At 35.1% G+C, this 72,089-nt stretch overlaps 1 protein-coding gene and 1 pseudogene across 1 annotated transcript; one reads left to right on the forward strand and one right to left on the reverse strand.

The window, feature by feature from the left end:
• Positions 1-29,047: 29,047 nt before the first annotated feature.
• LOC102139709 (large ribosomal subunit protein uL24-like) lies at positions 29,048-29,545 on the reverse strand. Its single transcript, XM_005565739.5, has one exon. It carries the CDS (start codon positions 29,500-29,502, stop codon positions 29,065-29,067), a length of 438 nt encoding a protein of 145 aa, XP_005565796.1. The 5' UTR covers positions 29,503-29,545; the 3' UTR covers positions 29,048-29,064.
• A 19,852-nt stretch (positions 29,546-49,397) lies between these two features.
• LOC102140070 (myosin light polypeptide 6-like) lies at positions 49,398-49,851 on the forward strand (annotated as a pseudogene).
• Positions 49,852-72,089: the final 22,238 nt, after the last annotated feature.

Here is a 72,089-nt window from a genome sequence, read left to right on the forward strand (position 1 = left end):
TCCCTACTTCCTGTCCTCAATCATTTTGGCCAATTTCAAGACGGTACAGCACTTGGTAGGTACAATGGAATGGGGGCAAAAAGGACTCTTGCAAGGAAGCCATACATCGGTCCTTTGCAGCTGATTCCACCAGATACTTCAAACCTTTGTATCAAACACCTTCCTGGCCCATAGCAGTGTGAAAACGTGATTTGCTGAAAATGTCACAGCCTCAAAATATGATTGGACCACTGAAATGGAAAACGTCTGAAAATGTGATCGGCTAACTAAAAATACCAGGACCGAGTTAGAGATCACTACTAAAGCTTTTCTATTACATTTTCAGATGCCCCTTGATTGCTTGTCTTCTTTAGTTCTACCACACTTCTGACATAAGGTTTCAATTTTCAACGCGGCCATAAAAGCAGGGGAGCCATGTTCACGCCTGCCCCCTCTGCCTAGGCAAAACACAGGCCCTGGGCAGGACTCGCAAATCTAGGGTTCCCAGGGAATCCGGGCGGGGTCCTCCCACGCCTTGCGCAGCCTGCACTGCAGCAGCCTCTGCTGGGCACAGGGACAAAATCATGCAGTAACCGCCACCAGCCTCCAGGGATTAGGACCCTACTTCAACTCACCACGAGACTGGAAACTGGCCTACTGTATTTAATTATCCAGACTCGAGTTAGAGCCCATACTTAAAATAACAAGGGTAGAGGATTTGCAGAATTACAATAGTAATGGTGTTTGCAACACTATTTCTCTCATCATCATTATGTGAGGCATATTTGGTAGAGTGAAACTAGGAATGGGAGGATCATTTACACTCTAAGTTACAGAGTTTTTTACAATTTTTGTAATCAACATGTATTTGTTAATTAAGGAGATCATACATTGGGAGGTTGGATTAACTTTTTACAAATATCATACAATCCTGACTATTCTATTCTCAAGACTGGAGACCACCATCAGGGGCGTGACTGTACCTGGAATCACGCAGAATCACTGTTCTAGGGGTTAAGATGTTAAGTAGAAGGCTTGCACCATAAGCACAGTCAACTCAATTCACGAGTGGGTCTTTCTTTTGCCAAAGGCTTTCTTCAATCATCCGATATCTGAGAGGGAGATTGAGGACTGCATTTATATTTCATTCTCTTTTGATTTCCATCTTATTTACCTATATAAAGTACAAGTAGTACAATGGAAAATAATTGGACCACATCATGTCACCTCCCCACAGAAATATCTTTAATATTTTAATATTATTTTTATTAATAGTTTAATAATATTTTAATATATACATTACCAGCTAAGAGCCAATAAAGACAGTGCTCATTGAAAGAACTCATCTGCATTTTTTTCCAAACATTATGACTGAATGTATTGTCTACTATTTATGCAAACCTGACATGACACCTCCTGAAATTTTACTGTATTACAGTCTTATTAATAAATGCATACGAAGCAAAAGGAGACAGGTAGGAAGTGAAAATGAAATTATGTCTTAAAATCTCAGTTCTACTGATAAATACATAAATTGTTCAGTGAGATATTACTCTATTTAAAAATAAAACTGTATTTATATAATTTTCCAATCTCTGCATATACTAATATGGGAACACCATTATAAAAATACAGTGTAAGGTACATAACCTATAAATAATTCTAATGAAAAAATTATTTTACTGTGAAGAGGGCATCTATAATAAATACTAGCTGTAGGAACAAATGTTCCTCTTAGCCTCAGGTTATCAAAATTTAAAATAACCATGCAATACACTGTAAAGCAATGTCTCAACCAGATGTAACTGTGAGTAACATAGTTACAAACACCTGAGTAATTATTTTAAGCCGCAGAGAGTAAAATACGAGGTAATCATGCAGGCTGTGTTTCCTCGTAGAAAACAGGTTCAGTGGCCCTTCTATGTAAATGCCCTCCTCACCAAGCTCTCTATGACATCAAGATGGAGGCCCTCCTTATCCTGTGATAAGGATACCCAACCCATGCTACTCACCCACTCTAGGGACACCATCCTCCTCCTGCTAAAACTCCAACATGTCACTCTTGACCACCAAAACTACTATTTTCACTGATACTTATTTTTCTGGACCTCACCTAAAGACTTCTTGACTAAATTCATCTGGAAGCAAAGAGAAGCAAAGAGGAAGGAGAAGAGAATAAGAGTTATAATAATTTTTAATTTTTATTTTTTTGAATTATGATAATTTTTAACATTCTATAAAGCAAAGTAAGAGGGAGTTTTGTTAAGTTAGGAAGTCTATTTCAACAAAGCCTTCTACAAATTCAGAAAATTAAAATGTATGTAAAAAATTACATAGAATTAGTACAGTCAACTCCCTATACAAGTTAATATAGGAAAGAAAAAAATAAGGAATAGAATATGTCTGCACACAAATAAAGCATGAAAGAAAGGTATGTTCAAAACCAGAAAACCTCAGAAGCAAGGTTTCAGAACTCAGGAGAAAATCGGCAATAAAAGGGGATCACAAGCTTGAAAGTATATTAAGATAAATCACATTATGTGTTTTGTGTTCAAACTCTTTATAAAATAATAAGCACTAGTAGAAAAGGGTAGAATCACGGGTGCAACAAGAAATAAGTTAGACAAAACAATGGCAAAATAATATTGACTCAATAGCATAAAGACACTAATAAAATAGTTATAAGAGAAAAGGATCTCAACATCCTTTCATAAACAGGAAAATGCAGTTAATTATGAGTCTAGTAGAACAAATAGCATTCTATTTAAGAAGGTATATACAATTACACAGAAGTTGGAAAGAGACTAAAATGCATGTAATACTTTAGAAATCTATTCAGTTCAAAGATTATGAGAATGTTCAATTGATGAGAATTATTAAAATGAAGATAAACTCTACAATGAAAGTAAATTAATGAAACTAATGAAATAATTAAAACAGGCAACATGGTTGGTGTAATACCCAATTCTACTATAAATAAATTCTCAATAAGAAGCCCTATTGTTAATCACTATTAAGAAAATAAGAATTTAAAGATGAATTTGGTATTGAATTTTAGTTTTGGGGAAGAAAATGAATTAGATTGGTAAAAGTTGAAGACAATAAATAAGTGTAATATAGAATTTTTTTTGTTTTTATTTTTTTAAACAACAATCCCAGACCACAATAGGATGTTCTTTAAACATTTACTTAGTTCTTAATGTATTTTCTTATTTGGGAAATAAGTAATCAAGATGACTTTATCTGAAATGACAAAAAGTCAATTAAATGCACACTTTGCCAATTTTCTGAAATGACATAATTTTTTAAAATGTATTTTCTCAGATTAGTCTAATCTCAAGGGCAAGAGTGAAAGTTCCTCTCTCCAGGGTCCCCTTTGTTCTTACTTGGTTACAGGGGACCCAGTGAATACGTTGATGGAGAAACTAGGCAAGGGGAGGGAAGACTGGCTCAGGCATGGGCTGTTAGGCATCCATCCCCTCTGGACCTGTCTGGTAAGGTATCTCCTGGGACACAAAAGGAGAAGACAGTTTTCCATGCAGAGTAGATAGACCAGCACAGGCATTAGATAAAGGTTTTGTGAAACTGCATTGGGTTATGTGATGTGAGTGTTTCGCTGCTCAGGGCTTCTGGCTTCTGGGCTATCCACTTTGCTGCCAGCTTCCTTGGGTTTTTGCTCTACCTTTTTTGTGCTTCCTCATGACATTCCTATCATTTCTAACCACCCAAACCATCTTCTTGGGCCATTTAAGATGTACTACATATAACTTAGTAAGATGTGAACCCAAACCCACCAGGGTTGAAAACAGATAATCATCCCCCTAGGGAAAGCTTATGAAGCATGGTGGTACTTGAACTCCATGCTGGGGAAAGTCTTTTATCCATAAAATGAGCAAAGAAAACCCGAAGAAGTTAAATTGTCCAAATCAAAACAGGTAAGCATTTACGTTCTGCCATAGACATATTAAAGCAATTAAGAGAAGGTTTAAAAAATAATAGTAAAACGTAAGTAGCAACATGTAATTATAGAGAAGTTCTTTGACATTTATACCCATTTATTTAAGATAATTATATTTCATTTGCATAGGACTTTATGATTCATAAAAATTTGACATATTTTATCCTTGTGAATATTTGGGAGTTAGAGGAGACAAGTGCTATTTACATATCCATGAGTAGCACTGGAGTGCTAATTGTTCCCAGTTGAACAGATTTACCCCCCTATTCTGTCACCATATAGCTATGTGATCTTAGGTAATAATACTGGCTAATATTTCTACTATGTTTAATAAATATCTGGTACTTTTCTTGTCTGTCACATGTCTTTACTCATTTGATTCCAAACCAGTGAAGTAGGTATTTTTTTCTTTCTTTCTTTCTTTTCTTTTTTTTGGAGAGAATAAGTCTTGCTCTGCTGCCCAGGCTGGAGTGCAGTGGCACAATCTTGGATCGCTTTAACCTCCTCCTCCCGGGTTCAAGTGATTCTCTTGCCTCAGCTTCCCAAGTAGCTGGGACTACAGGCATGCACCACCATGTCCGACTAATTTTTGTATTTTTTAGTAGAGACAGGGTTTCACTATATGTTGGCCAGGCTGACCTCAGGTGATCCGCTGACCTCAGGTGATCCACCCACCTCGGCCTCCTAAAGTGCTGGGATTATAGGCGTGAGCCACTTCACCTGGCTAGTATTATTATTTTCATATCCCTTTACTGATAAAGCAACTGAGGCACAGAGAGATGAAGAACTTTTCGAAATTCACATAGTCTTTATTTGCTGAGCTGATTTTGAACCTAGGCATCCTGATTGTAAAACTCCCATTTATGAGTGCATATTCTGCTTACCTTCCTGATTGGTTACCTCCTTTCTGATCTATTTTTCTCTTCTATACAAAAAAAAAAAAAAATAGGCTTGTGAGGAAAAATGATAAGAGACATCATGTAAGGCAATTTACACTATGTCTGGTATATGATACACTATTATTAAATCATTGATCTAGCATTCTTTGGGAATCTAAAGAAATTACAACTCAGAAATTTGTTTTAAAGTAAATTTAAGGAAGTTACATAGGTGAAAGTGGAGTAGCTTAATCTAAAATTTTAGTTATATAGATTAAAACCTAGTTCTCCAAAACACATTGAATTTTAATGCTGATTGCAGTTTTGTTGTAAGAGCAGTAACATGTTAGCGGATAGATGTGTTTTAAAGGATAACCCCAGGCTGAGAACCTCAGTGCTGGAAAATAGTGGATGAATGCCAGAAGTATGATGTTTCTTGTGAAACCTCACAAGTGAAGACCTACACGTATATACAGGTAAAACCTTAAGCGTTAGTGGTCAAACAGAATGAAATGCCTTGAGGCATCATTTCTTTAGGTCTCTGCCGCTTTAGTTCACTGCTGGGGCACTTACTCCCTTTGATGTAAAATGTCTTTGAGTTCTGCCTGGAAACTTGGCCAGGGATGCTTTAGCATGGAAATCAGTTAGTTTTTCTGAGGAAGCAAGACACACCAGAAATGAGTACTTGGTTGCTTAGTCTTTTATGTTATTCTATTATTTCTTATCAGGGGACAAACGTAATTTTTTAGATGTAAAGCAAAAAACAAAAAGCAAAACAAACAAAAAGAAGAAAGAAAGAAAAATATAAAAGAACCAGGTTTCTATAAGATTGTATGTATATTTCCTTTCTGAGAAAATTGAGTTGGTGGCTTCTCAGTAAAGAGAGTCAGGAGTCAGAACCAGAAAAGTAATATAATTAACTGATCATTAACTTCCTTGACAGCAGTGAAAAGATGTAAAGCTCCTAGTGATGATAACAGAAAAAAGAACAGGCCTTCTTCCAAATGTTACATCAACTAGTTTCTTGAAGAAAATTAATGAACAACCCGTGGGTCAACATAAATCCACATTGTAAATGCACCATATAGAGAACTTTGGATTTTCATTTACATGATGACCTTCAATGTAATACAAGTTTATTCTGGAGTTTTTGGCAAAACCTTAAAATTAGATACTAACAGGCACCCTTTAATTTTCATATGTATGTAGATTCATTTGGGATCCAGTACTTAAACTTGCTATGATTAATAAAGGAAAAACCTAGACAGGCTCAATAACTAAATAATATGTTGGAGGTCAAAAGAAATTATTGATTAATATATGATACTGTACACCTGATCCTAATACAAATAGAAATAATGTTAATAAGATTATGGGATTAAAGGGAATGAGATGCTCTATCAGGCCATGACCTCTTTGTTCGTTTCGTTTTGTGGAGAGAATTTGGTGGTTTAAGAAATTATAAAATAAAGCTGTTACTATAGGTTCATTTTATAGTTGTATGTAAAAATCCATTCAGAATTTTACTTCTATGTTCTAAATCCAATGTGTTGCAAATTTTATTTATAATACATTTGTGTGGGTTATGTTATTATCAGACAAGAATATTTTAAAAGTTGCTGTCTCAAATGGAGAATCCTAGTAAGATTAATTTGTTAAAATTTGATTAAACTAATCTACTTATTAAGTATATTTCTTATATGAGGCTAATTTTGTTTAGAGACACTTAAATTTACAATGTAGAAAAGGCAAAATAAATAACTGGAATTATTACTTGCTTCCAAAAGCAGAAAATTAGCAGTGACAGCAAGAAATAGGTGTGTCATAAGCAATTTATGAGAACAAGAGATGAATAAATCTCAGTGATTGAGTCGCCTCAAAAATATACTGAAATATCTAATATTGGTTTGAGTATGAAAACTACCCCAGGATTGTTTTCTCACTTAAAGTTGCTAAGCAAACAAAAATATCTAACGGCAAATTAACTGATCGGGGAAAAAAAGAATGAGAGAGACAGAGACTGAAACAACTCAAATCTGCCTAGAGCAACAGACAGATGTTTTATTTAAGGTGCTGCACTTTGCTGCCTGTCTCTGATGACTGATGTGATAAAGATTGCTACTGAATTCTAAACTCCAAGTTTTAATAATGACAGTTGTCTTTGTCAGCAAAAAAAGGATTCTTTCCCTGATATTCTTCACTTTTAGTTTCTGCGAGGTGAGGGCTGAGGGTGCTTACAGTTAGTACTAGTTATCATGATTAATTTTATGTCCAGATATTTAATCTGGAGTGCCCAGATATTACATTAAATATTGTTCTGGGTGTGTCTACCAGGGTGTTTCTGGACAAGTTCAACACTTAAAATGGTAGGCTAAGTAAAGCAGATTACCCTTCTCACTGTGGGCTGGCCTCAACCAGTTGAGTGAAGGCTTGAATAGAACAAAGGCTAAGCAAGAGAGAATGAGCTCTCTCTGCCCAGTGTTCTTCAAGCTGGGATATCAATCTTCCCTTTGTATTTGAACAAGAACTTATGCTACCATTTTCTTCTCAGGCCTTTGAACTCAAGATCTTGGGACTTCTCATGAGTCCTAATCACGAGTCAATTTCTTATAATACATCTCTTCATGTATGTTTTTTCCTCACAATATAACAATATTAAATCTTCCTTTTAATTTCTTAAAATTAGTCTATATATAGAGGGAGAAAGGAAGGGATCACTATCTATCTATCTATCTATCTATCTATCTATCTATCTATCTCCATCTACCTTTTTTTTTTTTTTTTTTGAGATGGAGTCTTGCTCTGTCACCCAGGCTGGAGTGCAGTGACGCGATCTAAGCTCACTGCAACCTCCGCCTCCTGGCTTCAAGTAATTCTCCTGCCTCAGCCTCCTGAGTAACTAGGATTACAGGCACACACCACCATGCCCGGCTAATTTTTTTTTTTTTTTTTTTGCATTTTTAATAGAAACAGGGTTTCGTCATGTTGGTCAGGTTGGTCTCGATCTCCTGACCTCATGACCTGCCAGCCTCAGTCTCCCAAAGTGCTGGGATTACAGTTTTGAGCCACCACGCACGGCCTTATCTATCTATTTCTATCTATCTATTATCTATCTCTCTCTTAATGGTTTTTTATCTGGAGAACCTTGACTAATATACTAGTGTTACTTAATCTATTTGAACTCCTGTACTTTTCTACGATGAAAATCTGGGAGATACAAGATAGCTTATTCACTGTAACTTTATACATACACACATGCACTCATTTGTATGTAACATATGATTTAGATATGTGTTTATAAATGTGCATATATGAATATATGTGTATATAAATACCCTAATTTGGCCAGGAAAAGGAACTCCTCACTAGATAATTCAATTGAGATAATTTTATATGGGGACTTATTTACAAACGTATTTAGAAGAGTGGAGAGAACGAAAAAAGAATATGAGGCAAAATCAATTTTGTTAGGCCACTACCCTCCTTAGTTATAGATGGGCAAATGGAAGAGGATACTGGAACCTAGGAGCCTGGGTTACCAGGTAGGAGGAAAAAACTCAGTGGGGCCACCTGATGGGACACGGAAACAACCGCAGAGATGAGACCACTGCTGATGACGCTACTCAAAGCAGATAAATAAAATTAAAAATACCTTGGCTTCTCCCATTGGTTAAACCTAGCATGGAAGCCTGAGAAACAAAATTAGCCGAGTTCAGCTTCTGTGACTCAGAGCAAACAAGGGAATGGGTAAAAAATGATTCTGAAAACAAGCACATGGTTAGCATATATAAGTGTATATGCATTAGTATGTTTACATATCATATATATGCATAATATATATAATATGTGCAGGTATATAAAATATGCATGCGTATATTTGTATATACACACATACTCCAAAATTTTATAATGGGGAGAGTTTTTAAGAAACACTCAGATACTATTTTCAGAGTTCCTTTTGCTCAGAAGCTTTGCTTTCTCCAGAAATGAGAAATATCTGGGCATCACGGGTCAGGACAGAAAAAAATGATGGATCAAATTCCTAAGGCTATTAGGACCTGGACATTGAGACTACTCAATGGGACTGCCAGTTACTCTAGCCAAAGTAGTTAGGAAGAACAAGTATGCATAAAACTGAAGTTGAGTTTCTTTAGGGAATGATTTATTCGTTACCACCAATTAATAAACTGTTATTATTCTCTTTTTTTTTGTTGTTAAAAACTGAGGCTTAGAGAATCTAAGGTACTAAAATAAAGTACTTAATGTTACAGCATCAACTTGAGTTCACTACAAACCTTTCACTGTAACAGTCTAAATCTGTGAGAAATTACTCTGGAGCGTAAGGGCAGGTCTGGCTTTGTGGGTGTTCAACCTGTGCATTGCACAGAGGCACATGCTCAAAATAGCCCCATCCCGATTCAATGTTTTGCTATTGCCCCCTTGTAATACTGTTATCTATAAACTGTCTATAGGCTATAAAACTATTTTACAGTTTACAAACTTTTGTAAGTGAATTCTGATGAAACAATGGAGTGTGCATAAACAGAGGTGATATAAACAGTAGGTGCATCTACTACCATTTCTTGCATATAGTCTTCATGCTACCCCCTGAGCACAGAATTCTGTTGAACTCATGATAGCGAGACTCAAAGTGGGCAGTATTACATCTGCGACTGAAACGGGGCACTGACAGTCCCAAAATGCCACACTCTTTATTCAAACAAAAACATGTTTAGGACACAAAAAGAAGGTAGTGCATGGCTTTCTGAAATGCAAGAATGGACCAGGCGCAGTGGCTCGTGCCTGTAATCTCAGCAATTTGGGAGGCCGAGGTGGGTAGATCTTCTGAGGTCAGGAGTTTGAGACCAGCCTGGCCAATATAGTGAAACTCCATCTCTACTAAAAATACAAAAATTAGCTGGGTTTGGTGGTGCGTGCTAGTAATCCCAGCCAGTAAGGAGGCTGAGGCAGGAGAATCACTTGAACCTGGGAGGCAGAGGTTGCAGTGAGTCGAGATGGGGCCACTGCACTCTAGCCTGGGCGACAGAGTGATACTCCATCTCAAAAATAAATAAATAATACCAGGCGTGGTGGCTTACGCCTGTAATCCCACCGCTTTGGGAGGCCGAGGCAGGCATTCGAGATCGGCCTGGCCAATATGGTGAAATTTCATCTCTACTAAAAATACAAAAATTAGCCGGGTTTGGTAGTGCACAGCTGTAATCCCAGCTACTCAGGAGGCTGAGGCAGGAGAATCGCTTAAACCCGGGAGGCAGAGGTTGCAGTGAGCCAAGATCACGCCACTGCACTCCAGTCTAGGCGACAGAGCAAGATTCTGTCTCAAAAAATAATAATAAAACATACCTATACATGGGGTAGCTTCTGCCTGCTACTTCAATTCAAGCAGAATCTGAAGAAAAGTTCAAGAGTTCGCTAGTAAAAAATGCGGTTATTTGCTTGTAAAAATAGCATGTTTCATTGTTAAATTGAATTATTAATTTGCCTAGCCATAAAGAAAATAAATTGGCATGTCCATGTTTTATTATTTTTAATTCCTAATTAAATAATTCAGGTGTTGAAAGTTTCTTCAAGCTTCTCTTGACGAAAATTTTTAAGCAGATTCGAGAGCTGTTTAGACTCACAGTTGACAGAAAAGACGGTGTGTTCGTTGCTGCGTATATATCTCCTGCCTGTCTCTAGAGCTTCTTGATATGGATTTTGTTTCTCTTCCCTGTTATTTGTGGAGGACGAAAAGTTAACAAGATGCAGCTATGTAGAAATTTAAGAGACGTTTATACATTAAAAAGAAAGAGTAACCCATTTACAAAAATCCAGGGAATTCTTGGAGTTTATTTTTAAAACAGTTAAAAAATTTTTAATCCTTTTAATGACATTAATTTCCTAAAATGAACATTCAACCCCATAAATATCATAAGGGTGACTATCTCCCTTATTAATAATATGCTTATTCTTTATTTCAGAGAAGAGCCATTAAAAATGAATCTTTTAAAAAGTTTAATTATACACAATGTCTCTTACTATACAAAAGTTAATAATAGATATGAAAAATAGATGTCCTATAGGCAAACAAGTGTGGGGAACATTTAAACAGGGTTCTATTTGGTTTTGATTTATTTATTTTTCCCTGTAGGCTTTTTCATAGCCTATAATGTGCAAATATGCATTCAGCATCTCCAAGACACTTTTGGAGCGAGTACCAGGAGTATCCTTTCTTCTCTCTGGTGATTACTTCCCACTGAAGAAGTGGCCAGTTCAGTTGGATCACATATCTACTGAATGCTCCAAATGTAAAACAGATATTATTATGTCTCTTCTCTAGCCTCTTGAATATGCCTGCAGCCAGGCCTATGGTCTCATCTCAGTTTGTGATTCAGAGGGTAAGTCAGGTAGGTACCAACACATATTTTCGGTTCCAGGGATATGATGGAAGAAGAATCCCTCTTTGGGCTTCAGATTTAAAGCCAGATTTAGATCTAGGTCCCCACCAAATCTCATGTCAGATTGTAATCCCCAGTGTTGGAGACGGGGCCTGGTGGGAGGTGGTTGAATCATGGGGGCGGATTTCTCATGAATGGTTTAGCACCATTCCCCCTTGGTACTGTCCTTGCAACAATGAGTGAGTTCTCAGGAGACCTAGTTGTTTAAAAGTGCATGGCACCTCCCTCCTCACTCTCTCTTGCTCCTTCTCTGGCCATGCAACATTTCTGCTCCCCCTTTGCCTTCCACCATGATTGGGAATGCTCTGAGGCCTCTCCAGAAACCAAGTAGATGCTGCCATGTTTCCTGGACAGCCCGCAGAACTGTGAGCCAATTAAACCTCTTCTTTATAAATTATCCAGTCAGTTGTTTCTTTGTAGCCATGAGAGAATAAACTAATACAGAAAATCATTCTCTAATATATTTTGTCAAAATTATAAAACCAATATTTGACTCTTGCCTGCATAGTAAGTGTTCCTAGACTGTAGTTCCTTCTATTCAGCTCAGACAACTTATTGAATAAAGCCTAGGAAAAAATACCCATTGTATTTGAATGAGTATTTTTAAGGAACATCTTGGTTATTAGTTATAATGTGTACTGATACATGCATCATGAACTAAATTAAATTATTCTTTGAGAAAATAACTAATGTTCTTAAACATTTTAGATCTTTTGATATAAATTTTCAAGATTACATAGCAAAATAAACAAATTTATAGTTTTTGTTTTCCATCTTTTTAAAGCAATTTCAAATAGTGCATGCTCATTATCGAACATTTAAAAGTGCTGAAATCAGGAATGGACAATGAAAATTCTCCGTTATTACTATTCCCATAGATGACAAGTTGAGGCAAATACTTCCAGAGAGGTTACAATTATACACATTGCACATATGTATGTGTGTACATGTGCATATATATTAGTAAGGGTTCTCTAGAGGGTCAGGACTAATAGGATATATATATACATGTATATATATATGAAACTAATATATATATAACTAATATACATAAACTAATAAACTCCTTTTCATATATATATATGTACACAGAGATTGCATTGAATCTGTAGATTGTTTTGGGCAGTAGGATTATTTTAATTAATTAATGCTTCCAATCTATGAGAATGAGATATTTTTTCTATTTGTTTGTGTCATCTACAATTTGTTTTACAGTTTTCCTTGTAGAGATCTTTCACTTCCTTGGTTAAATATATCCCTGGATATATTAATTTTTTGTAGTTATTGTAAATGAGATTGCCTTCCATATTTGGTTCTCATCTTAATCATTATTGATATACAGAAATGCCTCATGTAAAATTTGTTTTTAAAAAATGCTTAAACATTTAAAACATAGAAAGATTGTTTTTATTAAATCTATAAACTTTGTTCATTTATGTTCTTTAGGATGACTTACTTATAAAACAAAATATTCAGTTGACATATTCAAAATAAACAGGAATATGTAATGTAATACATATACATTTGTATATATGTAAATATATACAAATATCTTTTGGTATCCTCAAAGGATTAGTTTCCAGACCCCTGTGGGTTCCATAATCCAAGGATGTTCAAGCACCTAATATAAAATGGCATAGTAGTTGCACATAACTTATGCATGTCCTCCCATATACTTAATATCATATCTACATTACTTATAATGTTTAATACAATGTGAATGCCATCCAAATGGTTGTTACACTTTTTTTTCATCTTATTTTTTACTGTTGTGTTGCTATTTTAAAAATACTTTTCATTTGCAGTTGGTTGAATTCATGGATGCAGAACCCATCGATAATAAATGGAGCTGGTTTATTACTCCAAAATAGGCTGAATAAAATCCTGTTTAGAAGAAAGTTAGTGCAATGAGTTATGCTTAAAAAAACAGTACTGGATATGTGGCTGGCAGAAAGAATCTTCTGATTATACAGCTGCAGCAACTCTACTGGACTGAACAAAAGGATTAGAGCTGATAGCATGGGGAATCTAAGCCAAAATTGGGATTCCTTATTAGCAAAAGTTGCCACATGGCAATTTAGGTAATTTAAACCACTAGTGCCAAGCAAAGTGTTAACAGAGCCATCTGGGGAAATGAAGAATCAAAGAATATCTGGCAATGAGATGTCTCTGAGACTGAGGCAAAGTACTGTACACTTTAACAAATGGTCAATTGCAACATTTCATTTAAACCAGAAGAAAAATACAGCTTACTCTTATATAGAGTACTATGTGGTAAGGTTGATATATAGGGCCTTAAGAGACTCATTTAATTGAATAGGTTTTCCCTTCCTGAAAGCAAATCCCAATAAAATTCATTTATTTATTTAAACATAACAGGCTACATTTACAATAAGTATAAGTTAGGGCATGTGAAAGACAATGCATGGATGCTTTTCATCTCAAAGAAATTTGGGGCCAAAAGTCAGGGTAAATGTAAACATATAGTCCTCCAGGATACTCCTGAGATTACTCTGGACAACGCTGCTCTATCTACCCAGATTGATGCTCTTCAAGATGATTCCTATTGATTAAGAAATACATTTTGAATTAAATGCTCACGCTGTCATACAGCAGAGCAGAAAGTCTACAGAGAATGAAGCAGCAGTGATAAATCAGCTTTCTGTCATAGACTGAGTATCTGTGTATTTTCTCTACTCTCTTTCTAAATAAAATTGATGTCCTTGAAAACAGACATGAATTTTGAATTATAACTCTTGAACCAACTACTAAAGAAGCTGACTTTTGTTTTTATGAAAGTATTTGCTCTCATTTTTATTGCAGGTATTCTAAAATACACAAACAATAGCTAAGCAATGAGAATGATGTCTACATTCTATAAGAAACATGAAGGACAATACATTTTTAATTATTTTTTCATTACTTTTTGAATACATTCTCATGACCCAGTGGTATTTTACACTTACTATATCATGCACATGTTGAAAACAATGCTAAAATGATGCAGAATGAATGTTAAGCATTTGTTGAGAAATGGAATTAAGAGTTTCTAGCATCTTGGCATAGTGCCTTCACATAATAGGAAAACAAAATAGAATTCAGCAGTTTAATTCAACAAATATTTATCTAAACTCCTACAGTATGCCAGATAATGTGTAAGGTTAAGGAAGCAAAAATGAATAAGGCATAGTTATGCTCCTCCAGGGGTTAGGACACGAAACCTAAAGGTGGGTGTAATGATAAGGAGTACTTAAAAATTTCTTATGAGAAGGAAAATTCACCTGAGCTCTGTCCTGATTGAGGAGGACATATTTCCTCTGTCTGATGAGTACATATTTTCACTCAAGTCTAACAATGAACTCCTTCCAAAACATACTAAGTTTACTCCATTTCATGTTTGTCATCCCTCTATTCTTTCAGACCTGTATTAATGAGCTCAGGTTGCCATGATAAAATACCATAGACTTGGTGGCGTACACAACATGCACAGTTTTGAAGACTGAAAATCTGAGGTCATGATGCCCCCAGAATGGTGGGATTCTGGAGAAGTCTCTTCCTGACTTGCAGATGGCCTTTTTGCAGTGTCTTACGTGGCGGACAGAGGGGGCTGCAGTGAGAGAGAGAAAAACTTTTCAGAGTTTCTTCTTACAGGGGCACTACTTCCATCATGAAGGCCAACCCCCATGACCTCATATTAATCCAATTATCTCCCAAAGACCGTCTCCAGATGCCATTACATTAAGAGTTAGGACTTCAACATATAAACTTTGGGGAAGAACAAAACTCATTTCATGACAATACCTCTCTCTTTATGGTGTCTCTGACATTCTGAGTGCCAACTAGAGTGTTGGCAGTATTTTCATTGTTCAAAATCCCTTGGGTTTTGCTTTTGTTTTTGCAAACAGTTGAGTAAACAAGAAATAAAACTTGAGGCCAGGCGCGGTGGTTCACGCCTGTAATCCCAGCAATTTGGAAGGCCGAGGTGGGCGGATCACAAGGGCAGGAGATCGAGACCATCCTGGCTAACATGGTGAAACCCCGTCTCTACTAAAAATACAAAACAATTAGCTGGGTGTGGTGGCAGGTACCTGTAGTCCCAGCTACTCCGGAGGCTGAGACAGGAGAATGGTGTGAACCCAGGAGGTGGAGCTTGCAATGACCACCCCTCATATTATGTATGCAGCATCAGAAGCCTAGGAATATTAAGCAACTTTTCTAAATTCACCCATTTTTAACTGCAAAGCAAGGACTGAGTCCTTTAAGTTCCAACTCAGACTGCTGGCCACTTGACTCATTTACTTCCAAGTGCAGGGAAAACGATTAATAACATAATTCCGAAGAACTGAATTGGGAAACTATTCAGTGTTACAGTTTTAAGCATTCAGAGCCTGAATTCAGCGTCTCACATACAATGATTGTTCCCATCAACAAATAAAAGACAGCATACTACCACTTCTCCCTTTTTCTTTGTTTCTGTTTTCTCTTGTGTGCTGTTAGTAGGGTTTTACTAGAAACAAACCGGAATAACTCCTGTTGGACTTCATTTCCAGCTTTTAAGTACTGGCTTACAGGGCAGGCAATACTTCAAAGGGAGTCAGTCTATAGAAATATCAATCAACCAGAGAAAAAGTCCACTCACTACATAGAGAGAGGAAATTGTTCCAATCAGCAAGCAGTGTTCAGCACAATAAAAAGAAGCGAGTCTAAGCAGAACACCCCGACTTACATTACCTTAATCTAACTATTGGAGAATCGAAATAGGAAAAATGAATGGTACATCTAAACTGTGATAAGACTGAATAAGCTGGACCAAAGTGTTTGAATATACTTCTACTTCTAAGTGATGTAGAAGTAGAGAGATGACTACCACCTAAGTGCTATGTGAAACAATATCAAATTATTTTTGTTAGGTACCTGTTACCCTGAGGCTTGAACAATCCTGAGAGATTTCATAATGAATTTGAAGTTCTGAGTAAATTTGGATATTTTAAAAGCATTTTTTCACTAACATCAAAGTGAATTTAGAGTTTCCCTCAAATATGAATGTTGGCAACAAACCATGACTATTAGCAGTTATCTGTTAATTTTCACCAGCCACAATTACAGGTATTTCTCAATCACATCATAGCTGCTGCAAGTATCTTGACATATCATTAGGTAATTACAGTAGCAATTAAGTCCACAATTAGATCTTATTAATTAGTTAATCAAAAAGCAACATATTTTAACATATTATATTTATTAAAATACAGTAAGAACTATATTTCAATGTATTGGTTTTCTTCTACGTTTGGTTTACTTCCAATCTATATAATTATTTTATGCATTTAAAAAAATTATTTTGAATTTTAGGAGGGTACTAGCAGGACACTTTTAGTTTTCAAAGACAATTAAACACATTCACACACATAGATTTGAGGACTGCCTTTCAAAACCAGACATAACCAATTTCACACTTGCATCTGACGTCCTGGGGCCTCAGTAATGCAGACAAGTCCGTTGGAAGGAGTAGGAAACCGAATGCAGAGCAGAAGTTGGTGTTGGCTTACCCCCCGAGGGCACCTCTGTATGTATGGCACAGTCTGCGCATCCACCTGGCAAACTTAAATGTGGTTCAGGGTGGATTTGTTATGTGAAGATGTCCAATCCAATGAGGAGATTACAACAACAGGAATAAGGTCAGCAGAAAATGTTTGAAATATTGTGTCATCAACAGCATCTTAGCTCTGGGTAATCATTCCACTCAAGCAAATGACTCCAGCCAATGTCTGTGGGATACTTGGATCAAGGTCCAGTCACCATGACCACCAGAAGGACAATAAAAATATTTTACATGACCTACCCTAAATAAATACTATTTATAATAATTATAAGGTATAATTCAGATTCTAAGAGGGAGCCACGGTAATACTTATTGAGTGTGAACCATGTGTACATACTGCCCTTTATCTGTATTATCTCATTTAGTCAAAATAATCACTTGAGGAAGATTTTCTTCTTTATCCTCATTTAATGGGTGAGGGATTTGAAACCGGAGAGATAAGTAGATTAACCAAGGTCATAAAATTGTAAGTGGAGTTGCCAGAACTAGAGTTTAAATCTCTCAGATTCCAGAATTCATGGACTTACCGCTCTAACAGATCCTTTTCCTGGACCATAGCCAAAGGATTCTTAGGCAATCCCAGGTTCAGTGGGCAGCTGAAATGCTAAGCATAAGAAATCAAGGAGAAGCACAAACTGTGCAATGTCAGGATGGCCAGATAGCCCTCCACCACAACATGGGACTAATTCCATGGGTCTCATCCAGTTACTATTTTATCCCTCACCTATAGGAACATTTGACACTATTTGGATACTTTTTTGGATACAAATAAATTGAAAGTATGGTGCTACCAGCATCTGGGGGTAAATTTGCTAAACCATTCTACATCACCCTGAAGAGTGTCCCCTGCTCCCTGAGAATTACTGACCCTGCAATCTTACCAGTGCTGAGGCTGAGGCTGAGAAACTCTCGGTTGATCTCATTTACTTCAGGCACTCCCTAGAAGCTGGTCATATTTTGACTCCTGCCTGCTGAGCGTGGGTCTGAGTCATGACAAGAAAAGCCTTGGCATGTGGAGCCAGGCTGTGCCCACACAACATATGCAGCATGCGTGACTCTACTTTGGAGGGCCTGAATGAGGAAGACTCTAGTGCCAAGTGATGAAATGAGAACAATTAGTAGAGAGCTCACTAAATTTAGCTGATTTTCCAAAGCTTACAAGAATTTTAAAGGTTTTCCATCAAAAAACAGAAGTCTTACAATATATATTGTTAGATTTTCAAGTGTATCAGCCTTTAATACTTTCAGATGTCTTAGGATTCATCTGTAATTATTATGCTTTATTACCTAGTCTTATTTTCATGAACCCCTTCTCACAACATGGCAAGTTACAATATTCTATGGAAGTAAATGTAAAGCATGTTTTATTTGCTATTCTTGTGCATCAGTATGATATGGAATTAGCTACTAATAAATTCATGGCTTTCACAGGAAAATAATTAGGCAATGAAATTCCACACTTTAAAAAATTTATTCCGTGTGCATAGCATTATATTGTTACTTTATATTAATGTTAGTATTTTGAGTTAAGCTCGTCTCATTAATTATAATCTTCAAGAGAGTGTGGACTAGGTCTTTCTCATACCTTATACAAACCCACATAGATACAAGTAGAAAAAAGGCTGGTTAAATACTGGTCAAGTTGTAATCTAAGCATTGAAATACATTTAATTTCTGTTCAGTAATTTTCGTCAATGATAAAGAACAGGCAATGATGTTGTGATGTTATATTCATTTGATACTATAAAAACACTGCCTCAAGTCAGTGAGCTTTCCAGGGCCTTACTTAAATAAGTGACATAAAAATATATGTTTACTCCAGAATACCAAAAGAGCACTTAACAATGAAAATTAATTACTTTAATTACATTTCAATAATTATAGTACCTAACTTCATTAATTATTAATACAGTGTTTCCAAATACATCACATTTTTCTTTGCTTACCAAGAATGTCTTTGCTTGTAAAGACCTGACAAAATGTTTTTAAAGACCAAGTTGTAAAAATAATTTTATCTTTTCCATCAAAAATATATTTAGGAGGGAAATGTGATATACGATGAAACCTTTACAATGTCCAGGGCCTCGAGGGCCTTCAAGTGACAACTAAATCTAAACCTTTGTTTGCTATTCTGCCTCTTTTTATTATTTTACTGAGGTTACCTCCTAAGATGACAAGAAAGACTTGCTGCTAAAATTTAAATAACATTAGCAATTTCACATATCAAATGCTGAAGTGAAACATCTGTAGTCAAAAAACACAAACTCTCTCTCAAGCCTCATTGGGAACCAGAAAAAAAAAATTATTAATGATGCTTTTCTTTTTCTCCCCTGTAGAAACTATTATTACATTCTGAATCAAGAGTCAATGTCTTTTATTGACAATGCATAACACATCCATGCGCGCTTGATAAATCAGGAGTTAACCTTTGTTTCTTTATAATTAGGTTATATCTCCAGTCCAGGAAAAAACGATTTTTGAATGATAGGTTAATTACTATTTGCTTGTTTGAATGAATATATCAAATAAAAAGTAGTGTATTAAAATATTCATGTCCCTGAATAATTAATTAGCTAGTTAGAATGGTAGATCATCTATGTCTGCAGAGAACCTGAGCTGATAGTCAAAGAAAAAAGAAAACAGAAGCAAACAGAAGCAAATGTCAGGTAGAGTTGTGATTCAGAATCATATGAATACAGCCAACCCTTATAACTTACTTTAAAATGTATCCTAGCCTACCTTTCTGAGGAAATAGAGCTTAAAATGAGTTTTAGAAAAAAAATCAAGTGTTAACGTATATTGGGTGTAACAATTTTTCAGGGCAGTAAGAATGAGGAAAATATACAGTGAAAGGGAGAAAAATGAGAAGCAAAAGAAGGTGACTTATTGTCGCTGTAGCCTTCAAGACAAGCTACAAGGTGCATTGTGGAAGAATAGAGTGGTAATTTATACGTCAGTAAGTCTGATGATGGTTTCCTACTTCCCATTAGTCAAAATTTGCCATATAAATATTTACCCAATCTTCAGGTTGTCTCAACTGGCCTCTTGGCAACTAGTGGGCAAATGTCACTTTGCAAAAGCAGTAATAGCAGGGGAGACACTGGGCGCCCCACTTGAAGATTGGCCTCCATCAGAGTAACAGTGCTGGAAATGTGCCACTCAGACAAGTAGCTGAGGTGGGCTAACCAGGCACGTATATAGGAGACAAAGCTGAGAAAATCTGAGGACACACATATAATTACTGAGAGAGGTAAAGCTTTTGTGAGTTGCATCACTCATAGTATACTTTTGTTATGTATGCATGTGTATGCATGTGTATTATTATTATTATTTTTTAACAATATGGAACATGGTAACTGCCCTTGAGGGAGGGACATTGGCAGAGTCAGACATCTTTAACTTTACAGGGCCTTGTGGATATAAAAAAAACAATGACAGGTTTTGAGTCTGCCCTCAAGGGTATTACAGTGAAGCTGAAAGGAGGAAAAATGTTTTTTAAAGTAAGAAATTCTCACAGATTGCTGACTACTAAAATGATAACAAAAGACGTAAGTCCCATAGCGTTACAAATGTGATAGACAAATTCAAATGTATTAAGTGAGTCCTTTTCAGTAAGCAAACTATTTTTCAGGAAAACGATGTAACTAATATGCCATTATGCCATTAGGTTATCCATAAGTAAAGTCCTTATCTAGTAGTCTGACAGAGCTTAAACATACCAGATAGAAAACCAAAACACTCAACAAGTGTTTTTTTCTATTTTCTTTCTTCTTTTTTTTTTTTTGAGACGGGCCAGGATGGTCTCGATCTCCTGACCTCGTGATCCGCCTGCCTTGGCCTCCGAAAGTGCTGGGACTACAGGCGCCCGCCACCATGCACGGCTAATTTTTTGTATCTTTTAATAGAGACGGGGTTTCACCATGTTAGCCAGGATGGTCTGGATCTCCTGACCTCGTGATCCGCCCGCCTTGGCCTTCCAAAGTGCTGGGATTACAGGCTTGAGCCACTGCGCCCGGCCAGCACTATTTTCTTCACGTAAAAAATATGCTAAATGTGAGTAGATTATTTTAAAGGCACTATATCTCTGCATTTAACAAATGAAAGAAAGGCTGCTTTTTACTTTGCTGTAAGCTTGGATTAACAACTTAAAAATATTTGTGATTGTCCATTTTCTGGTGGTATTATGGTATAACATTATCTAAAAGTTTGAAAAGTTACAGAAACGATAGTTCATCTCAGTAATTGCCTGACTTACGTTTCCATGTGGATGTTTTATTTATCATTACAGGCCTAACTCTATGTCATTAGAGAAAGAATTACATATTATCTTAATTCAGTAAATGTAAAACATTGATTTAAATAATCATATCTACCAAACCCATCATTCAATTACACATACAGTGGGTGTGCACACACACAAACATACACTCAGCCATTGGGAGTGTATAAATTATTGACTTAAATTTTATTGTTACCCTTCTGAGTAAGTGTATATATATGTCCCTGTTCGATATATATTATATACTAGAGATATGTATATGTGTATATCCCTAGTATATATATATATGTGTATATATTTAAAACATATATAACATATAAGCAAGGTATACAACATGATGTATGAGACACATATATATAGTAAAATGATTACTGTAGTGAAACATGTTAACGTATCCATCATCTCACATAGTTACCCAATTTTTCCTCCTGGTGGCAAGAGCAGCTACAATTTACTCATTTAGTAAAAACCCTGAATACAATATGCTATTATTAACTACAGTTCTCATTGTGTACACTAGATCTTTAGACTTGTTCATCCTACACCTTTGCTACTTTGTGTCCTTGGACCCTACCGTGTTTTCATTTTCTCTCTGCCCCAACCCTGCTCCTTGTAACAACTGTTTTATTCTGTATCACTGCAGAAATGCAAATCAAAACAATTGTGACATATTACCTCATGCCCATCAGGACAGCTATTATCAAAAGACAAGCAACAAGTGTTGGCAAGAATGTAAAGAGAAGGAAACGCTTGCACACTTATGAGTAGTACCATGCATCAGGAGCATAGGTGAGATTATGAAGTAAAGCGATGAGAAATCTGAAGAGACTAGCTCCTTGTACAAAAAAAACTGTAAAATCACACATTCACAAAATCTTTGCTCTATTTTTAATGCATAATTTTAGAACACTTCTATATTAGATTCTCTAGCTTACTTTAGAAATTTTGAGTTAAGTGATGGTTGTTTTTTGCCTAAGGAAATTTGACAATACACAGGGAGGCCCACTTGGTGGCCAGAGCAGCGTGTAAGAAGCAAAGGTGGCTGAGCTGGACATCCACGTGAGGGTAGGGTTGCCTGACTTAGCAAATAAAATACAAAATCCTCCGTTCAATTTAAATTTCTGAAAATCTTTGTATAATTATGTCCTGGGCAATATTTGGGGTAAACTCATATAAAAATAATTAGCTTATATGAATTAAAATTTTACTAAACATTTTGTTGTTTTTATTTAAATCTGATATTCCTACATGAGGGTCAACCTGGTGTAGAGAGTCCAGCCCAACCACTGGAAGAAGTGTTTCTTTAAGGTGTGTTAACCCAGCACGCAAAGTCAAAGTCCATTTCTGGGGGGCTGATGTGAAATATCAGAGCCTGAGTAGAGTGGAAAGAATCTCTATATGCTCAAAAATACTATTTTCTAAGCACTGTTTTCTAAATATTATTTCCCACTAAAAGGAACTAGGGCTATTTGGGTAAATAACTAAGAGAAACATGCAAAAGTATTTTGGGATGATGGACCATCAAGGTGGAAATGTTCTCTAATAGGGTCCATTTTTTTTAAAAAAGGAAATCAAACCTCTTTGTACTATACCTCCACTCTTATTTAAACAATTATGTTTGTGATTATTTTAAAATGAAAGAGAAGAGGCATAACATTGCATAGGCATATATAAAAATTTGGAAAATACAACAGATTATAGTAATTCCATTTAATAGCAAGTAACAAGCAAATTACATATTTTAGATAGGTTCAAAACTATGCTTAAATAGACAAATTAACAATAGTAATTGGGGATTTCAATACACTAATTTCAACAATTGTTGGAACAACTGGACAGAAAATTAGCAAAGATAAACAAGTCTTCAACAATATCAAAAACTTGACCTACTAACTAGATCTGCTCTACAGATGTCAAACTGACATTTATAGAACACTTTATCCAATTCCTACAGCACAGCACATACATTCTTTTCCAGCACACATATAACATTTTCCAAGATATGCTATGTGCTAGGGCATAAAACTAGTCTCAATAAATTTTTAAAAATTGAAATAATGCAAATGTTCTTTGAGAGCCATGAAACTAGACTCTGCAATAGAAAGAAATCTTAGAAGCCCCACATATTTGGAAATCAAGTGACATACTTCTAAATAAACTATAGGTTAAAGAAAAAAATCAAAAGGAGAATTAGAATATATTTGGAATTAAATGTAAACAAAAACACCACATCAAGAGTAACTGGAAGCAGTTAAAACAGTGCTTGGTGGAAAAATTTAACTCTAAATATGTATATATTTTTTTCAAATCTCAAACCAGTTACCTAAAAGGGATTCCTCACTAACTCATTTTATGAGGCCAGCATCATCCTGATACCAAAACTTGGCAGAGACACAACAAAAAAGGGTAATTTCAGGTCAATATCCTTGATGAAAATCGATGAGAAAATCCTCAATAAAATATTGGCAAACCGAATCGAGCAGCACATCAAAAAGCTTATCCACCATGATCAAGTGGGCTTCATCCCCAGGATGCAAGGCTGGTTCAACATACACAAATCAATAAACACAATCCATCAAATAAACAAAACCAATGACAAAAACCACATGATTATCTCAATAAATGCAGAAAAGGCCTTCGATAAAATTCAACAGCCTTTCATGCAAAACACTCTCAATAAACTAGGTATTGATGGAATGTATTTCAAAATAATAAGAGCTATTTATGAAAAAACCCACAGCCGATATCATACTGCATGGTCATAAGATGGAAGCATTCCCTTTGCAAACTGGCACAAGACAAGGATGCCCTCTCTCACCACTGCTATTCCACATAATATTGGAAGCTCTGGCGAGGGCAGTCAGACAAGAGAAAGAAATAAAGGATATTCAAATAGGAAGAGAGGAAGTCTAATTGTCTCTGTGTGCAGATGACATGATTGTATATTTAGAAAACCCCATCATCTCAGCCCCAAATCTCCTTAAGCTGATAAACAACTTCAGCAAAGTCTCAGGATACAAAATCAATATGCAAAAATCACAAGTATTCCTATACACTAATAATAGACAATCAGAGAGCCAAATTATGAGGGAGCTCCAATTCACAATTGCTACAAAGAGAATAAAATACCTGGGAATACAACTCACAATGGATGTGAAGGAGCTCTTCAAGGAGAACTACAAACCATTGCTCAAGGAAGTAAAAGAGGACACAAACAAATGGAAAAACATTCCATGCTCATGGATAGGAAGAATCAATATCGTGAAAATGGCCATACTGCCCAAAGTAATTTATAGATTCAATGCCATCTGCATCAAGCTACCATTGGCTTTTTCACAGAATTAGAAAGACTGCTTTAAATGTAATAGGGAACCAGAAAGGAGCCTGTATAGCCAAGACAATCCTAAGCAAAAAGAACAAAGCTGGAGGCATCATGCTACCTGACTTCAAACTATATTACAGGTCTACAGTAACCAAGACAGCATAGTACTGGTACCAAAACAGATGTCTAGACCAATGGAACAAAACAGAGAGCTCAGAAATAACACTACACATCTACCACCATCTGATCTTTGACAAACCTTACAAAAACAAGCAATGGAGAAAGGATTGCCTATTTAATACATGGTGTTGAGAAAACTGCCTAGCCATATGCAGAAAACTGAAACTGAACCCTTCCCTTACAACTTATGCAAAAATTAACTCAAGATGAATTAAAGACTTAAACATAAGTCCTAAAACCATAAAAACCCTACAAGAAAAACCTAGGCAATGCCATTCAGGACATAGGCATGGGCAAAGACTTATGACTAAAACACCAAAAGCAATGGCAACAAGAGCCAAAATTGACAAATGGGATCTAATTTAATTAAAGAGCTTCTGCACAGCAAAGGAAACTATCATCGGAGTGAACAAGCAACATACAGAATGGGAGAAAATTTTTGCAGTCTATTAATCTGACAAAGGGCTAATATCTAGAATCTACAAGGAACTTAAACAAATTTTCAAGAAAAAAGCAACCCCGTCAAAAGTGGGCAAAAGATATGAACAAACACTTCTCAAAAAGAAGACATTTAAGTGGCCAAAAAGCATATGAAAAAAAGTGCATCATCACCGGTCAGTAGAGAAATGCAAATCAAACCCACGATGAGATACCATCTCATACCAGTTAGAATGGCAATTATTAAAAAATCAGAAAACAACAGATGCTGAAGAGGATGTGGAGAAATAGAAACATGCTTACACTGTTGGTGGGAGTGTAAATTAGTTCAACCATTGTGGAAGACAGCGTGGCAATTCCTCAAAGATATAGAACCAGAAATACCATTTGACCCAGCAATCCCATTACTAGGTATAAACTCAAAGGATTATAAATCATTCTACTATAAAGACACATGCACATGTATGTTTATTGCAGTACTATTCACAATAGCAAAGACTTGGAACTAACCCAAATGCCCATCAGTGATAGACGGGGTAAAGAAAATGTGGCACGTATACACCATGGAATACTCTGCAGTCATAAAAAGGGTCGAATTCACATCCTTTGCAAGGACATGGATGAAGCTGGAAACCATAATTCTCAGCAAACTAACACAGAAACAGAAAACCAAACACTGCATGTTCTCACTCATAAGTGGAAGCTGAACAATGAGAACACATGGACATAGTGAGGGGAACATCACGTACCAGGGCCTGTCAGGGGGTGTGGGACTAGGGGAGGCATAGCATTAGGAGAAATATCTAATGTAGATGTCAGGTTGATGGGTAAAGCAAATGACCATGGCAGATGTATACCTATATAACAAACCTGTACATTCTTCACATGTATCCCAGATCTTAAAGTATAATTAAAAAAAAAAAAAAAAAAAAGGAAAACAAACTAAAGGAAGTCGAAGCAAAGTGGTAAAGATCAGGTGTAAATTAGTGAAATAACAACAGAAAACAATAGAAAAATAAGTGAAACTGAAAGTCAGTTGTTTAAAAATATATGAAAAATAGACAAATGTTTAGGCAGATTGACAAAGACAATAAGACAAAAATTCCTAAAATTAGGAATGAAAGAAGGAACACTGCACTGACTATAAGTAACTAAAAATATTTTAAGGTAATATTGAGAATAAATTTATGTCTACATATTAGAGTACTTATATAAACTGAAGAATGCCTAGAACAACAAAACCATTACCAAAACTGATTTAAAAAGTGATAATAGGCCAAGTGTGTTGGCTCATGCTTATAATCCCAACACTTTGGGAGGCCAAGGAGCACTGATCACTTGAAGCCAGGAATTCAAACCACCCTGGCCAATATGGGGAAATCCCATTGGCCCAATAAAAATAAAACATTAGTCAAGAGTGGTGGCTCGCGCCTGTAATCCCAGCTACTCAGGAGGCTGAGGCACAAGAATCACTTGAACCCAGGGGGCGGAAGTTGCAGTGAGCAGAGATTGCACCACTGCACTGCTGCCTGGGCAACAGAGAGACTCTGTCTCAATAAATAAATAAATAAATAAGCAAGCAATAATAAATATGGGTTTATTTATAACAAGTAAATACATTAAATTTAGAACAAAGTATTCCTGCAAAGGAAATTTTATACCTTAAAGACTTCATTGTGAATTCCATCAAATATTTAAGAAACAAATAATATCAGCTTTGTAAACTGTTTCAGAAAGTGGAGAGAGCATTTCCCCACTCATTTATGATCACACTGATAAAAAGAAAGGCAGTTCAATAACCCACGAATAAAAAAAATTAGAGATCAATACTTCTTAACAACATAAGCCCAGAAATCCCTAACAAAACATTAGCAAAATGAATCATCAACACATCAAAAGGATTATACAAAATAAACAAGTATTATTTATCCTAGAAATGCAAGGTTGATTTAACATCCCCAAATCAATTCATGTAGCACAACATACTAATAGAACAAAGGACAAAAGCAGATGGTAATCTCAATAGATTCAGAAGGAAACATTTACCAAAAATAGAACATCTATTTATAATACAAATTCTTAACATACTAGGAGTAAAAGGGAACTTCTTTCAGCTGACAAAGGAAATCCACAAAAACCTGTCACTAGCACCATAATTAATAGTGAAAGACGAATGTGGAACAAGCTAAGGATGTCTGCTCTTACCACTTTTATTCAACATTGTGCCAAAGAGTCTACCACATGTAATAAAGCAAAAACAACAAGGAAACAACAACAGCAAAGAAACACAACTTACTGGCGCTCAAATTTAAGAAAAGAAGTAAAACTGATTTTATTCTTATATAGCCTAATCTTTTATATAGGAAATCCAAAAAAATCTAAGATTACATTATTATTATCAATAAAGAGTTTGGCAAGCTCATAGGATATAAGATCTATATTTATATATTAATTATGGAACAGGAAAAATCAATTGTATTTTTATATATTATCAACTAATAATCTGAAAATAAAATCCGTTTAAAAACCTTTTGTTTTGAATAGTGTAAGGAGATATCAATTACTAGAAATAAATTTAACAAAAGACATACAAAGTTTATATAGTGAAAGTTAGTGGTAGTGGTGAATGGATAGACATAAGGTGCTATATCCATAGGATGGAATATTATTCAGCAATAAAAATAATTGAAATATTGTTACAGATTCATGCCATAAGATGGATGATCTTCAGAAACATTATGCTACGTGAAAAAAGCCAGACACAAAAGACTATATATTATAAAAATATCGTATGTAAATAAGAATGAAAAATGCCCCCACAAATCAAGTTTATAGAGACAGTGTAGATAACTGGTTGCCTGGAACTGGGGATGGGAGTAGAGATTGAATGCAAAAGGCTGGGAGTAATTTGGGGGTTTATAAAAACATTATCAAGCTGGATTGAGGCGATAGTTGCACAAATCTAGAAATTTATTTAAAGTCATTTAATTTTACATTTACATTGGTTGAATGATATGATATTTAAATTGTACATTCATAAAGTTGATTCTAAAAAAGGATGTTTTTCCGTAACATATTTGCTAACATTTTCTTCCAATATGTGACTTGCCTTTGAATTGCCATAACTGTGCCTTTCACAGAGCAAGACTTAAACACGTTTAAATAAACTCCGATTTATCAAATTTTTATTTAAAAATCATAGCCTTGGTGTTGTATCTGTACCTCATTGCTAAACACAAAGTTGCAAATATTTTTCTTTTTCTGGAAGTTTTATAATTTTACATGTTGAATTTAGAGCTACGATTTATTTTGTGTTAACTTTGTATAATATGTGAAGTATTGGTTGACTTTTCTTTTTCCCTTTTTTGCATATGGACATACGATTTATTCATTATCGTTTGTCTAGAAGACAATCTTCCTTCAGTGAATTTTCTTTACACCTTTTTTTACAAAATAGTTGGCTATATTTGGCTGGGTCTATTTCCTGGCTCTCTATTCTGTTTCATGGATCTATGTGCAATCCTTTTGCCAGTATCACATTTTCTTAATTACTATAGATTCACAGTAAATCTGAAAATTATGAAGTGTTAGTTCTCCAACTTTTTCTTTTTCTTTTTTTTAAAAAAAGAAAAAAAGGCTATCCTAGTTTATTTTTTCTTATATATTTTATAATCAGATTTTTAAAAATCACAAAAAACTTGATGGAAGTTTGGATTATAATTATGTTAATCTATATACTAAATTGAGAATAATTGATATATTAAGAGAATTGAATCTTCCAGTGTAACCCATACAGAAATGATGGAAATGTCTTAGAGATGATGGGAATGTCCCACAATGGTCAATCATGTGGCTGCATTCGAATCAGTTTGGCAGTTCCTCAAAATATTGAACATCATATTACCCAGAAATTTATTTATTTATTTATTTTTGTTTCAAGTTTTAATCAAAGCTTGTATATAAGATTACTTTATTCCTGCATCTTCTCAATTGTTTTTCCCTTGTATTTGCCCTTTTCCTTTCCTACTTGGAGAGATTTGGCTTTCCGTTCAAGGATCTTTTTGCGGTCTTTGTCCAGTTTTAGCCTAGTGATAACCACCTTGCTGGGGTGAATGCCTACGTGGACTGTTGTGCCATTAGCCTTTCCCCGCTGCACCCATTCAGTGTAGATAACATATTTCTTCCTGTAAACCTGAACTACGTTGCCAATTTGCTGACCTTTATAGTGTCCGCGTACAAGCTGAAATTCATCATCCTTTCGGATGGGCATGGACGGCACGTTGTACTCGTGTCTCAGCTCTTTGGAAAGAGGGGAAGACATAATCTTCCTGCGAATGTGGGAAGGTGCATTGAAATGCCTTTTGCGATTCTTGCTTCGGTAGGAAGTCACAAAGGGATTAAACTGCATTTTGGCCGCTCCCGCTTCGGTGATGGCCGCAAAAGGGAAGAGCCAGAAATTTATTTTTTATGTCTATAATCAAAAGAGATAAAAACATATGTTCACACAAAAATGTATACATGAATGTTTACAATAGCATTATTTATAACAGCCAAAAAGTGGAAATACACAATGCTTAAAAATAGATCAAAATATAAATAAAATGTGATAGGTACATCTGTAAAACTGAATTGCATTTTTAAATAAAGCATAATATACTGAAAAATGCTACAGCATGGATGATCCTTGGAAACGTTATACTAAGTGAAAAAAACCACTTACAGGACCATGTTTTGTATACAATGTCCAGGATAGGTAAATCCGTAGAGACAGAAGTAGATCCGTAGTTGCCTAGGGCAGCGTGGTTAGGAGTAAATGAGGAGTGGCTACTAATGAGCATGGGACTTCTTTATGGCATGATGGAAATTTTCTAAAATGGATTGTGGTGACTGTTGTACAATTCTGAGTATACTAAAAATCTATTAAATTTTATACGTTACATGAGTGAATTACATCTTAATACATCAGTTTAAAGAGGCCCAGGTGAATGTTTATACAACTTTGTTCTTAGTCACCAAATACTGGAAACAACCCAGGTATCCTTCAGCAGATGTGTGTAGATGAGCAAGTTGGAGTATATTCACAAAATGGAACACAGGTAGAAATAAAAAGGAACATATCATTGATTGAATCAAGAAAATTGTAACTCAAAATGTTTTTTGGTAAATAATAGAAGCCAGACACAAAAATCTATATATTTAAAAATTCAATTTATATGACATTTAGAAAACTCAAAACTATAAGAACAATGAAAGAAAATTCAGCAGTTGCCAAGATTGGGAAGGGGAGAGATGTTTTCTACAAAGACATCACACAGATAAATTTTAATGATAATAGAACAGTTGTGCAAAGTTCTGTAGTGGTGGATACATGGTTCTATGCATTTTCCAAACTCTATAGAACTGTATAACATAAAGAGTGAACCCTACTATGTGCAAATTAAAAAAAAAAATGATAAAAACAGAAAGTCTGAGAAACTCAAGGTGGAATGTGACTGTGACAAATTATTCTAGCTGTATTGTAAAAGGATGACATAACCACTCTGAAGGGGCTGGAAAAAAATAGCTGACCTGAGTCACTTTGGAATGCTGTGTTTGACTTGATTCCACAGACAAAAAGAATTCTACAAAAACACTGTACTCTGGTTGCTAAAGGTATTTCTTACATATTTACAGAATAACAATTCTGAATATATCTTTCTTGTATATAATTATATAATTATATACTTTCTTGTATATAAGGGTTGAAAGAATAAGCAAATATTTGTAGATAATGAGAATGAAATAATCGCTGTCAGAAGGAAGTTACAAATAACCACTGAAGTAATAGTAGAATAAACCCTTTGACACTAGACTAGACTAGGAGATAGCTGTGTAAACCTATGATTTCGATTTCCAAATACAATTTTTTGGGAAAAAAGCCAGAGCTCCTTGGAGAAATGGCAGGTTTTAGGTAGAGTGGGAAAAGGGAAATATAAGATGAACCTGGGGCATCTTGTAATGTCAGAAAACTAAAAGGTCTAAAGAAAGTGCTTCAAAAAATGAAAGAACAGATACATGTTGAAAAAATACATGAACCAGTTAGAAAAAGTTCCTAATGGCCCATGTTAGAAGAATTTGAAAGCAAAATAAATATTATATATTAGATTATGACCATAGACTAAAGTAAATATCTATGATTCTACTGATATAAATGACTGATTGAGTAAAGAAATGTGGATGAATTATTTCTTACAAAATAATTCCAAATTATAAATGGAGAAGAGAATCACAGAAATAGATGCTGCAGGTAAATTAAATAAAAAATGTAAAAATTAGTGGGCAAAATGTTAAGAAGGAACAAAATATTTTGTTTGTTTGTTTTTGTTTTTGTTTTTTTGAGATGAAGTCTCTCTGTGTCATCCAGGCTTGAGTGCAGTGCCACAATCTTGGCTCACTGCAACCTCCACCTCCCAGATTCAAGCGATTCTCCTGCCTCAGCTCCCTGAGTAGCTGGGACTACAGGTGTGCACCAACATGTCCAGCTAATTTTTGTATTTTTAGTAGAGATGGGGTTTCACTGTGTTAGCCTGGATGGTCTCAATCTCCTGACCTTGTGATCTGCCCACCTAGGTCCACAGATAATTTCGTATTTCTCTCTCTTGCAAGTGAACTTAAATACCCCTTTTCTTGAGTGCAAACTGGACTTAGTGACTATTTTTAACACACAGAGAATGGAAAGGGAAAACAGTAACTTTGCAATGGAGAACACCTGGTAGATGGCATATTACCCAAGTGATTCAAGTTAATGTCACCAGGATTAAATTATGTTGATATTCTGTACCCCTGATATAATATGATAAGCAGAGCACTTCACCTTTGTAATTTTTTAAAACTCATAATCCCAGTCTAATCATGATAAAATATGGATAAGTCCTAGTCTACAAAATAGTTGACTAGTTCTTTTCAAGTGTTAAGGTTATGGAAGACAAGAAAAGACCAAAAAACCATTACAGATAACAGGAGACTAAAGAGACATGAAGTAAAATTGTGCCTACATTTTGAATTACTAAGAAAATTATTTTCAACCAAGAATTTCATATCCAAATTAAACTTTATAAGTGTAGGGGAAATAAGATCATTTTTAGACAAGCAAATGCTGGGATTTCATTACCACCAGACTTTCCTTACAGGAGGTCCTAAAGGGAACACCAAACATGGGAAGGAATCACTACAAAAGCATACTTAAGTACATAGACCAGTAACACTATGAAGCAATCACACAGTCAAGTCTGTATAATAAAGAGCTAACAATATAACAGGAACAATCTGCACATATCAATACTAACCTTGAATGTCAATGGACTAATTGTCCCAATTAAAAGGTATAGAGTTTCGACTTGGATAAAGAAGCAAGACCCAACAGTATGCTGTCTTCAAGAGACCCATCTCACATGCATTGATACCCATAGGCTCAATGAAAAAGGATGGAGAAAAATCTACCAAGCAAATGGAAAACAGAAAAAAGCAGGGATTTCTATCCTAATTTCAGACAAGCAGACTTTAAACCAACAAAGATCAGAAAAGACAAAGAAGGAAATTACATAATGGTAAAGAGCTCATTTCAACAAGATCTAAATATCCTATACACACACCCAGTACAGGATCACTCAGATTCATAAAGAACTAGGAAGAGACTTAGGTAACCACATAAAAATAGTGGAAAACTTCAACACCCACTGAAAGTGTTAGACAGATCATAGAGGTAGAAAATAATAAAGATGTTCAGAACCTGAGTTTGACATTTGACCAAATGGGTCTAATAGATATCTGTAGAGCATGCAACCAAAAGACAACAGTGTATGCATTCTTCTCATCTGGACATGGCACATACTCTAAAATTGACCACACAACAATCAAACATAAAACAATCCTCAGCAAATTCAGAAAACCTGAAATCATACCAAACACAATTGAACACAGTGCAAGGAAAATAAAAATCAATACTAAGAAAATTGCTCAAAACCATATAATGACATGGAAATGAAATAACCTGCTCCTGAATGACTTTTGGATAAGTAATGAAACTAAGGTAGAAATCAAAAAATTATTTGAAATTAATAACATACCAGAATCTCTGGGATGGGACACAGCTAGGGCAGTATTAAGAGGGAGAATTATAGCAGTAAATGTCAACATCAAAAAATTAGAAAGAGCTCAAAGTAACAACCTATTATCACAGCTAGAGGAATGAGAGAAATAAGAACAAATCAATCGGAAAGCTGATATATGACAAGAAGTAACCAAAATCAGAGAGAAAACTAAAATCAGAGAGAAACTAAAGAAAACTGAGATAGGAAATGATGGGAATGCCCCACAATTGTCAATGATGTGGCCATGCTGGAATCAGTTTGGCAGTTTCTCAAAATATTAAGCATCATATTGCCCAGAAATTTATTTTTATGTCTATAATCAAAAGAAATAAAAACATATGTTCATACAAAAATGTATACATTAATGTTTACAATAGCTTTATTTATAATAGCCCAAAAGAGGAAATACACAATGCTTAAAAATGGATCCAAATATAAATAAAATGTGATAGATACATCTGTAAAACTGAATGTCATTTTTAAATAAAGCATACTATACTGAAAAATGCTACAGCATTTTTCTGTCTTTATGATGAAAAACCATATGAAAGATCAATGAAGTCAGGAGTTCGTTGTTTGAAAAAAATTAATAAGACAGATAGAGTGTTAGCTAGATTAATAAAGAAAAAGAGAAGAGTCAAATAAACACAATTAGAAATGACAAAGCAGATGTTGCCATTGACCACACAGAAATACAACAAAAATTCCCAGAGACTACTATAAATACCACTATACACACAAGCCAGAAAATCTAGAAGAAGAAGACAAGCTTCTGGACACATACAAACTCCAAAAACTAAACTAGGAAGAAATCTGAACAGACTAATAATGAGTTCTGAGATTGAATCAGTAATAAAAAAGCCTGCCAACAAAAAAAAGGCCTGGACGAGACAGATTCACAGCTGAATTCTTCCAGACATATAAAAAAGAGCTGGTAGTGTTCTGCTGAAACTATTCCAAAAAAATGGAATTGGAGAGAGAGACTACTCCCTAACTCATTCTATGAAGTCAGCATCACCTCAGTACCAATATCTGGCAGAAACACACCAAAAAAATAGAAAACTCCAGGCCAACATCCTTGTTGAATATAGATGCCAAAATCCTCAACAAAACAGTAGCAAACTGAATTCAGTAGCACATCAAAAACCTAATCCACCATGGTCAAGTAGGCTTTACACTTGGGATGCAAGGTTGGTTCAACATACACAAATAGTAAATAAGATTCATAACATAAACAGAACTAAAAACAAAAGCCACAATTATCTCAATAAATGAAGACAAAGCTTGTAATAAAATTCAACATCCCTTTATGTTAAAAACCTTCAACAAACTAGGCATTGAAGGAACATTGCTCAAAATTATAAAATCCATCTATGACAAACCACAGCCAACATCGTACTGAAAATATGAAAGCTGGAAGCATTCCGTTTGAAAGTCACTACAAGACAAGGATGCCGTCTCTCACCAGTCCTATTCAACATAATACTGGAAGTCCTGGCCAGAACAATTAGGCAAGAAAAATAAATGAAAGACATCCAAATAAGAAGAAAGGAAGTCAAACTATTTGTTTGTGCAAATGATATGATTATATACCTAGAAAACCCCATAGTCTCTGCCCAAAAGTGTCTTGATCTGATAAAGAACTTTAGCAAAGTTTCAGCATACAAAACCAATGTACAAAAATTCATAGTATTCCTATACACAAACACATCTGAGAGCCAAATCATGAATAACAATCACATTCACAAGAGGTAAAAAAAAGAATAAAATACCTGGGAATACAGCTAACTAAGGAGGTGAAAGACCTCTAATTTATTTACTTATCAAATAAATTAGAGATGACATAAACAAATGGAAAAATATTTCATGTTCTTGGATAGGAAGAATCAATATTGTTAAAGTGGCCATATTGCTCAAAGTAATTCATAGATTTAATACTATTCCTATCAAACCACCAATGACATTCTTCACAGAATTAAAAAATTTCTAAAATTCATATAAAACCAAAAAGTAGCCCAAATAGCCAATGCAATCTTAAGCAAAAAGAACGGAGCTGAGGCCATCAGGCTACCCAACTTCAAACTATGTACAAGGCTACAGTAACCAAAACAGCATGGTACTAGTAGAAAAACAGACACATAGACCAATGGAACAGAATAGAGAGCCCAGAAATATAGCCAAACACCTACAACCATCTGATCTTTGATGAAGTCTGTAAAAACAAGCAATGGAGATAGGACTCTCTTCTATTCAATAACTGATGCGCAAAACTTGCTAGCCATATGCAGAAGATTAAAACTGGACCTCTTCCTCACCCCATGTATGTAAACCAACTCAAGATGAATTAAAGACTTAAATATAAGACCTAAAACTATAAAACCCCTAGAAGATGACCTAGGAAGTAGCATTCTGGACATAGGACCTGGCAAAGATTTCATGATGAAGATGTCAAAAGTAATTGCAACAAAAACAAAAATTGGGACATGTGTGGGAACTCATGCCTATAATCCCAACACTTTAAGAGGCTAAGGTGGATTGCTTGAGCCCTAGAGTTTGAGACCAGCCTAGGCAACATGGTGAAACCTCATGTCTACAGAAAATACAAAAATTAGTCCAGCGTTGTGGTGCATACCTTTAATCCCAGCTGCTTGGGAGGTGGAGGTGGGAGGATTGATTGAGTCCAGGAGGTCAAGGCTGCAGTGAGCTATGATTGCGTGACTGCACTGCAGCCTGTCTCAAAAAAAAAAAAAAAAAAAAAAAAAAAAAAAATGAGACCTAATTAAACTACAGAGTTTCTGCCCAGCAAAAGAAGCTATCAACAGATTAAACAGACAATCTACAGAATGAGAGAAAATATATGTAAACTATGCATCTGACAAAAGTATCATATTCAGAATTATAAGGAACTTAAGTTTACAAGCAAAAAACAAACAAAAAGTGGGCAAACGGCATGAAGAGTTACTTCTCAAAAAAAGACATACACAGCTGGATGTGGTGGCTCACGTCTGTAATCCCAGCACTTTGGGAGGCCGGAACGGGTGGATAACCTTGAAGTCAGGAGTTCCAGACCAGCTTGACCAACATGGTGAAACCCCATCTCTACTAAAAATATCAAGAATTAGCCTGTAATCCCAGCTACTCAGGAGGCTGAGACAGGAGAATTGCTTGAACCAGGGAGGCGAAGGTTTCACTGAGTTGAGATCGCACCATTGCACTCCAGTCTGGGCAAAAAGAGTAAAACTCCATCTCAAAAAAAAGAAAAAGACATATACTTTGCCAACAAGTATATGAAAAAATGCTCAACATCACTAGTCATTAGAGAAATGCAAATCAAAACCACAGAGGGGTACCATCTCATACCAGCTAAAACGGTTATTATTAAAAAGTCAAAAAATAACAGATGTTGGCAAAGTTGTGGCGAAAAGGAAACACTTACACACTGCTGTTAGGAATGTAAATTAGTTCAGCTACTATAGAAAGCAGTTTTGCAGTTTCTCAAATAACTTAAAAAGGAATTATCATTCAGTCGAACAATCCTTTGGGTATTATTGGTATATACCCAAAGGAATATAAATTGTTCTACCATAAAGATACATGCACCATTCATCACAGCACTATTCACAACAGCAAAGACATGGAATCAATCAATGATAGACTGGATACAGAAAATATACCACATATACACCATGGAATACTATGCAGCCATAAAAGAGATTGGGATCATGTCCTTTGCAGCAATATGGATGGAGCTGTAGGCCATTATCCTAAGTAAATTAACACAGGAGGAAAAAACTAAATATCACATTTTCTCACTTATAAGTGGGAGCTGAACATCAAGTACCTATGGATAGAAAGAAGGAAACAACAGATGCCAAGACCTACTTGAGGACTGATTGTGGAAAGAAAGCGAGGATCCAAAAACTACCTATCGAGTACTACGCTTATTACCTGGGTGATGAAATAATCTGTACACCAAACCCGAGGACATGCAGTTTACATATATGACAAACCTGCACATGTAGCCTTAAACCTAAGAAAAGGTTTTTTTTTTTTTTTAAGTCTGAACTAAATACACATAGTATGCTGAACTCATCATAGGACAGAACAAGCATATTATTGGAAAAACTAACAAAATGTAAATAATGCATTTAGTTTTGTTAGCACTATTTTAGCAATTTAAATTTTAGTGTTGATAATTGTTACATGATAAGTATGTAATGTTTTACAACGGGTGAAGCTGGGTTAATGGAATATGGAAATTTTCTGAACTGTCTGTATAACTTTTCTATAAGTCTAAAATTATTTCAAAATAAAATAAAAATAAAGTAAACAGATTCTAAATGTTCTGCTCTTATTTTTTCACGTAAAATAAGGTTCTACATTTATTATATAGACATATTACATGATTTATTTCCAAATTAAAATCAACAAAATCGAAAAATGGATCTGGGGCGGAGCAAGATGGCCGAATAGGAACAGCTCCAGTCTCCAACTCCCAGCGCGAGCGACACAGAAGACCGGCGATTTCTGCATTTTCAACTGAGGTACTGGGTTCATCTCACTGGGGAGTGCCGGACGATCGGTGCTGGTCAGCTGCTGCAGCCCGACCAGAGAGAGCTGAAGCAGGGCGAGGCATTGCCTCACCTGGGAAGCGCAAGGGGGAAGGGAATCCCTTTTCCTAGCCAGGGGAACTGAGACACACAACACCTGGAAAATCGGGTAACTCCCACCCCAATACTGCGCTTTAAGCAAACAGGCACACCAGGAGATCATATCCCACACCTGGCCGGGAGGGTCCCACACCCACGGAGCCTCCCTCATTGCTAGCACAGCAGTCTGTGATCTACCGGCAAGGCAGCAGCGAGGCTGGGGGAGGGGCGCCCGCCATTGCTGAGGCTTAAATAGGTAAACAAAGCTGCTGGGAAGCTCGAACTGGGTGGAGCTCACAGCAGCTCAAGGAAACCTGCCTGTCTCTGTAGACTCCACCTCTGGGGACAGGGCAATAGCAAACACAGCCGAAACCTCTGCAGATGCAAACGACTCTGTCTGACAGCTTTGAAGAGAGCAGTGGATCTCCCAACACGGAGGTTGAGATCTGAGAAGGGACAGACTCCCTGCTCAAGTGGGTCCCTGACCCCTGAGTAGCCTAACTGGGAGACATCCCCCACTAGGGGCAGTCTGACACCCCACACCTCACAAGGTGGAGTACACCCCTGAGAGGAAGCTTCCAAAGCAAGAATCAGACAGGTACACTCGCTGTTCAGAAATATTCTATCTTCTGCAGCCTCTGCCGCTGATACCCAGGCAAACAGGGTCCGGAGTGGACCTCAAGCAATCTCCAACAGACCTACAGCTGAGGGTCCTGACTGTTAGAAGGAAAACTACCAAACAGGAAGGACACCTACACCAAAACCCCATCAGTACATCACCATCATCAAAGACCAGAGGCAGATAAAACCACAAAGATGGGGAAAAAGCAGGGCAGAAAAGCTGGAAATTCAAAAAATAAGAGCGCATCTCCCCCGGCAAAGGAGCGCAGCTCATCGCCAGCAACGGATCAAAGCTGGACGGAGAATGACTTTGATGAGATGAGAGAAGAAGGCTTCAGTCCATCAAATTTCTCAGAGCTAAAGGAGGAATTACGTACCCAGCGCAAAGAAACTAAAAATCTTGAAAAAAAAGTGGAAGAATTGATGGCTAGAGTAATTAATGCAGAGAAGGTCATAAATGAAATGAAAGAGATGAAAACCATGACACGAGAAATACGTGACAAATGCACAAGCTTCAGTAACCGACTCGATCAACTGGAAGAAAGAGTATCTGCGATTGAGGATCAAATGAATGAAATGAAGCGAGAAGAGAAACCAAAAGAAAAAAGAAGAAAAAGAAATGAACAAAGCCTGCAAGAAGTATGGGATTATGTAAAAAGACCAAATCTACGTCTGATTGGGGTGCCTGAAAGTGAGGGGGAAAATGGAACCAAGTTGGAAAACACTCTTCAGGATATCATCCAGGAGAACTTCCCCAACCTAGTAGGGCAGGCCAACATTCAAATCCAGGAAATACAGAGAACGCCACAAAGATACTCCTCGAGAAGAGCAACTCCAAGACACACAATTGCCAGATTCACCAAAGTTGAAATGAAGGAAAAAATCTTAAGGGCAGCCAGAGAGAAAGGTTGGGTTACCCACAAAGGGAAGCCCATCAGACTAACAGCAGATCTCTCGGCAGAAACTCTCCAAGCCAGAAGAGAGTGGGGGCCAATATTCAACATTCTTAAAGAAAAGAATTTTAAACCCAGAATTTCATATCCAGCCAAACTAAGTTTCATAAGTGAAGGGAAATAAAATCCTTTACAGATAAGCAAATGCTTAGAGATTTTGTCACCACCAGGCCTGCCTTACAAGAGACCCTGAAGGAAGCACTAAACATGGAAAGGAACAACCGGTACCAGCCATTGCAAAAACATGCCAAAATGTAAAGACCATCGAGGCTAGGAAGAAACTGCATCAACTAACGAGCAAAATAACCAGTTAATATCATAATGGCAGGATCAAGTTCACACATAACAATCTTAACCTTAAATGTAAATGGACTAAATGCTCCAATTAAGAGACACAGACTGGCAAACTGGATAAAGAGTCAAGAGCCATCAGTCTGCTGTATTCAGGAGACCCATCTCACACGCAGAGACATACATAGGCTCAAAATAAAGGGATGGAGGAAGATTTACCAAGCAAATGGAGAACAAAAAAAAGCGGGGGTTGCAATACTAGTCTCTGATAAAACAGACTTTAAACCATCAAAGATCAAAAGAGACAAAGAAGGCCATTACATAATGGTAAAGGGATCAATTCAACAGGAAGAGCTAACTATCCTAAATATATATGCACCCAATACAGGAGCACCCAGATTCATAAAGCAAGTCCTTAGAGACTTACAAAGATACTTAGACTCCCATACAATAATAATGGGAGACCTCAACACTCCACTGTCAACATTAGACAGATCAACGAGACAGAAAGTTAACAAGGATATCCAGGAATGGAACTCATCTCTGCAGCAAGCAGACCTAATAGACATCTATAGAACTCTCCACCCCAAATCAACAGAATATACATTCTTCTCAGCACCACATCGTACTTACTCCAAAATCGACCACATAATTGGAAGTAAAGCACTCCTCAGCAAATGTACAAGAACAGAAATTATAACAAACTGTCTCTCAGACCACAGTGCAATCAAACTAGAACTCAAGACTAAGAAACTCAATCAAAACCGCGCAACTACATGGAAACTGAACAACCTGCTCCTGAATGACTACTGGGTACATAACGAAATGAAGGCAGAAATAAAGATGTTCTTTGAAACTAATGAGAACAAAGATACAACATACCAGAATCTCTGGGACACATTTAAAGCAGTGTGTAGAGGGAAATTTATAGCACTAAATGCCCACAAGAGAAAGCAGGAAAGATCTAAAATTGACACTCTAACATCGCAATTAAAAGAACTAGAGAAGCAAGAGCAAACACATTCGAAAGCTAGCAGAAGGCAAGAAATAACTAAGATCAGAGCAGAACTGAAGGAGATAGAGACACAAAAAACCCTCCAAAAAATCAATGAATCCAGGAGTTGGTTTTTTGAAAAGATCAACAAAATTGACAGACCACTAGCAAGACTAAAAAAGAAGAAAAGAGAGAAGAATCAAATCGACGCAATTAAAAATGATAAAGCGGATATCACCACTGACCCCACAGAAATACAAACTACCATCAGAGAATACTATAAACACCTCTATGCAAATAAACTGGAAAATCTAGAAGAAATGGATAATTTCCTGGACACTTACACTCTTCCAAGACTAAACCAGGAAGAAGTTGAATCCCTGAATAGACCAATAGCAGGCTCTGAAATTGAGGCAATAATTAATAGCCACCAACCAAAAAAAGTCCAGGACCAGATGGATTCACAGCTGAATTCTACCAGAGGTATAAGGAGGAGTTGGTACCATTCCTTCTGAAACTATTCCAATCAATAGAAAAAGAGAGAATCCTCCCTAACTCATTTTATGAGGCCATCATCATCCTGATACCAAAGCCTGGCAGAGACACAACAAAAAAAGAGAATTTTAGACCAATATCCCTGATGAACATCGATGCAAAAATCCTCAATAAAATACTGGCAAACCGGATTCAGCAACACATCAAAAAGCTTATCCACCATGATCAAGTGGGCTTCATCCCTGGGATGCAAGGCTGGTTCAACATTCGCAAATCAATAAACATAATCCAGCATATAAACAGAACTAAAGACAAGAACCACATGATTATCTCAATAGATGCAGAAAAGGCTTTTGACAAAATTCAACAGCCCTTCATGCTAAAAACGCTCAATAAATTCGGTATTGATGGAACGTACCTCAAAATAATAAGAGCTATTTATGACAAACCCACAGCCAATATCATACTGAATGGGCAAAAACTGGAAAAATTCCCTTTGAAAACTGGCACAAGACAGGGATGCCCTCTCTCACCACTCCTATTCAACATAGTGTTGGAAGTTCTGGCTAGGGCAATTAGGCAAGAGAAAGAAATCAAGGGTATTCAGTTAGGAAAAGAAGAAGTCAAATTGTCCCTGTTTGCAGATGACATGATTGTATATTTAGAAAACCCCATTGTCTCAGCCCAAAATCTCCTTAAGCTGATAAGCAACTTCAGCAAAGTCTCAGGATACAAAATTAATGTGCAAAAATCACAAGCATTCTTATACACCAGTAACAGACAAACAGAGAGCCAAATCAGGAATGAACTTCCATTCACAATTGCTTCAAAGAGAATAAAATACCTAGGAATCCAACTGACAAGGGATGTAAAGGACCTCTTCAAGGAGAACTACAAACCATTGCTCAGTGAAATAAAAGAGGACACAAACAAATGGAAGAACATACCATGCTCATGGATAGGAAGAATCAATATCGTGAAAATGGCCATACTGCCCAAGGTAATTTATAGATTCAATGCCATCCCCATCAAGCTACCAATGAGTTTCTTCACAGAATTGGAAAAAACTGCTTTAAAGTTCATATGGAACCAAAAAAGAGCCCGCATCTCCAAGACAATCCTAAGTCAAAAGGACAAAGCTGGAGGCATCACGCTACCTGACTTCAAACTATACTACAAGGCTACAGTAACCAAAACAGCATGGTACTGGTACCAAAACAGAGATATAGACCAATGGAACAGAACAGAGTCCTCAGAAATAATACCACACATCTACAGCCATCTGATCTTTGACAAACCTGAGAGAAACAAGAAATGGGGAAAGGATTCCCTATTTAATAAATGGTGCTGGGAAAATTGGCTAGCCATAAGTAGAAAGCTGAAACTGGATCCTTTCCTTACTCCTTATACGAAAATTAATTCAAGATGGATTAGAGACTTAAATGTTAGACCTAATACCATAAAAATCCTAGAGGAAAACCTAGGTAGTACCATTCAGGACATAGGCATGGGCAAAGACTTCATGTCTAAAACACCAAAAGCAACGGCAGCAAAAGCCAAAATTGACAAATGGGATCTCATTAAACTAAAGAGCTTCTGCACAGCAAAAGAAACTACCATCAGAGTGAACAGGCAACCTACAGAATGGGAGAAAATTTTTGCAATCTACTCATCTGACAAAGGGCTAATATCCAGAACCTACAAAGAACTCAAACAAATTTACAAGAAAAAAACAAACAACCCCATCAAAAAGTGGGCAAAGGATATGAACAGACATTTCTCAAAAGAAGACATTCATACAGCCAACAGACACATGAAAAAATGCTCATCATCACTGGCCATCAGAGAAATGCAAATCAAAACCACAATGAGATACCATTTCACATCAGTTAGAATGGCGATCATTAAAAAGTCAGGAAACAACAGGTGCTGGAGAGGATGTGGAGAAATAGGAACACTTTTACACTGTTGGTGGGATTGTAAACTAGTTCAACCATTATGGAAAACAGTATGGCAATTCCTCAAGGATCTAGAACTAGATGTACCATATGACCCAGCCATCCCATTACTGTGTATATACCCAAAGGATTATAAATTATGCTGCTACAAAGACACATGCACACGTATGTTTATTGCAGCACTATTCACAATAGCAAAGACTTGGAATCAACCCAAATGTCCATCAGTGACAGATTGGATTAAGAAAGTGTGGCACATATACACCATGGAATACTATGCAGCCATAAAAAAGGATGAGTTTGTGTCCTTTGTAGGGACATGGATGCAGCTGGAAACCATCATTCTTAGCAAACTATCACAAGAACAGAAAACCAAACACCGCATGTTCTCACTCATAGGTGGGAACTGAACAATGAGATCACTTGGACTCAGGAAGGGGAACATCACACACCGGGGCCTATCATGGGGAGGGGGGCGGGGGGAGGGATTGCATTGGGAGTTATACCTGATGTAAATGACGAGTTGATGGGTGCAGCACACCAACATGGCACAAGTATACATATGTAACAAACCTGCACGTTATGCACATGTACTCTACAACTTAAAGTATAATAATAATAAATAAATTTAAAAAAAAATCAACAAAATCAGGAATCAAAGACAATAAATATAATTTCTTCAAAATATGGTTTTCAATTCTGTAATTTTTCCTCAATATTCTGATATTTTCCCACTGAAGTTTCCATTAATTGTAAATGAAATACATGTTATCAAGTTATTAATAAGGCCTGTGCACATTTTAATTCATAAGCTGAGCATGTATTATCAATCAATAGATTTCTAAAATTGATTTCACATGCTGAAGTAATCGTTATTTCATAACTGCTTTTATTTAACATGGTTTGGAATAGTAGTCTGCTGATCAGCTGAAAGAATTAGAGGTAAATAAAAAGATAAGCATGTACATTAAACACTTTATCTTGTCAAAATATAAATGTACTTTGATTCTGCAAATTTAGGAGTATATTCAAGGCCTTTTCTTTGTGCACACCTGCATTTAGATACCCACATAATACATATTCATAATAGTCTGTGATCTCTATTTCAATGTATTCTATATGAGTAATCCACAGATAAGATTGGAATATTCCTTTACATGTCCATACATTTTTCCTACTAGTTGAATCACTCATCCCAAATTTGATAGAAATGTCTTAAGAACTCTTCATTTAGTTTTTCAAAGTATTTAACTTATTTTTTCATTGAAGCAACTCTTTTTTTGCAGACATATTGTATCTTAACATAATATATAGTTGAGTTATTCAATTGCAGGTAACTGCTGGAAAGACAGGTGACTGCTGGTGAGTACATGAGTCAACATGCAGAACTAGAAGTGCTCATACTCAAAGGAATGACTTATCAGAAGACAGGGTGCTGTTATGGCCATAACTCAATGTGATTATGTGAGAAAGGAAAAACTTCAGCTAATCCAGTGAACTGTTTGACTGAATATCAGTTAGGGGCTAGAATGTATATCCTACTGTAAAAACGTTCACATGACACAGATAAACAAAGAGTTCTGCTAGAAATATTGCTTTACTTATCCCATCTGTAGACTTCTCTTCCCACAAGTAACTGTAATCAGTTTGATATGTGTCCTTCTATATTTTTTCGATGAAGATGAGCATACACAAGACATAAATACATTTGTGTATTAATTTTCATACAAACGGAACATAAATTATATACATTATTTTAAACTTTTGAGCATTTTAATTACATTGCTGGGAAGAGGTTTTATTTGTAATTGAGTAAAAGTCAGTACTAAACAGTATCCAATTATTTTTGCAATAAAAATATGGGCAAGAACGAGGGATAGAACGAGATTGAGAAAAAGGAAATAGAAAAGGGAAAATGCAGACACTATTGCAAAATAAAATTGCCTGAAATTACCCTATGTCGTTGGATAAGTGAGAAAAAAGATCATCTAGAATAAATATCAAGTTTCTCATTTGGGTAACTGGATAGATAGTTACGTGTGTATGAGAAAATTGGATGGTTTTGTTGAGGAAAAGAATTTATATTTTCCCTATATTGGATTTTGTATGCTTTTGTCATATGCAAGCAGAGGCAGTCTGAGAAATAAGAGAGACATATGGACTATTGTTGTAGCTATAAAATTCAGAAATCCTTTTGTCCACTGCACAATGTTTTTGCAAGGGTCTTTGTAAAATGCTTTAAACTTTTGCTACCCAGTGTTGATAGTATTCTTCTGATCAAATTAGCTAAAGGTCTTTCTTAAAAGGTAAATAAATTTAGTTTAACATTATAGTTATAGCAAACAGGTTAAACATCAAGAGTCATGCTTTTGACAGTTCAAAAATTAGGCGTGTAATTTTAATACATTTTTACAATTTTACAATATATACTTTCATTGAGATTATTTCACCATGTTATAAATACTTGAAATAATTTGCAGTAAAATATGTTACCTTTGGATAGTGTGGACAAAATCCAGAGCCCCGAACTATCGATCAACCTGTTGATGCTCCAGTTTTCTGAATTTTACTATTAACATCAACTTCATTTCAGTAAAACCAAACTATATACACATATACATAGATTTGCATGCATGTATGCATACATACATAAATGGACACACATACACATAGTCTTTGAGTCTTTTTTATTGTTTCTCTATATAACTATTTGTTTATTCAAAAACATTTATTGCCATCTACAGGAACTAAGATCTACTGTATACAGTAATTGCCCTGCAATGATAGTTTAGAATCATCAGTGAACAGAGCAGAAGTGATTGTTGTGGACCAGGAAATGTATGGAAACTACTCATTCCATTGATTTTCATTTAAGGCTTTGCTTGTCTTAGCAAAAATATTGTTTAATCTATTTCATGTGTGAAGGATCTAATTTAACATCAATATTCTTAGTAAATCTTTGATTCAGTTTGGTGTTCTTATATTACAGAAGAGCTTTCTGCAAACCTGAAAACAAAGAAATCCACAGAAAATAATGAACATACATATTTACTATGTTACGTGCTTAAAGGTTATTAGGCACTGGACTAAGCATGCAATTTCTCACAACTCTATGGTGTAGGCACCTTTTAATTATCTTAATTGTGATGGAAATTAGGTTCAGAAAGTTAGATAAATTAACTAATGTCACACATATTGTATAAGTGGTGTGGCTGGGTGATACAACTCTAAGAAGTGTTCTCTTAGTGACTATACATACTGCCTTTGTATGTAAGTTTTGTAGAAGAAAATCTTAAAACCTTTTTATTGCTTTCTATTCAGAGCAATATAGCTCTTTTTTCATGACTACATAAAGGAAGGAGAGAAAAATATCAGTAGAGTCAGTGAGAAATGTATAAACAAATCAAACTTATTTGTAGGAAAATTCAATTAGGTATATTAATTTAAAATGAAAATTTTGAATTATTTATATTTTTAAAAATAATTGTTCTGTGAGATTAATCCTTCACGTTTTTCAATCTTTTTCACTCTATCAATTATCAAGATTCACTTAGGTGATGATAAGAAGTGCTGAAGTGGCTGAGACACTAAATCAGCAATGTATCATGTACTGTATATTTCAAGGTGATGAATTACAGGCTGAGCAATCATGCTGATCACTGGATATCACCACTGATTGGCTAGGGTCGGTCCAAAGTCATCCAGATATCTTTGAACATTAATCAGTGTATATCTCTTAGGTTTAGAGATGAAAAGAATGCCACCGATAATGAATAACCATCTTATGTATTGACTATTTAAATTTATCAGTAGAAAAAATAAAATAAAATAAAATAAAATGAATATCTGAGAAAATTACTGCAATATACCATTATTGTCTTCTGTTTAGTCCAGAGTTTTATCCCTGGAAAATTTTAAAGACGTATATTACAAGTGAACAGAATATAAATTATATTCTAAAATGTTTAACCCCTATTTAATTTTTCAATTTAAAAAAATCAGATATTATTTACATACAGTGAAATGCACAGATTGTAACTAAAATGTTCAAAAAGTTTTAACATTATATAGATATATGTATATATAAAATATCAGTATAACCACTATCAAAGTCAACATATGGGATATTTCCATTACCCCATAAAATTTCCTGGTGCTTTTTTGTAGTCAATCCACACTTCCTTCCTATTCTTCTCCATCTCCACTACGAACCCTGGTCCCAGGCAACCACTGTTCTAATTTTTTATCAAGTTAGATTAGTAATGCCTGCTGCCATAACTGAATAATTTAATTTTCATTGTTTTGTGTCTGGCATTTTTTACCCAGTATGATGTTTTGGAGATTAATCCATGCTTCAAGCCTCAGTAGTTTGTACTTTTTTATTGTTTAATGTTTTTTCATTCTATTAATATACCACAATTTGTGCTTGATCCTGTCAGTGATCATCTGGATTTTTGTTTAGATTTACCATGAATACGTCCACTGAGATCTTTCTTGTAAAACTAGTATTGTGTATATACATTTTTATTTATTTTGCTTAAATATCTAGATGTGGAATTACTGGGTCATATGGTTAATGTGTGTGTAAATTTATAAGAAACTTCAATATAAGATCATTCCCAAAATACATAATCATCCGATTCTCCAAGGTCTAAATGAAAGAAAAAAATGTTAAAGGCTGCTAAAAAGACAGGTCAGGTCACTTAGAAACGGAAGCCCATCAAAATAACAGCAAACTCCCAGCAGAAATTCTACAAGCCAGAAGACATTGGGGGCCAATATTCAACATTTTTAAAGAAAAGAAATTCCAACCCAGAATTTCATATCCAGCCAAACTAAGCTTCATAAGCAAAGGAGATATAAGATCCTTTTTAGATAAGCAAGTGCTGAGGGAATTCATTACCACAAGATGTGCCTTAGAAGAGCTCCTGAAGGAAACACTAAGTAGGAAAAGGGAAGATTGCTATAAGGCATGAAAAAAACACACTGAAGTACACAGACCTATGACGCTACAAAGCAACCACATAAACAAGTCTGCAAAATAATCAGGTAACACCATTAAGAAAGGATAAAATCCACATATGTCAATACTTACCTTAAATGTAAATGGGCTAAGTTCCCCCAATTAAACAGCACAGAATGGCAAGCTGGATAAAGATCAAGACCCATTGGTATCTTACATACAATGACACACATAGGCTTAAAATAAAGGAATGGAGAAAACTTTACCAAGCAAATGGAAAACAGGAAAAATCAGAGGTTACAATCCTAGTTTCAGATGCAACAAACTTTAAGTCAACAAAGATAAGAAAAGACAAAGAAGGACATTACATAATCGTAAAGGGTTCAATTCAACATGAAGATCTAACTATACTAAATATACATGCACCCAACGCAGGAGCACCCAGATTCAGGAAGCAAGTTCTTAGAGATATTCAAACAGACTTAGACGCCCACGCAAAGATAGTGGGAGATTTTAACACTCCATTTACCATATTAGACAGATCATCAAGACAGAAAACCAACAAAGATATTGAGTAGCTGAATGCAGCATTTGATCAAATGAACCTGATAGACATCTATAGAACTCTCCACCCAAAAAACCAAAATATACTGTCTTCTTATCAGCACACGCACTTACTCTAAAATTAGTCTTATAATTGGTAGTAAAACACTCCTCAGCAAATGCAAACTATCTGAAACCACAGCAAACAATCTCTTGGGTCATGGTACAATCAAATTAGAAATCAAATCTAATAAATTATCTAAAAACCATATAATTACATGAAAATTGAATAACCTGCTCCTGAATGAGTTTTTGGTAAATAACAAAATTAAAGCAGAAGTCAAGAAGTTCTTTGAAACTAATGAGAATAAAGATACAATGTACCAGAATCTCTGGGACACAGTTAAGACAGTGTTAAGAGGGAAATTTATAGCACTAAATGCCCACATTAAAAAGCTGGAAAAATCTCATCAGCAACCTAATATCACAACTAAAAGAATGAGAGAACCAAAAGCAAGCAAACCCCAAAGCTACCAGAAGATAAGAAATAACAAAGATAAGAGTTGAACTGAAGGAGATAGAGACATGAAAAACCCTTCAAAACATCAACACATCTGTGGGCTGTTTTCTTATTTTTAAAAAAAAATAATAAGAGATAGACTAATAACACCAGCTAGACTAATAAAAAGAAAGGAGGAGCAGTCAAGATGTGTGACTTCACTGAGGACCACACTGCAGAGTTCAAGGAGGCTTTCCAGCTGTTTGAACAGGTGATGGCAAGCTCCTGTACAGCCAGTTTGGGAACATGATGAGGGCCCTGGGCCAGAACTTCACCAACACTGAGGTGCCCAAAGTCCTGGGGAACCCCAAGAGTGATGAAATGAATATGAAGGTGCTAAACTTTCAGCACTTTCTGCCCATGCTGTAGATGGTGGTGGCCAAAAACAAGGACCAGGGCATCTATGAGGATTATGTCAAAGGACTTCGGTTTTTGACAAGGAAGGAAATGGCACTGTCATGGGTGCTGAAATCTAACATGTTCTTGTCACACTGGGTGAGAAGATGACAGAGGAAAAAGTAGAGATACTGGTGACAGGGCACGAGGACAACAATGGTTATATTAACTATGACAAGCTCATCTGCATGGTGCCGAATGGCTGAGGACCTTCCCAGTCTCCAAAGAGCCCATGATTTTCCCTGTGTTGGATTTTTTATGTATCCTGAAGTCTCCCTAGACACTCTTGTCATAGCACCTTTCCCATCTTGTCTCTCTTGGATGATGTTTGCCATCAGCATTCACCAAATAAACTTGCTGTCTGTGCCCCCCATCTAAAAAAAAGAAAAGAGAAAAGATTCAAAAGAACACAATCAGAAATGACAAGGGGGATATTACCACTGACCTCCCTGCCAGAAATACAGTTATCAGAGAATATTATGAGCACCTCTATGCCCATAAACTAGAAAATCTAGAAAAAATGAAGAAATTCCTGGACACGTATACCCTTCCAAGACAGAATCAGGAAGAAATTGAATCCCTGAACAGACCAATACAAGCTCTGAAATTCAGTTAGTAATAAAAAGCTTAAGAACCTCCAAAAGCCCAGGACCAGAAGGATTCAAAGCTGAGTTCCACCAGATGTACAAAGAGCTGATACCACTCCTCCTAGAATTACTTCAAAAACTGAGGAGAAGGAACTTCTCCCTAACTCATTCTATGAAACCAGCATTATCCTGATACCAAAACCTAGCAGAGACACAATAAACAAAGAAAACTTCAGGCCGATTTCTTTGATGAACATAAATGCAAAAATCCTCAACAAAATACTGGCAAACGAAATCACATCAAAAACGTATCCACCATGATCAAGTAAGCTTTATCCCTGAGATTCAAGGTTGATTCAACATATACAAATCCATTAATGTGATTCATCAAATAAACAGAACTAAACACAAAAATCATGTGATTATCTCAATAGATGCAGAGAAGGCTTTTGATAACATTCAACAGCCATTCATGCTAAAAACTCTCAAAAAAGCTGGGTATTAAAGGAACATATCTCAAAATCTTTAGATTGGTGCAAAAGTAATTGCAGTTTTTGACATTATCTTTAATAGTGCCAACCTAATAATAAGAGCTATTTATAACAACGCTACAGACATCTTGCTAAATAAGAATAAGTTGGAAGTATTCTTTTGAAAAACTAGCACATGACAAGGATGTCCTCTCTCACCACTTTTATTCAAAATAGCACTGGATGTCCTGGCCAGAATAATCAGGCAAGAGAAAGAAATAAAGGGGATTCAAATAGAAAGAGAGGGAGTCAAACTATCTCTGCTTGCAAAGGACATTGTCTTTATCTAGAAAGCCCCATAGTCTCAGCTCAAAAGCTTCTTAAGCTGATAAACAACTTCAGCAAAGTCTCAAAATACAAAATCAATGTGCAAAAATCATTAGCATTCCTATAAACCAACAACAGTTAAGCCAATAGCCAAATCAGGAACCCAATCTCATTCACAATTGCCACAAAAAGAATACAATACTAGAAATACAACTAATTAGGGAGGTGAAAGATCGCTACAAGAAGAACTACAGAACACTACTCAAAGAAATTGGAGATGACACAAAGAAATAGAAAAACATTCCATGCTTGATATGATTTGACTGTGTCCCCAACCAAATCTCATTTTGAATTCCCATGTGTTGTCGGAAGGACTTGGTGGGAGGTAATTTAATCATGGGGGCAAATCTTTCCCATGCTGTTCTTGTAATAGTGAATAAGTCTCATGAGATCTGATGGTTTTAAAAAGAGGCATTCCCCTGCATAAGCTCTCTCATTTTTTGCCTGTCACCATCCACGTTAAGATGTGACTTGCTCCTCCTTGCCTTCTGCCATGATTGTGAGGCTTCCCCAGCCATGTGGAGCTGTAAGTCCAATTAAACCTCTTTCTTCTGTAAATTGTTCAGTCTCCAGTGTTTCTTTATCAGCAGTGTGAAAACAGACTAATATAGTAAATTGGGACCAACAGAGTGGGGTGCTGCTGAAAAGGTAACTGAAAATGTGGGAGCGACTTTGGAACTGGGTAATGGGCAGAGGTTGAAACAGTTTGGAGGACTCAGAAGAAGACAGGAAACTGTGGGGAAGTTTGGAGCTTCCTAGAGACTTGTTGAATGGCTTTGACCAAAATGCTGATAATAATATGGACCATGAAATCTAGACTGAGGTAGTCTCAGATGGAGATGAGTACTTATTCGGAACTGAAGCAAAGGTGACTCTTGTTATGTTTTAGCAAAGAGGCTGGAGGGATTTTGCCCCTTGTCCGTGCCCTAGAGATTTGTGGAACTTCCCTTCCTTCCTTCCTTCCTTCCTTCCTTCCTTCCTTCCTTCCTTCCTTCCTTCCTTCCACCCTCCCTCCCTCCCTCCTTCCTTCCTTCTTTCTTTACTTTCTTCTTTCCTTCCTCCCTCCCTCCCTCCTTCCTTCCTTCCTTCCTTCCTTCCTTCCTTCCTTCCTTCCTTCCATCCTTTCTTCCTTCCTTCCCTCCCTCCCTCCCTCCTTCCTTCCTTCCTTCCTTCCTTCCTTTTTTTTTGGGTCTCACTTTTGTCACCCAGGCTGGTGTGCAATGGTGCAATCTCGGCTCACTGCAACCTCTGCCTCCCGCATTCAAATGATTCTCCTGCCTCAGCCTGCTGAGTAGCTGGGATTACATATGCGTGCCACAATGTCCAACTAATTTTTGTAGTTTTTGTAGAGACAAGGATTCACCATGTTGGCCAGGCTGGTCTCGAACTCCTGACCTCAGGTGATCCACCTACCTTGGCCTCCCAAAGTGCTGGGATTACAGGCATGAGCCACTGCACCTGGCCTGTGGAACTGTCAACTTGAGAGAGATGATTTAGGGTATCTAACAGAAGAAATTTCTAAGCACCAAAGCATTCAAGAGGCGACTTGGGTGCTGTTAAAGGCATTCATTTTTATAAGGTAAACAGAGCATCAAAGTTTAGAAAATTTGCAACCTGACAATAGAATGGAAAAGAAAATTCCATTTATTGAGGAGAAATTCAAGCTGGCTGCAGAAATTTGCATAAGTAAGGAGGAGCCAAATGTTAATCACCAAGACAATGGGGAAAATGTCTCCAGGGCATGAGGTCTTCCCACCAGCCCCTCCCATCACAGACCCAGAGGCCTAGGTGGAAAAAATAGTTTCATGGGCCAGGCCCACTGTCCATGTGCTGTGCACACACAAGGGACTTGGTGCCCTGCATCCCAACCACCCCAGACATGGCTCAAAGGGGCCACTGTAGAGCTGCAGACCAGGGCTTCAGAGGGTGTAAGCCCCAAGCCTTGGCAGCTTCCATATGGTGTTGAGACTGCAAGTGTACAGAAGTCAAGAATTAGGATTTAGGAACCTTTGCCTAGATTTCAGAAGGTGTATGGAAATGCCTGGATGCCCATACAGAAGTTTGCTGCATGGGAAGGGCCCTCATGGAGAGCCTCTCTGCTAGGGCAGTGCAGAAGGAAAATATGGGGTAGGAGCCCCCATACAGAGTCCTTACTGGGGCACTGCCTAGTGGAGCTGTGAGAAGAGGGCCACCATCCTAACGACAAAATAATTTGTACAACAAACCCCCATGACACAAGTTTACCTATATAACAAACCTGCATATGTTTCCCTGAAGTTAAAGTTAAATTAAAAAATAATAAAAAAAACTGGTAAACAGTATTCCAAAGTTGTTATATTATTTTACATCCCTGCCAGCAGAGCATGAGAGTCTTGGTTATTCTACAACATAACTGTTGTGAAATATTTAATTTTGTCAGACTTAACAGTTTAGCTATTCTACTGGAAATGTCGTGGTATCTGATTGTGCTTTTACTTTGTATATTTTTATGACCAATTATGTTGAATATCCTTTTATGTGCTAACTGGCTTTTCATACAGTTTTATTTTGAAATTCTGGGCAAAAATTTTGTTCACCTTTAGTAGGCTGTCTTCCCATTATTATGTAGTAGGAGATTTTCATTTATTATGAATGAGTCCTTTATTAATGCATATATATTTTCTAATCTGTAATTTTCCCAATATATCTTGCATTGATTTGAAATCTGTTTGCCCACCTCAACCCCCAAATATATTTTTCTTTGTTTAATTCCAGAAGCCTCACAATTTTTCCTTTTATATTTAGGGCCATGATCCATCTCAAGTCATTTTTTGAACACGAGTGGGATAAGAATCAAAGGTTTTCTTTTTTTCTTTTAAATACAGATGTCCAACTTTCCAGTATCATTTGTTAAACAGCCTTTCCTTTCCCCATTGAATTGCTTTTGATGTCTTAGATCTATTCCTGGACTCTCTGTTCTGTTCCAACATCAAATTGTCAACTCTTATGCCAACATCCAGGGTAAGTTTTGAAATCACATAGGATAAGTACTATGATTTTGTACTCTTTATGAAGCTATTTTGGCTTTTTAAAGTGTTTTATGTTTTTACATGAATTGTCTAAAGACCTTGTCAATTTCTATGAAAAAGGATACAGAGATTTAATTTATATTTTTCATGATATTTTAAAATTTTTAAAGATCATTATTAATCTTTCTCAGTTATGTTTTATATTTTTAGGTAGATGTCTAGCATATTTTTCCTCAAATATACTTCATGTATTTAATTAATTTGATGTGATGTAAATGGTATTTTAAAAATGTTATTTTGTAATTATTCCTTGCTGGTTATGGAGAAACAAAAGATTGGTTTTTTTTTTTTTTTTTTTTTCTATTCTTCAGCTTCACAATTTTAAACTTATTCTTAGAGTAGACATTTAGATTGTCAAGATTTTCTATGTGCGAAATCATGGAGTCTATAAATGAAGACAGTTCTATATCTTCCTTTTCAATCATTTTGTCTTTTCCTTGCATTTTTCCCCTTATTGCACTTGCAAAGACATCTAATGAAATGTTAAACAGAAGCAATGAGAGCAGAATTTTTGCCTGACTCCCAATCTCAAGGGAAAGTGTCAGTGGCAATATTAGAATGAAATGTTATCTATAGTGTATGTTTCTTTATATTTCATCATTTTTTGGGGTTGAGGAAATGTCCTATTTCCAGCTTTTTGATAATTTTTCTCAAAATAAATGTTGGGCTTTTTAAAAATTTTTTTTGCCTCTATTAAAATGACCATATGATTTTTTTCTTCAGTTCTCTTAATTTAACCAATAGTATCGATTTATTTTCTCATATTAAAACAAACATTAAGTCCTGTGATAAATGCTACTAGCTTATAACATTATCTTGTTTATATGTTGCTGGATTGAATTATCTAAATTATTTTAAGAAATTTTGTATCTGTGTTCATAAGCGGTATTCTTGGTCATTTTTTCCTTATAATATTTATGTGTTGTTTCAGCATCAGAGTCATGTGGCTCTATAAAATAATTTTAGAAGTATTAACCCTATCTGTATTTTCTGAAAGGTTTTGTGTAAAATTGTTATTTTTTTTCTTCTTAAATGTTGCATTTAGTTCCCCTCTGAAGCCATATTAGCCTCAACTTTACTTTGTGGGAAGATTTTAAACTACAAATTTAGTATTCTTAAAATATAGGGCTATTCTAATTTTCTATTTCTTTCAATGTAAGTTTGATAATTTGTCTTTAAGGATTGTGCCAATTTTATATGTTATTAAATATTACTGACAAAATGTTGCTCATAATATTCCTTTATTTTTCTTTTGTTAGCTTTAGATTCTGGAGGGATCCATTCTCTTTCAGTCTTGAAGCTGGTAACATGTGTTTTCCTTCTTAATTTCTGTATCAAAGTAGCTAAGTTTTTTTTCAATAATAAAAACTTTTTTAAAGAAACCATTTCTGGTTTTGTTGATTTTTTGTATTGTTTGACCATTTTCTCTTTCACGGTTTTCTGCTCTTAACTTTATAATTTTCTTCCTTCCTCTTGCATTTATTTTGCTATCTTTTCCTAGTTTCTTAAGAGGAAGCTTAGATCATCAGTTAAAAAATTTTGTTTTCTATGACATTTTAAATCCCTGTAAGCAGTATTTTAGTTGTTTTGTACAAATATTGGTATGTTGTGATTTTATTTTTATTTAGTTAAAAGATTTTAAAACTTTGTAATTTATATTTTATCATGGGATTTTTGGAATTGTGTAGCTTAACTTGAAAATATTTGGGGATCTTTTTATTTTTTGTTATCAAGTTCAAATGTAATTACATTTGAGTACAACATCTATAAATGATTTTATTTTTAAAAAAATTAGTGAGACATTCTATGACACAGTATATGAAATATTTTATTGAATATCAATTTCTCTGGAAACAAATGTATATTCTACATGTGTTCAGTTTATTGTCTTGTAAATACCAATTTGGTTGGCAGTGTTGTTCAAACTTTCCATATCCTTTCTAATCTTCTGTCTACTTTTGCAACTATAAGCATACCTCACAGATACTGTGGTTTTGGTTTCAGACCACCACTATCAAGCAAATAGTGCAATAAATTAAGTTACGTAGTGTTTTTTTTTAGTGTATATAAAAGTTATGCTTACACTCTAATGTAGTCTATTAAGTGTGCAATAGTATTTTGTCCAAAAATTTGTATACCTAAATTTTTTAAAGACTGTACTGCTAAAAAAATCCAACAATAATCTGAGGCTTCAGTGAGTTATAGTCTTTTTGCTGGTAGATAGTCTTGCTCTGATGTTGATGGCTGCTGGCTGATCAGAATGATTGTTGCTAAAGATTGGGAAGGCTGTGGTGATTTCTTAAAATAAGCTGACAGTGCAGTTAGCCACATTGATTGATTCTCCCTCTTACAAACAATTTATCTGTAGCATGTGATGCTGTTTGACCACACTTTACCCACATTAGAACCTCTAATTTAAAGACTAGAGTCAATCCTCTCAGACCCTGCTGCCACTTCTTTACCAACTAAGGATACAGAGTATTCTAAATATTTTGTCGTCATGTCAACAATATTCACAGTAACTTCACCAGGAATAGATTCCATATTAAGATATTACTTATTGGCTTATCCATTAGAAGCAACTCCTCATCAATCCATTAATATGGTATATTATATTTTTTGATTTTTAAGAAATGTTAAGCCAAACTTGAAATCCTGATTAAGCCCCACATTTTGTTCTATAATGGTGGGGTAACTTTTTCTCCCTCATGGGTAAAAAAAGAAGTCAGCCATTTAAAATGCGTTCTGCTGAAAGTTACATAGCTTTGACATGTTTCAATTTCTCTCTTACTTAAAAACAACAAACTAAACAACTAAATCTTTCCCTCAATCTGTGCTTTACCATATTTTGTACTTCACTCTGTTTAAAATTATCTTTCCATATTTTCCTATTGAAATTATTATTTGTCTTTTAAGATATACTCAGAATAACACAAACCTCCTCACTTCTTTCTTTATTATCTCATTCCGAAATGTTTTTGCATACCTGAGAATTCTTGGCTTACGCTTGTGCCACTCTTGAAATCATATAACATGTTGTCTTGTTTTGTGTTTATGTATATTTTTGCCATATTTTAGCTGCCCTTTGGCCCTGTATTTTTCCCCTTTATCCAACATCTCATCCTCTTTTTTTTTTATTGCAAAATTTCTTTCAGCAATTTTATTTCTGTGGACGTCTCTGACTTTATCCTCTTCAGTTTGTTCTCATACCTCTTTTTGTGCCCCTTACAAAGTATTGCTTGTCATTCATCCATGCGCTGAAATGCTAGTAAGTTTTTCAGACTTTGAGGTCAAGTATCATTCCTCCAGGAATCATTCCCCAGCTTTCAGTCTCTCTCTTTATTGCTGGTATTTTTAATGTCATCCTCTGTCTTTTGTTAATAGAACTCCTTTTTACTTCTCAGGGCAGCACTCTGATAATCCTTTGAATATAAAGGATGGATATGAGATTCAAATTAATCAGGATATTCAGTATCTCTGGACATAGAAATTGATATAATGATAGACAACACATGACCTAGGTAGTGCTCATCATTAGTTTCTCAGTGCTGAGATGATGAATATTAAACTTGCCATTGGGTCATCACAGTAACCACCCAAATGAGGCAAAGAGTTTTCAAAGCAGAGCTCTGAGGCAGAAATCAAGAATCTTTAAAAAAACATCATTTGATCTCCTTGTTCTATGTATGTCTGAAGCCAGGTGCACTTCTCTCATCTAAGCTGAAAAATTCTCCTGCTTTTGTGTTTTGGCCTAATAAATTTGTTTTAGGCTTTTACATTTGCAGATGTAGTGTGCAGAGTTAAAAATTTGAGGCCTTTTTCTTTTTATTTTTAGATACACAAATAGTATTTAACATAGGATATCCAATGAGAAAAATATATTCACCTAAATTAGGGGGAGGAAATCATGTGTGCAAAATACTATTTAACACTGTCTCTTATCAATATCTTGAAATTCAAGTATTAGTCCAGCAAATCACATTAAAGATTTTCCTATACCAAACTCCTTACTAAGAGGAATTGTAGACGTTACTCTTTAAAATATGACTCTCTGTGTTTTATAAACTATCTTCTTCAAAGTCACATACTGCCTCTTGCAAACTGATACTGCTGTCTTGGAATAAAGAGCATTTGGCTCATTTTCATGTACTTATTTTTATGCCACTTTCTAAATGACAACATCTATATTTGGGGGAGTTATGTGTTCTCAGATTGTATACAATGATTTGGAGGAAGCTAGAGGCTAAACTCTTTATCATTAAATCAGTGCTGTTATTTCTTATAATTCAGTTAAGTAATTTTTAATATTTTAGTTAAGGTATGGTTTGCTGTATATGCATGCAAAGATATATAGCAAACACTACCTATTATTTTGAGAGCATTTATTTCACTTTAAATGAAATGCATTCACTCAATATTTCTGGAGTTGTCTTAATGCAAGCATTTATTCATATTATTAGAAGTTTTATAAATTGGGCTGGGAGCCAAATGTGAGTTTTCAGAAATGAAACTCCTCATTCTTATTCTTATCATAAATATAAATCAGAATTGAGGCTGAGAGCAAGATACACTATACATGTAAGGAATTAAGGCTTCCAATATTGATTGTTATTGAATACTATAATAAATCTGAAAAATCTAATCTATTTGGCAACAAATTAATCATAGCATTGTTACTCTTATAGAAATTATTTTTATTGTGGTAAAATATATAACATCAAATTTACTATCTTAACAATTTTTAAGTATACATTTCAGTCCTGTTAATTAAATTCCCATTGTTGTGCACAAATCTCTAGAACTTTCTAATCTTGAAACTCTGGACCCATTAAACACTAATCCCCTACCCCCTCCAGCCATTGGTAACCACCTTTCTAACTTTCTGTTTCTATTATTTCGACTACTTTAGACTTCATAAAAGTGGGATAAAACATTATTTGTCTTTTTGTTACTAATTTCACTTAGCATAATATCGTTGAGTTTCATTCATGTTGTAGCATGGGACAGGATATTCTTTTCTTTTTTAAGGATTCATAATAACCCATTTTATGTATATACTACATTTTCTTTATCCATTAATCTTTCCACGGACATTTGAATTGCTTCTATCTCTTGAAAACTGTGCAAAGACTGCAATAAACATGGATGTATGAATACCTACTTGAGAAAGTAAGCACATTTTGTTTGGCATATACATGGTTAATTCATCCCCACTTAAAAAGAACTCAAGGAATAAAGAAACCTAAGTATCTACAGATGAAAGACATATAATAAATACAAAACAAGTAGAAATAAAGGCATTGAAAGAATATGTTTTCAGTGCTGCGTGGAGATCACAATAACAACTTGCGGTGTTACAAATACTCTAAACTTAGCCATACCCACAGGCATTCATACGTGGTGAGGGGCTGTTGGTGTGGGAAATGGTGATTTGAAGGCAAATGTAATATCTTTTCTCATCTCTATCAGCAGTTCTCCCAGAACTTATTATTCTCACACTGTAAGCACATACAATATCAATGCTACAAAAAGGCTTGAAAGAAATTCGTCTCTTGTCTCCCTTCCCCCTTCCCATCAATGTTATTGATCTCCTACACTTTTACTGTATGTTAGAGCTTCCTGCTCTATTTATTTCATGTACCTTTATGTCCTTTGGTCATGAATTGCTTTTCATTGCTATTATATAAGCTGACATGTGTGGCTTTAATATATGCTTTAAAGTAACCATAGCATTTAAAATAATTGCATATCACAAAGTATAAATGAATATGTTTATTCCATGGACTTTCATTTTGCATGTGTAAAAACGCTCACTTGAGCATTTAAATAATCATGTTCACTTACCCAAAGAAGTAGGTTTTAAAATAAATGGGAAAAATTATGCCATCTTTCTTACTGCCTAAAGACAAGATATCCAGCATGTGGTCATATTACCCTATGCCTTATTAATTTAAAAGCTTGAAATAGCATTGCAAAAGGTCACTAAAAGTAAGAACAGTTCTTTTCTCAACAACACATTAATATTGTTTCACTAAAATAGTTGCCTTTTCTACCCTGCTATAAATTTAGGGGGAAAAAACATTCTGTTCAATTATAAAAAGTAAACACTGTGTCTATTTAAACCATCCACCATCTCATTTTTTTAAACTTTTATTTTTGGTTCAGGGGTACATGTGCAGGTTTGTTATATAGGTAAAATGCATGTAATAAAATGTAAATAATTCATTTACCTATTAAAAGTAATACCAAGAGACTCAGCAAAGAAAGTTGAAAGTAATTCAGAACAATCAAACATGAAGCTAGATGGGAATGGAATAAAAAATTGTAGTTTTTATTGTATGTTGTAATGATGTAATTATAAATATTAATTTTACTATTAACACAATGATGTAATAAAAATGCCAACTAAATTAAATCATAATGATTAAATATGTATAAAATTTCAGGCAAAGAAGCACAGCAATCTAGAAACTGTAAGTCTTAGGCAAACTGGTTTATAGACTATTGAAATCCTGTCTGCATTAGAAATAGGTGAATACATGCTTACTATATTCTAATTAAAAAACTTAGTAAGATACACCAGGGATTCCTTAGTTGTTTATTTGTTTGTTTGCTTATTTATTTTTACCCCAAATGCAGTGCACTTTTTCATTTTAAAGGGTCAATGCTTTTTCTTTTAGCACTTGGAGAATATTTTGCCATTTCTTTCTGACCTACATGGATTCTGATAAAAAATTTTGTCATTCAAATTGATTTTTTTTTCTGACAGATAAGATGTTGTTTTTCTCTCACTGCTTTAAATATTTTTTTAAATTTGTCTTTGGTGTTTAGAAGTGTAATTATGTGTGATACATCTTGGCATAGATTTCATTGGGTTTATTTTGTTTGGGATTTGCTCATCTTCTTGTAACTATACTTGTATGTCTCTTGCCAAATTTGGTAAGTTCTTAGTCTTTTAGTATTTTCTAGTCATTCTCTCTTTCTCCTCTCTTTCCAGAACTCCAGTGATATGGAAGTTAGATCTTTCATTATAGTCCCTTTTGGGATTGGGAAACATTTATTGTTTGATATTCCATTTTACAGATATTTTCCTCTGTTATTGCCATTCTGCTTTTGAGCCCACTTACTGAACAGTTATTTAGTTATTACTGGGATTCTATTTGACCAATAAATCAACTTCGGGAGAGTTAACATCTTAGCAATATAAGCCTACACTATGTGAAAATGGTATATTTTTCAACGTATTTTTTGATGTATTTTATTAGCATTTTATATTGTTAAGCATAACACTAATCACACATCTCATTATATGTATATACTGGTATTTCAGGGGTTTTGTTGCTAATATAAATAATACTTTTTTTTTTTTTGAGAGATGGAGACTTACTCTGTTGCCCCGACTGTAGTACAGTGGCAAGATCATAGCTCACTGCTCAAGTGATCCTCCTGCCTCAGCCTCCTAAGTAACTACAGCTACAGGTGCACACCACTACAGCAAACTAATTGTTTAAAAATTACTTTTGTAGATCATGCCTGTAATATTGGCACTTTGGGAGGCAGAGGCAGGCAGATCACCTGAGGTCAGGAGTTCAAGACCAGCCTGGATAACATGATGAAACCCCGTCTCTAAAAAAATGCAAAATAGCCAGGCATAATGGCGGATGCCTGTAATCCCAGCTTCTCGGGAGGCTGAGGTGGGAGAATAACATGAACTCGGGAGGCAGAGGTTGCAGTGAGCCGAGATCACGCCACTGCACTCTAGCCTTGGTAACAGAGCTACACTCTGTGAAAAAAAAAAAAAAAAAAAAAGACCAGATACAGTGGCTCACACCTGTAATCCCAGCACTTTGGGAGGCTGAGGTGGGTGAATCACGAGGTCAGCAGTTCAAAACCAGCCTGGCCAAGATGGTGAAACGCCATCTCTACTAAAAATACAAAAATTAGCTGGGTGTGGTGGCGGGATCTTGTAATCTGGCTACTGGGGAGGCTGAGGCAGAGAGATACTTGAACCCAGGAGGTGGAGGTTGCAGTGAGCTGAGATGGCGCCACTGCACTCCAGCCTGGGCGACATGGCAAGACTCCCTCTCAAAAAGAAAAAAAAAATAGACTATTTTTGTGGAGACAGAATCTCACTATGTTGCCCAGGCTGGTCTCAAACTCCTGGCCTCAAGTAATCCTCCTGCCTTGGTCTCCCAAAGTGCGGGATTACAAGTGTGAGCCACCATGCCTGGCTGATGCTTGTTTTGTTATTATTTTTTTCTTTGCCGTTTCTTGTTTATTTTAGTTTTAGTTTTGAATGATTCATTAAAATTATTTTGTACATTGAATTTGTATTCTGATAATATCCTAAATGCACTTATTAGTTCTAGTGGCATTTTTGTGTGAACTATTTTGAATTTCTATGTAGACAATTATAGATTCTAGCAATACAATATTCTTTCTTTCCTTGTCTTAAATTTTTGCACTAAGACTTTCATTACCTAATCAAGCAGAATAAGTGAAAGAGAGTTTTTTGCCTTTTTCCTGACCCTAGGAAGAAAGGATTAAGTTGTCACATAAGATGCTTATATGGTTCTACTTCATAATCTGTTGTAAAGGTAAATTGCATTGGGTGATATATTAAGAACTATTGTTGCATTATTTGGATAAACCTTCACCAGTCATGTGTAAAACTATTTCACATTTTTCTGAATGATTTTAGCATGTCTTTTCTTTAACTTGTTTGTCAAATATTATATAAATTATTTTTAAAATTCTGGTAGTTGTAAGCCTCTCTTACACAGTCTCTAATATCAAGATAAATTTTCTATTTCACTATTTTTTAAAGAAATATTTTATCAGAATATAGAAAAGGTAAAGGTGATGAGGACAACTAAAGTGCCGTGTTGAACCCTGTGCTGGGCCACTAGAAACATTGTTCAGTAAAAACAAGTATATTGTAGTTTAAAGAATCCTGTTAGCCCTACTTACCTAGCCTCCAGGACAAACTTGAAGCCTTCGCCCTGGTGCATGCATTCCTCCATGGTATGGCCCCTGACTACCTCTCTAGCCAGCATTCTGTTTCTTAAACTCTACATATCAGCTTCAATATAACTTGACCACTCTCCAGAGTAGTTCATTTTTATCTTAATGCTGTCTTTATGTCCTGTATATGCTCTGTATTGTTTCTTAGCTAATTCATTTTTTTTCTTCCAAAACTGAGCAATGGTGTCTTATTGTCTGGCAAAATGTGTCATTCCTTTCAAACGTAGGCTATTCTACTGTGTTTGTACATAATGCTGAACACACTATATTATGACAACTTTTTGCTTTCACCTACTTATCTGTACCAACAGACAGTAAGCTCTTTGAGAGGAAACAAATAAACAAATAAAATAAACTTGGTTGATTTACTTTGATCTTAGCACAATGCCAACCACATGTACAGTGCATTAAAAAAAGAAGTGGAGTGAGTGGTTGATGGCATTGATTAGCCTTAGTATGATTAAGTATCATGGTAAGAACACACTCAGGGATGAATAATCTCACTTAGTTAGCTTATTGACTTAAAACATATTCATTCACTTCCAGGATAATTATGAGTTTACATTAGAAAACACTTGAAAAGCATTTGGATAAGGCACTTTTCTTATCATCTAAGACCTGTGAACTAGTGTCAGCTTATCAATGTTATATTGCTGGTGAGACAACAGAAAATGTCCCTTCCAAAAATATTTTTACTATGAGACCTTTGGGCAGTGAAAAGTGACAGTCACAACTGTTGTGATCGAAGAATTTCATTACTGATTTAAATTCAGCCTCATATAAATCATTTTATGACTAGTTAATACATGATTGGACTTGGACAACCAAATCTAAAAAATAAAACAAATACGAATCTCATAAACCGATCAATGTCTGTAATCTGGCTTGAAAAAAATAGATATTTCCTTTTCTTAGGCTTTTCATTTTGTCTGCTTTATTTCTCAGGCTTTATCAGTGACAGACATACAGCTGTCGGGTTCATTTTGTCTTCAATATTCTTTATGTTTATAAAGATTCATTAAGCTCACCATCACTTTATACTTATCAGTATTATGCATTCATTTCCAGGAGTAGGTCTTTCTTCATTACCACTATTCTTTGGTAATTCTGTGTGAAAACATTATATTATTTTACATAATAAAATGGAACAAATATATGATTAGAAGCATATAAATCATAATAAAGTATGCTTACATTATGCCATTAATATTTATACCAACTTAAAAATATAAAATTATTTCTAAATTTCAAATGAAATATTTACTTTTTTACGATATATTTTAGGAAGAGAAATATCTAGTTGCCAGACCTTGTTGAGGAAACAAACAACAAACAAACAATACAAAAAAACTGTATTTTTTGTTACAAATTACAAATATGTTTTGCAATCAAATAAAATAATAAATTAAAATTGACAGAAATTGTGATGCATGTACAAGAACCTAGCCTCAGAAAGCCAAAGGGAATTGTAAATGTGAATTTGATTATTTCCTAGGCTTGATTTTCTCCAGTTACATAAAGTATTATTCTTCCCATTAATTTTTTTAAGCTGAAAAAATGTGTTTCATGAAAGCATCTTTTCGATGAGGATGGGGACAAGGAGATGGTGGTGGTGAGAAATCCAATCACACATCATTTCTAGAATAAGATCCGTTTAATTAGCTTTGTAGAATCAACCCAGAGGCCCTAAACCATAAGGACAACAGCAGATATAATAACAATGATGATATGTTGGTGGTCACATAGGACTTGCATTTTGATGATGATATATAAAAAATAAAATTCAGAGTACTCTATTAAGCAACTTGGCCAGAGTTCCTTTATTGTAATTGCCTGTAAACGACTCTATATTTGCGCAAACGCTACTTGATATGTCTGTAGCTACTTTTCAGACATAAATACCACATGTTCTGAAAAGTCTAAAATTGGTGGTATAATCTTTCACTGACAGCTATATTTTCTCTCTCTCCCAAATGTACCAATAAAATCAATTGAAATTTTTGCTTTATTTGCTTGGCTTGTATAATATATTTGCTGGTTGAATGTAGAAAATATCAGTTTGTCTATTCAGATGTTCAAGCAAATTATGTTTTGCTTGATTGATATTTTGGTGAGAGAGAACCCCCAAGCACCTAGATGGATGAACTCACTGTTCATCAGTTGACAAATAAAATATGCAATAAAATATCATTGGAAGTAACAAGGAACCTCAAGATTTTAGGAAACTTTCTTGAGTAAAAACTAGGAAAATTTATATTTAAAAATTTTAAGCAATGTTTTTCATTATAAGAAGTGAGGGCTAAATTTTTCTTTGTACAGGATTTATTATTGGAAGATATTAATTAGAAATGATGAGAAATGCCAGATAACTCTATAGGCTTTTCTGCAATGGAAGGAGGGGTTTTGGAAAGGAATCAGGTTGAGGGTGGTATGGCCCCTTCTCAAAGATGCCATCTATGGCCACTCTGCCTTAATTGGGTCTCCTCTGCTATTCTTCATATCTAAAAACTTTCTTCTGCTTGTTTCTGCTCCCCCCCGATAAATACCTATTACTTTTTATGATACTTGTTTGATAGTATTGAAATACAATGATGGAATTTTACATGTGCAGAAGGTTATGAAAAAAAATTATTCTATTCGTGTTGCTATCCTTATTGTGCTTATGAGCTTCAAATGGTACAGTTTTTGGGAACTAAGTTATTTATTTTCTTAGCATAGTTCTATATAAAATTGATTACTTTACATCTTATTTTTCTTTCCTTGCAGTCTTTCAGCAGTTTGAGGGGGACTCCGTGGCATGGAGATTATTGGAATATCCAAGTGTGTGCGTTTGTATAAGAGAGCAAAATGAGATAATCTGGTCCTTATCTGGAGGCCTGAGGACAGATTCTGAAAGTGGCCGAGGTGGGTGGATCACCTGAAGTCAGGAGTTCAAGACCAGCCTGGCCAACATGGTGAAACTGCATCTCTACTAAAAATATAAAAATTAGCCGGATGTGGTGGCGGACGCCTATAATCTCACCTACTCCGGCGGATCACTTAAACCCAGGAGGTGGAGGTTGCAGTGAGCCCATATCACGCCACTGCACTCCAGCCTGGGCAACAGAGTAAGATTCTGTCTAAAAAAAACAAAAAAAAAATGTAGCCAAATCCAGCCAGTAAAATGGCTTTATTGTCCTTCTGCTCCCTTCCATCATCATAAAATATTTGGTAAAGTCCTATGTAATGTCACTGCATTATCTGTAAAGTCTTACACACTTTATTTATGTGAGGTCACAATTTAGTTTTTACATCAGTGTAATGAACAGAAATAAAGCTTGCCAGGGTTGTAATTTATTCCTGAGGATAATGGCAGCAACCTCTGAAGGAAGGTGTCTGTTAACTTGATAGTAAAGAATAGAATTAGAAGAGTGGCTGACTCCGGGTTTGTGGAAATGTATGAATCACCTAGGGATTCCTAGAAAAACATAAAAAAGGGGTGAAGGTAATGGACCTTAAAGATAGAATTTCTTATGGCGAAAATCCAATAGAATCTGAACTTTTTTTTTTTTCCTTTTTATAACAAGGACAGAAAAAAAATATAAACTTGTTGGCTCATAAGGTTTAGTAAAAATGTAATCCTGGTCAGATATTCTGGATATTGACCCTATCACAATTGCCATCTTTGATTTTTGTATCTAAATATAAAATCATGCTGATTTAAATCTCTTTTTATTTTGTGAGTAAAAGTTCAAAGCAAATGCTGGGGGCTAAATGATACCTAGAGTTTTCGTCAGTTAATACTTCTCTATCTTTTTTTACTGTGATAAAATATATGTAACATGAAAGCATTTTAAATGTTTCTAAGTGCACAGTTTACTGGTATTATGTATATTTACATTATTATACAATGATCACCACATCCATCTCTAAAACACTTTCCATATTCTCAAGTTGAAACTCCAAACCCATTAAATAATAATTCCCTATTTCCTCACTCCCTACACTCACTGTGCCTGGCAACCTGCGTTCTACTTTTTATCCATACGACTTTGACTGTTCTCAGAACCTCATATAAAGTCATGCAGTCTTTGTCCCTTTGTGACTAGCTTGTGTTAAATGCTGTGTTCTCTTTATTATGCTGGCAGGATGATGTTTTCAAAGTTCATCCATGTTGTATCATGTGTCAAAATGTCCTCTCTTTTAATGGCTGAGTAATATTCCATTGCATACATATATCTCATGTTATTTATCCATTCACATATCTAGGAACACTTGGGTTCCTCCCACCTTTGGGCTATTGTGTTTAATGCTGCCGTAAACAAATAATCTCTTTGAGCCTCTGTTTTCAATACTTTTGCGTATATGCCCGGAAGTGGAATAGCAGAATCATGTGGTATATATATTTTTAATTTTTGAGAAACTGCTGTTGCGCAGAGCAGCTACCCCACTTTGCATTCTCACCAACAATGAATAAGGGTGAATGTAAATGAACAAAAAATAAATAATTGGCAACAATTGTTCATTTATGCATTTTTTTACAATAGTCTATCAAAAAAATCCTAAAGGATGTGAACCAATATGTTATGGGTTTGATTTTTATTTTCCTCATATTAGTGATGTTGAACATCTTTTCATTTACTTAATGACTTTTTTTTCCCCCCAAGACGGAGTCTTGCTCTGTCACCCAGGCTGAGTGCGGTAGTGCGATCTCTGCTCACTGCAACCTCCCCTTCCCGGGTTCAGGCAATTCTCCTGCCTCAGCTTTGGGATTACAGGCGCCGACTCCCACGCCCAGATAATTTTTGTATTTTTAGTAGAGACGGGGTTTCACCATGTCAGTCAGGCTGCTCTCCAACTCCTGACCTCATGATCCGCCTGCCTCGGCCTCCTAAAGTGCTGGGATTACAGGCGTGAGCCAGCAGAATTGGCTGTTCAACTCTGCTCATTTTTAAAAGCAGGTTGTTTGTTTTGTGTTATTGAGTTGTAGGAATTCTTTTTATAACCTGGGTTTTGATCCGTTGTCAGGTATATGATTTACAAATATGTTCTCCCAATCTGTGGGTTGCTTCTTCACTGAGTTGATAGTGTCCTTTGATGCACAAACATTTAAATTTGATGTAGTTTCGTGTGTCTACTTTTTCTTTTGTTGCCCGTGCTTTTGGTGTCATATTTAAGAAATCATTGCCAAATCCAACATCATAAAGTTTTTTTTCCCTATGTTTTCTTCTAACATTTTTATAGTTTTAAATTTTGCATTTAGGTGTAATTTATTTTTGAGTTAAATATTTTTGTATATGTTGTAAGGTAATGGCCCAAAATCATTGTTTTGCACATGGATATTCAGTTTTTCCAACACTATTTGTTAAAAATGTCCTTTCCTTTACATGTATTTGTAATGAATTTTAATGGACAGGAAATAATGGTACTATAATACTACACTTTGAAGTGGTTTTTAGTATGTGGTATATTTTGGATAAGGAAGAATTGTGTGATAACAAATGTTAGCAATAGACATGTTTTACACGAACTATACTTATTATATAATGTATTTGAACTTTTAAATATCATATCCCATTCTTAATCATACTTTGTGTATTTAAAATTACCGTACTATTCAAAATGTGGATTACCTGAACTCCTAAATCTGTAACATCTGAGAACAATAACATCTAATCTTATATAACCATATTAGGTGTGCCCTAAAGGCAGTAAAAACTGATTGAAAATCATGTTTCTTTTTCTGTGAGATTTTGGGATTTTAGAGTTACAATTAGAGAGTTTTTTTCTTCTTCTTTAGAGACTGAGATATTTAAAAGTAAAGACTGAAAATTATAACTAAAATAAATATTTTCTGATGATTCACATATATAAAAACTGCCATCAGTGAGAACAGTTTTAGCATAGCTCACCAAATATATGCAACGTCTTTTATAAGTAGAATACAATTAATATATTAAGAACCCAAAATAGAACACAGGAATTAAAAATAGTGAGGAGTGACATGTCCATTTTATTTCAGTTTGATAAGATCATACATTTTAATCTATATATATTTGTAACTTAAATAATTACATAAAATTGATGGCATGCGAATATTGTTTTATTCTTGCAAAATAATATTTTGCTGTTTTGAGATTTAAGGACCTGTTGTTAACGATTGAATATTATTTTAAAAATCTATTCAAACATAAATTTTTTAAATTAAGGACTTGTTTTCCTAACTTAGTAAAGCTGATATTGGTCTGAGATAACATGGCATTGTTATTGAAAGTGATCCTTCAATGGTTTTTCACTGAACTTCACACAAAGTCTACTTACGGTTTTGAATCTAGTCACTGAATAGATTGATTAGGCTAACCCTTTCATCTGATAATAATATTAAATAGTAGATAGATAAAATACAACATTTTTAAGGCACTGGAGAATGACAAATGCACTAGATTACTGTATTAAAATCACAGAAAGTAAAAGTGTGATTTATTTCAGGAATCCAAAGTTGGTTCAACATTTGAAAGTCAATTGATGTAGTTCATAATACTAATAGATTATATGAGGCAGCCATGACTATATTTTAACACCCAAGAGACTAAAATAGCAAATTAAATAAAACAACCGTGACAAAATTTCATCATCTCAAACTTGCTAAAAATGTCCTTGACAAAATGGAAAACCAAGGCATGATTAAAAACTCTTGAGAAACTGGAAATAAGGGACCTGGCCTCAGTATTATTAAAGGCACCCGAAACAAATAACAATAATAAATACTATAGTGAATACCAACCTAATGATGAGAGACTGAACATTTTCCTACCCAGATCAGAAACTCCTTATGAATGTCTGCCTTTGACACTTTTATTCAAAATTGTATTGGAACTTCTAAGCATTGCAACAAGGAAAGAAAAGGAAATAATTGACACAAGGATTTGAGAAAATAGAAGAATAAAACCTCTGTCCTCATTCTTAAATGATATGTTTGTTTATACAGAAACCCTAAGAGATTAACATTAAAATCTACCAAAACTAATATGTGAATTTATATTGTCTCAGAGTACAAGGTAAATATGTAAAAAAATAAATGTATTTCTATAGAGCAGTAACAAACAATTTAAAAATAAAGTTAAAATGGAACTTCATTTACAATGTCACCAAAAACCATAATATAGTTGAGAAGACTCTTACATTGAACACTAAAAATGAGAAAATTCAAAGAAAATATAGTATAATATATCATGTTCATTTACCTTCTTTGGATGAATCAACATTGTTAAAATACACATTGATCAAGATTTAACGAAACCTCAATCATTATTTCAGCAGTCTTTTTAAACATAGAAATTGTTAAGCTCATTGTAAAATTTATGAACTCTTTGGCCACTAATATTTAATGCAATTTTTTAATTGTTAAATTTAGATCTATTTTATTTTTTGTTTTTGGTTAAACCCTCTGTCTTTTGTTTCTTTGTCCTTCTTCTGTCTTTTTAAGTATTATTAGAATAAATTTTAGAATTCCATTTTAATTTCTCTATTGGCTTCTTAGTTCAACCCCTTGAATTATTTTTAATTGCTTGAGGTATTAAAATATCAATTTTTAAACTTCACATTTGTTTAAAGTTAATGTTGTTCTAGGTCTTATATGATGAAGAAACTTTGCAGTTTTAAGTCTATTTAATATTCCTGTATTTAATATTATGATTATCACATGTATTATATATACATATACTACATATACATATATTACATCTATTTCTGGGAGTTACATTATAAATACTATGTCTACATATATAATAAAGTGACAATTTCTCTTTTACATTCTCCTATATAAACATACAGGGAAAAAAATATATATATACACACTTACAATGCAGGTTTTCTGGTGATGAACTTTTTAGTTTCACCTATCTGAACATGTGTATATCTGCCTTCATTCTTGAAGAACACTTTTGTCGGATATATAACTACTGTCTAGGCAGTATTTTTCTGTAAACATCGTTCCTATTGCTTTTTAACTTCCATAGTTGCTAGTTGGTAAGTGAGCAGTCATGTAAATTGGTGTTTTCTTTTATGTAACTTGCTATGGTTTTTATTTGCTTTCAAGGTTTTATTTTACTCTTTGGTTTTCAGCCTTTTATTGATGTTCCTAACCATGTTTCTCTTTATATTTACCCTTCTTTTCAGGATTTACTGAGCCTTTTAAATCTAAAAGCTAATGTCATTTTTTAAGTTTGGAAAGATTTTTACCATCATATCATCAATTGCTTTTGTTTACTTCATTCTTTATCTTCTTTTCTTCTATGACTTGAATTGCATGTCATAACTTGTCTAATATTGTTCTACAGATCCCTCAGGCTCTGTTCATTTTTTTGTCAATTATATTTCTCTCTTCTCTTCAGTTTCAATGAATCTATCTTCAAGTTCAATGAAACACTTTCTATTATTTGCATTTATTATTTAAGCTCTCAAGGGACTTTATTTTAGATATTGAATTTTTAGTTCTAAAATTACCATTCAGTATTTTTAGTTTTTATTTATTGGTTGAAATTTTCTTTTATTTACTTCATTGAAAACATATTTTTTGTACTTCTTTGAGCAAATAATAGGTGATATAAAATACTTGCCTGCATATTCTAATACACAGTTCATCATAGAACTGGTCTTCACAAACCATTTTTTCTGTGGAGACTAGATTACATCTTCCTACTTTTTGAACATTATGTGATTGTGAATTGTACCTTGAAATTGTGAATAATATTTTACAGAAGTGCTAGATTATGTTACACGACCCAAAGAATTTTGATGTTTTCATATTTTGTGCAATTAATGTGTTTATATTCTAATTGCAAACTCTGTGTCCAAACTGGCAAACCAAATATAAGTTGATTTGTTTACTCTTCAGTTGCACTTCCTTGGTTCTGCCCTTATAGATTTA

Source organism: Macaca fascicularis, chromosome 9 (assembly GCF_037993035.2).
Source record: "Macaca fascicularis isolate 582-1 chromosome 9, T2T-MFA8v1.1".
Classification (NCBI taxonomy): Eukaryota; Metazoa; Chordata; class Mammalia; order Primates; family Cercopithecidae; genus Macaca; species Macaca fascicularis.

What these genes read in the sequence shown, in the direction of transcription:
- LOC102139709 (XM_005565739.5), bottom strand. Translation starts at nt 29,502, where the DNA reads ATGCAGTTTAATCCCTTTGTGACTTCCTACCGAAGCAAGAATCGCAAA.